The 50,753-nt window shown below is 45.6% G+C and overlaps 2 protein-coding genes across 2 annotated transcripts; one reads left to right on the forward strand and one right to left on the reverse strand.

The window, feature by feature from the left end:
- Positions 1-13,513: 13,513 nt before the first annotated feature.
- Positions 13,514-22,245, reverse strand: UBXN10 (UBX domain protein 10). The gene is made up of 2 exons (XM_020973214.2): positions 22,156-22,245; positions 13,514-16,449 (listed from the first exon to the last, which is right to left on the reverse strand). The coding sequence occupies exon 2, from the start codon at positions 16,432-16,434 to the stop codon at positions 15,601-15,603; it is 834 nt and encodes a 277-aa protein (XP_020828873.1). The 5' UTR covers positions 16,435-16,449; positions 22,156-22,245; the 3' UTR covers positions 13,514-15,600.
- Positions 22,246-28,889: 6,644 nt separating this feature from the next.
- PLA2G2C (phospholipase A2 group IIC) lies at positions 28,890-36,971 on the forward strand. Its single transcript, XM_020973219.2, has 4 exons — positions 28,890-29,060; positions 31,206-31,350; positions 32,451-32,560; positions 35,970-36,971. Exons 1-4 carry the CDS (start codon positions 29,027-29,029, stop codon positions 36,122-36,124), a joined length of 444 nt encoding a protein of 147 aa, XP_020828878.1. The 5' UTR covers positions 28,890-29,026; the 3' UTR covers positions 36,125-36,971.
- Positions 36,972-50,753: the final 13,782 nt, after the last annotated feature.

Here is a 50,753-nt window from a genome sequence, read left to right on the forward strand (position 1 = left end):
AGGAAGAAAGAAGGATAATGGGGAAAATTTTCTCACATAAAAGAGGTGTGTAAGGAAGGGCTTTTATATTGGAGTGGAAGTAGAGGGGTGGTGGCAGGCAATGCTTGAACCTCATTCTCATCAGAATTGGTTCAAAGAGGGAAGATAAATACACACACAGAGACACACACTCAGTTGGGTAAAGAAATCTATCTTACCCAATATGGAAATAGGAGGGGAAGGAGATAAGAGACATGGCAGTGGAAGGCAGTGCTGGTTGATAAAAGGGAGGACACATTAAGGGAGGCAGTGGTCAGAAGCAAAAACTTTTGAGGAGGACAGGATAAAGAGAGAGAAGGATAAAAAGAAGAAAATAGAATGGAAGGAAATACAGTTAGTAATCATAACTGTGAAAGTCAATAGATGAGCTCACCCATAAAACAGAAGCATATAGCAGAATGGATTAGAAACCTGAATCCAATAATATATTATTGACAAGGAACACACTTGAAACAGAAGGACACACACAGAGTTCAAATAAAGAGCTGGAACAGAATCTATTATGCTTCAGCTGAAGTTAAAAAGATAGAGGCTGAAATCATGATCCCAGACAAAGCAAAAACAAAAATAGACCTAATTGAAAGAGATAATCAAGGGAACTACATTTTGCTAAAATCTACTATAGACAATGAAGTAATATCAAAAATTTCACAGCAATTTTCTCTGATAAATTCCTCCTTTCTCAAATATATAGGGAACTGAGTCAAATTTATAAAAATAGGATCCATTCCCCAGTTGATAAATGGCCAGAGGATATGAGCAGGTAGTTTTCAGAAGAAGAAATCAAAGCTATCCTAGTCAAATGAAAAAAAATGCTCTAAATTATTATTAGAGAAATGCAAATTTTAACAGCTCTGAGGTACTACATCATACCTATCAGAAATAACAAACGGTAGGGTGGAGAAGGGAAAACAGGTACATTAATGAATTGTAGGTGGAGTTGTGAATTGGCCTAGCCATTCTGGAGAACAATTTGGAACTATCTCCAAAGGGCTACAAAACTGGACGTACCCTTTGAGCCAGCAATACCACTACCAGGTCTGTACCCCAAAGATGTGAAAGGAAAAAGAAAAAGACCTAAATATTCATAGCAGCTCTTTTAGTGGTAACAAAGAATTGGAAATTGAGGGGATGCCCATCAATTGGGGAATGGCTGAACAAGTTGTGGTGTGTGGTTGTCATGACAGACTGTTGTGTTATAGGAAATGACAAGGGGGTGGTTTAAAAAAAAAAAAATGTGGCAAGACCTATGTGAACTGATGCAAAGTGAAGTGAGAAGAACCAGAAGATCATTGTGCACAGTAACAGCAAGGTTGTAATGGTGATCAACTATGAAAGGCTTGGCTATGCTGATCAATGCAATGATCTAAAACAATTCCAAAGGAATCATAACAAAAAAAAATGTTAACTGCTTCCAGAAGAGAGAATTGATGAACTATGAGTGCAAATTGAAGAAGAATTTTCTTACTTTATTTCTTTTGCTTTTTTTTTTGCAATATGGCTAATATAGAAATATATTTTGCATGATTTCACATGTATAATTGATATCATTTTGCTTGCCTTCTCAGTGGGAGGAAGAGGGGTAGGAGGAAGCGAAAGAATTTGGAACTTAATTTAAAAAGAAAAGAATGTTAAAATAAATAAATAATGGAGTGTGTGTGTTTAATGAAAGGAAACCTGGGAAGTATTTTGCACTTATTAGAGAGGGGTCCTGGCCTCTTCAAAGTCCCCACTCTCACAGCTATAACTAGGGTGGAGCACATAGGGCTTTGTTCCAGGGTCTCAGTTTAGAGGGTGCTGGATTTAGGGCACACTGACAGCACTTTCAGTTGTTCCGTAGAATAGAAACAACAGAATGTAGCCCCAAGCTAGAAAGAATAATTAGTTAAAAGAAGAAGCTAGCAGCTGGTAGGCTGCAGTGAACTCCTCTCCTGGCCTATCCTGCTCCGCTCCCCAGACCAGGCTGGATGGCCATGGGTCTGTCTCTCCCCTGGTAAACTTCCCCTGCTTCAGTTCCTAGTGACCTTGAGCAAACATTTTCCCATCTCCTCTATAGATGAAAGGGTTTCGCCTCTACATGATCCCAACCTCTGACATTCATGGATTCCTGCTTTACCGTTTCCAAAAGGACTGTCTCACCTACACACGGGCCTCCTTGCTGTCCTTCAACCAAGATGAAAGTATTCAGGAGACCAGGCAGCTGCCCTTCTCCTACAGTAAGGAGGCACCAAGAATGGTATTAGATTGACACAATAGCAGGATCCTCATTGAACAATGTGGGTGAGGACTGAAAACAGATGGAGTGAGCTCATCAGACAGAGCTTAGCTGCCTGTGTCAGAACCCTAGAAGGAGCCTTAGAATGGCACCACACAGCTCTAAGATGGCATCAGGTGTCAGCCCACCATTCTGGGCTGGCCAAGGCACCTCCAGTGGCCCAAATGACCCTACAGGATCGTCAGTCCTTTTCACACCAACCCCAGGCATCTTCGGGACTTAAAGCTAATCCCCCCTGAGTTCCAGACAAGAGAATGGGCTTGCCTGAGCTCACAGAGGAAGTGAATGGCCAAATTAGGATGTAAATCCAGGTCCTTGGTCTGGCACAGTAGATAGAGAGTTAGAATTGGGAGTCAGGAAGACCTGGGTTCAAATCCTACTTCAGGTACAAACTGTGTGACCCTGGGCAAGTTATTTAACTTCTGTGTGCCTTAGCTTCCTTATCTATAGAATGGAGATAATAATAGCATCCACCTCACAGGGTTATTGTAAGGATCACAAGTAAAGCAAAAGCTTAAAGTGCTATATAAATGCTAGCTATTATTATTCTTTTCTTTCTTTTTTTCTCCCCCCCCAAAAAAAAACCACCAGGTCACCTCTCTTAGGTAGGGCTCTGCTTGCTTCCCTTAGCTATGGGTCAGTTTCCCAGGCCATTCTTACGTCAGTTACATGCCTTCGGGAAGCCAACCTGGATGTCAAAGGCAGCATTTCCTGTAATGGCTTTCTTTATTAGGAAGAACTGACCCTTGAGGCCTAAACCTTGAGCCCAACCCAGACACACCACAAGAGAACAAACCTTCAGGCATCCTGGTGTGGGAACCAATGCCTTCTGAGAGTCTGGGCATCTCTGCACTGGGGAGGTCTGGTTGGTGGAGGAAATGATAGACTTTTGCCTTCTTTATGGACAGGTTCGTATCTGTTTTGCATGAGCTCATAGTTACTAAATTGTAGCTCAACCAAATTCTTGAGAGGCAGAGAAGTCAAAGAACAGGAGGCCTGCAAGGCTCTGCTCTTCCACTAAGGATCATGTCCCTAACCTCAGGCAAGTCCCTTGACTTCCATTTTCTCATTTGTATAATAAGAGATTTACACTAAGTCATCATTCTAAGGCCCCTACATGCCAGCTCTGACATTCATGTTCTATGGGCCCTTGTAGCTCTTCTATTCTGTGTTCTAGGTATGACATTCTATGTTCTAAGGTCCTTCCCAACCCTGACATTATGGGTTCCAAGGGCCCTCCCAGCTCTGATATTCTGTGTTCTAAGACCCCTACCAGCTCTGATATTCTGGGTTCCAAGGGCTCTCCCAGCTCTGATATTCTGGATTCTCAGGGCCCTCTCAGCTCTGACGTTCTGGGTTCCAAGGGCTATCCCAGCTCTGATGTTCTGTGTTCTAAGCTCTCTCAGTTTTCACATTCTGTGTACTAAGGCCCCTCCCAACTCTGACATTCTGGGTTCCAAGGGCCCTCCTAGCTCTGATGTTCTGTGTAAAATTAAAGATGTGTTCTATTTTAAGAAACTGACATACAAATATGCAAAATTATAAAGGAAGGGTAAATATTTTATATTAAAGAACATGGATCTACTCTGTCAGACCACAGTTGCGCCCTGGCCAAGCTACATCTAAAATATTGTGCTCTGTTTCGGGTGCCACATTTAAAAGGGGCAGGATAAACCAGAGACAGTGCCTAGAGGAAGACAGCCAGGATGTGGAAGGGCCTCCCTCAGGCTATACAAGCATAGATTAAAGGAACAGACATGTTTTGCTTGAAGAAAAAAGGAGAAGAGAAGGTGGAGGGGCATATTTGGAGGGGGAAGGAGGAAAAGGAGGCCTGATCACTTTCTCAGAGTATCTGAAAAGTTGTCAAAGGATTTCTGCTTGGCCCCAGAGCACAAACTAGGAGCGACGGCTTGAAGCTTTAGCCTTGAAGTTAGGAAAACCTTCCTGATGATAAGAAGGGTCCAAAAACGGAATGGGGTGCTGGATGGCTTCAAGCCGAGGTTGATCGCCTCTTGGTTGGGTTGTTCAGAGGATCCCTGCTCCCCTCTGCGTTGGCCTAGCTGGCCACCGAGACCCCTTCCAACTGAGATGCTGCAATTTGGTCAAAGGAGGCTTGGCTTCTATAAACAGTGAACTTCTGTAGCACCTATTTAAAATAAGATTGACTTACACAGAATTCAAGAGCATGCATTGCAAAAAGCAAAGCACATTTGTATCCATCACGGTAAGTTACCTGAATGTAGTTTGCGAATACTGTTGCTAGTCTAGGGAAAATATGCCTCCTGTTGCCTCCAAGGTGGAGCATAAAGTATGTGAGCTACCCATCTGCTTCCAGCTTGTATCATCCTGGCTGATGATTAGATGGAATCTTACCACTGCATTTTTGAAGGCTTCAAACAGTCGTCTTCTTGTTGATGTGAGTCTTTTATTCAGTATCAATTCTCAAATTCTTTGGAAAGTCTTTCGATTCCAAACAGTAGAAATAACCCTCAGGTTCAACTCAAGGGCCATCACTGATAGGTGGGTGGTGTTCCCTACCTTGTCCCAGAAATTATTTTGTATTTACAGAACTGAATTAGAGAGTTGGAAAGGACCTCAGTGACCCCTTATTTAGTTTATATTTTCCATTTACTTATCCCAGTACACTTTGTTTCCTCCCAACATAATTTAAGCCTAGAGAGCAAGGACTCTTCTGTTTTTATGTCCTCGTATCCCCAGTGCCTGACACATGGTAGGTGGTTAATAAATGCCTGTTGAACTAAATTAAATTGTCGAATCAGTTCTAAGGTTCCCGTGCAATTTAAAATTGCTGCAGTCCTATATAAAGTCGCTTTGGAGGCCTCTCTGACTCCAGTCCTCCCAGAGCAGGGTTCTATCGTGAATATGCCAGGTGGGCATCCCCTCCTAGGAGGAGGAATGTTCTAAATCTGGATTTCTTTCGAACACCAGATACACCCCTCACAGGTTTGGAAGGTTGGTGCTGAATAGAGAAGGCTGAATACAGGGTGAGCCAGCAGAGGTGAACATCTATCCGCTCCAGCCTGACTCCCCAAAGCTCAGTTTTTGGTTTTTTGGGATGGGGAAGTTTGGTTTGTTACTGTTGTTGTTGTTTTAAACGGCGGCTGTTTGGAGAGAGCAGCTTTGAGCCATTTGGGCTAAAACGCTGACATGGTCCCGGGCAAGCACTGCCATGCTCCCCGATGCAACCGCAGCTATAATTGTGCAGTCACAGACATTCAGAATGGCTTGGCAACAGCCTTTACCTGTGGTGCCTTTTAATTTAGAAAAAGAGGAGGGAGAAACCCCTCTTTACTAACGAGATTCTGACATTTCCCTTAAGTACCTGTAACCTAGATCTTGGGTATCATCTGCTTGTCTTTGCACCTTAAACACAGGCCTTTTCCCAAACGCTCTGCTGACATTAAAGTGGCAGACACTGTGTCTGGGTGTATTTTTCTTAACGCACCTGTCTTAATTTTCTTAATGTGCCTGTCTGTCTCTGGCTGCTTTTCTCCTTTTCATTTTCCTCTCTTCTCTTTTTCTCCTTCTCTCCTCTTCTTTTTTCGTCTTCTCCTCTCCTCTTCTCCTCTTCCTCCGACCCACATGCTGTTTTGAAGCAACCATCTGTGGTTCTCTACCTTGACCTCCCAGGGACCAAGGACAGTGACTCTTCAGAAGGAAACACAGCCTCCCCCCAGTGTTTTGGCTCTCTGCACCTGCCCCTGGACACTGTGGATTATGGCCCATACCGAACAAGAGCAAAGAGTCCTTCGAGTAAGTACCAAGAGTATCTCTCCTCTGTGGTCTTTTTCAATGAAAGTGGAAGCCATCGGGGCAGCTAGGTGGTGCAGTGGGATGGAGCAACAGCCCTGGAGTCAGGAAGACCTGAGTTCAAATCAGACCTCAGACACATAATACTTCCTGGCTGTGTGACTCTGGGCAAGTCACTTAACCCCAATTGCCTCACTAAAAAAAAAAAAAATTAATTAAATTTAAAAAAAAGAAAGTGGAAGCCCTACCCCAGCCTCAGAGATGATCGATTCCCCAAGCTCTAGAGAGTAGCTGCTAGCTGCAGCCCATCTTTCTCCCTGTTCTTTGTCTAAATGAAAAATCATGAAAGTCATCAGAGCACTTAGATGGGCCTGCTGACCAGGTTACTGTGAAGTGGACAGCTGGAGGGGTAGCAGCTTCTGGTTCTAGACTAATTGCTCAGGACCCTGCACCCAAATGCACATCAAATGTGAAGTGAATGGCCAAGTGTTCCACATCACGGTGAGGTGTGATCAGAATGCTTAGTAAAGAAAAACCCCTTTTGAGGATTTGCCAGAGGGAGAGTAAATAACAATAATACGGCTCCCAATCCCACAGTTCTTTCCACTTTACAGAAGGTTTATTCAGGCAGCTGTTTATAGTAGCACAATGGATAGAGTGCTGAGCCTAGAGTCAGAAAGAGCTGAGTTCACAGACATTTACTATCTCTGTGACCTTGGGCAAGTCACTTAACTTCTTTTGGCCTCAGTTTACTCAACTGTAACTGGGGATAATAATAGCACCTACCTCCCAGGGTTGTTGTGAGGATCAAATGAGACAATATTTGTAAAAAGTGCTTAGCACAGTGCCTTGGCCCATAGTTGTACTCAATAAAGCTGATTCCCTTCCCTTCCCTACAAAATGTTTTTCCCACAACACTACTCCTTGCAAAGAAGAATGGATCTCCCCATTTACAGGGGGATGAATGGAAGGTCAGAGGTAAAAGTGACTTCACGCAAAGGTCATACAACCCGTATGTATCAGAGCTGGGACCAGACCTCAGGGCTTTGGACCCCAAAGCTGGTGTCCTAGACACCAAAGATTCCAAGGTCAATGGTTTTGCCACTACACCAGGCTCCCTTTCACGGAAGTAAACAATACAACTAGCTCTCATTCATAAAATGCTTTGTGGTTTACAAAGAGTGTCACCTACACCATTTGACTCTCAAGGCAATCCTGTGGCTAGCAAGTACAAGGATTGCTACCCCCATTTTATAGATGGGGAAACTGATGCTTAGAGCAGAGAGTCTTATTTGAGGTCATTGAGGTGAAAGGAGTAAGGGAAAATGCCAGACCTCCCAACTCCAAGTCCAAGATGACAAGATCTTGAGCCATAAGGGACCTTACTTAGGACATCATCTGAGAGATCGGTGGTTCTCAAACTTTCTGGTCTCAGGACCCCTTTATACTCAAGAACTTCTGTTTATACGGGTCATATTTATCAATATTTCACCTCTTAGCAATTAAAACATAGGGGCTCCTGAGTAACGTTTCAAGAATCAGTGATATAGTCCAAATCTTTCCTTTTTAATGAAAGAAGAGTCTGGAGGATAAAGAAGGGAAGTGCCTCGACCAAGGTCACACAGCTAGTAACTGCTGAGACAGAATTCAAATTCAGCACCTCTGACTCTAAATCCAGCTCTCTCTGCACCCCCTTAGCATGTTACCTTTCTCTTGCCTACCCTCCCCTTGTCATTAGCTGGAATGAATTGTCATTATAATTATAATGTCATTATAATTATAAATGTCATTATAACACATGAGAGATGAAGGGTGGTTTGGCAAATAAGAGCACTGGACCTGGGGTCAGAAAGTCTTGGGGTCAAACCTTACATTGGGCACTAGCTGTGTGACTCCAGGCAACTCATTTAACTTTTCTGAACCTCAGTGTCCCCTTCCGGAAGATGGGGATGATGATAATAATAATACCACACACGGTAGATCATAAAATCATTTGGGGGAGTTGGAAAGGATCTTAGAGGCCATTCTTCTAATCTAATTCCCTCATTTTGCAGGTAAGGAAACTGAGGACCATAGAGTTTGAAAGTCTTACCTAAGGTTGATAGGCAGCATGGTGCAGTGGATAGGGCTTTAGTCTTAGAGTCAAGAAGACCTGGGTTCAAATTCCACTTTAAATACTATGTGATCCTAAGCAAGTCACTTAATCAATCTGTGCCTCAGTTTCTTTGTCTGTAAAATGGGGGCAGCCTCTAATCTATGGTCCTATGATCAGAAAAGTGCAGGACTTTGAGTTAGCAAGACCTGAGTTCAAATCCTACCTTAGACACTCCCTAGCTGGGTGACCCTGGGCAAGTTACTTAACCTCTCTCAGCCTCATTTTCCTCACCTGTAAAATGGAGCTGAGCACCAACTTCCCAGGACTGTCATGTGGACCAAATGAGTTAATGTGCGTAAAGCACTTTACATACTTTAAAGTGCTATATAAATGCTGGCCATCATCATCATCACAATTATTAAACAGGATTTGAACCCTAACTACAAATCCTTTTTCCTACTATGCTACATTGCTTCTTGTAGGGATCAACTGAGCTAATGTAGGTAAAGTGCTTTGCAAAACACTATACAAATGTCCATTTGGGTATTATTATTTATATTAGCTTGGTTCCATTTAATTTCAAGTAAATTGGATATAGGGTATTTGGACATAGGTTATTGATTATTGTATGATCCTAGACAAGTCACTTAACCTCTCTCTGCCTCAGTTTACTCATTTGTAAAATGGGGGGGGGGACCTAATGATCCCACTGTGTTTTTTCCCTACCAGAACTAACCTGATACTCAGGTTCTCAACTGATTACAGTGAGTTGGGGTGGGGGGGAGGAGAATATTTTAAACTGTTCATTAGTCCTCAGAGAGTGAATTTGTTTTGCTTGCTTCTTTTAAAAAAGAAAGTGGCCCCCTACACGCTCATTGGATTAATTTCTGCTAATGACTAGATAGCAGTTTATCATTTCACAGGGACATCCTTGGGCCATCAAAGTGATCAGAGAGACAGACAACCAATGGCTTGAGCTGAGTGCTGATTGGTCAAACCATGATGGGGAAACAGGATTGTTGTTAGCTTCCCCTTGTTTTCATTAAAGTTGATGGTATCTGTGATTCCATATTCCCCACGCAGAAATCATTGATCCAAAGACTTTTCTAGTTCCCTCTTGTGAATTCCAAAAGTTGTTTTTGCTGGGCAATGCTCTTGTTTCCTTATTTTCTGGCAGAGATATTGCACTGAAACAGAACCATATCACAGATTCTAGAATTGTACTACTTGGAGGGACCTGTGCATCTTGAGGTTCACAGTGTCATCTGGAAGGACTCTTAGAACATAGGACGTCAGAGCTGGAAAAGATCCTACAACATAAATGACCCCAGTGTGCTGGAGCCAGCTCTGACTGGCAACTGAGAGTCAACTGTCAGATTCTGAGGGTGAGCATTTACACCTCAGAAATTAATGAGCAAACCCTACAAATGGGGGGGGCTGATTTATGGTTTTGTTGATTTATACTACCTAAGAAAGTGATAGAGATAATGCAAATTAGGTAGATTAAACTGAAAAGTATGTCACGGCTAAATTCCACCCACACCCCCACCCAGCCCCACCACAAAGCTAGTTACCAAACATTTACCAGCATACCCCGTTTGGAACACTAAATGTTAGACTTGGGAAGGATCCTTAGAACATAGAATGTCAGAGCAGAAAAAGGTCTTACAGCATGGATTGTCAGAGGCAGGAGGGACTTTAGAATACAGAATGTTCGAATTAGAAGGAACCTCCTCCAAATCTTTCATTTTAGAAATAAGGAAATTATTGGTCTGAATATAGGTCATACCACTAAAATGAGATCTCTCTGAAAGGAGAAAAATGTGTATATATGTGTGTGCATGTGTGTGCGTGTGTGTGTGTGTGTATTGTCATTTGCCAAAAATAACCTTGGTTTTAGACCCTGTTCACTTTTCATACAAATCAAGGTACTTGGTGCCCTCACCAAAGGGAAATGTTCCTTTCTGAGTCCCTAGAGGGCTTTTAACACAGCCGCAAAGAACAACATGTTTACGGTGAACTAGAAAGGGGACCAGATTTGGAAGCAGAGGAGCTGGGTTCTAATGGCAATTCTGTTGTATCACCTTGGCTAAGGTGTTCCTTCTTTCTGGGACTCGATTTCCCCCTCTGTAAAATGAAAGTGGTTGTATTTGATAATCCCTAAGATCTAGATGAGGATCTAAGGTGCTTGGCAGGAGGAGGGAAGAGGACTGGAACATTTATTAAGTACCTACTATGTGCCAGGCACTGTGCTAGGCACTTTACAAATGTCTCATTTAATTCTTATGACCCTAGGAGGTAGGTGCTATTAGTATCCCCATTTTATAGATGTGGAAACAGAGGCTGAGAGAAATGCAGTGGCTTGCCTGCCTAGGGTCACTCAACTAGTGTCTGAGATAGATTCGAATTCAAGTCTTCCTGACTCCAGGCTCAGCATCTTACACATTGGGCTATCTAACTGCCATGGTTCAGAATCCCATCATCTCCCCAGTTAGTAAAAAAAAAACAAAAAACAAAAACTGAACTATATACAATCAGGTGAAAAATAGTGATGTCTAAATTAACCAGAAAATAAAGCACCTGATCACTTTTGCTGGTTTTTTTCCCTTCCCTCCACCAAAAAACAAAAACACAAAAAACAAAAAACAACCCAAAAGGTTCTTCTGCTATGCCTAGCTGATTTCCAAAGCTGCCTTCAGCCAATGAAATAAACTCTTCTCAGAAATTCTGTGGCAAGAGTGGGAACTGATTGGGCTTTGGAGCAGGGGACAGTCAAGGAAATATGGTTTAATTGGGATCATCCTATGTAGAGATAAAACTACTGGGTTTGAGCAGATACTCACTAGTCACGTGACCATGGGCAAATCACTTCAACTCTGAGCCTCAGCTTGATGATGTGCACAATGAGGATAACAGTCCTTGAGCCACCTAGGCCTTAGGTCTGGCGTAGGGATGATGTTTTGTCAATATAGGGCACTCTAAAAATGGGAGTTATTATTGTCTACTAGACCCTCAAAGTCGTATGTTGTGGGGGTATGCAGACTCTAAGAGCATAGAAAGATGTGTCCCCATCTCTTACAACATAGGAATTCCTTTAGAAAACATGCAAATTGAGGTCTTTGCCATGTTAGGCACCATTTTGTTGGGAGATAGAAAAATGTACCTGGTGGATTAGAGGAAATGTTGCCTCCCCCACCCCCTTTATCTCAATTTGTATGAAGCTGCTGAAATGGAATCTTTGTATGCTAGGGTATCTGTCTCCAGTGTCTAGAAACCCTGTTAGAGATGGCAGACAAGCAGACAACTGGGCTGAATGGCCCAGTCTGATTTCCAGGACAGAGTAGTGAATGCCCATTCCTGGTCTCATGGCACTGCTGCTCTTGGGCTTTGAACTGGAATAGAATCAAAGCACGCTGGGTGAATTTGGGTTCAACAGCCTGGCTTCAGATGTGCCCCTTTTCCCTCCAAGGGCCAACTATCACAGCTCCTGCCTGTGTCCAAAGGGAGAGCTCCAGACCAGGGGGAGTACAGAGGGGATTGGGTGTTATTGGCTGAGTCCCCACAAGCTTTGAATTGGGAAGGGTTGGGTGGGACAAGGAATGTGCCAAAATTACCCACCATCTGCTCACGAGAATTTTTTGGATCCCAAGTGATGAGTCACTTCTGTGCCCTGCTGTTCCTTCTGCTGCTGGTACTCGGCTGCTTCCTGTTAACACTTCATCCGAGTGTGAATGGGTATGACAGGCCACTGAGTCATGTGCTGTCTTTTATCACACCTAATATGTGGTCTTCACCGACACATCCCTAGAGGGTGACTTCCCCTTTCCTCAGCGGTACGGTGGGGAGAGAGGACGATCCCGGGAAGGGCAGGCTGCCATACTGGCTCGCCAAAGGGTTCACATTTAGCTGGCTGACTTTCATCAAGTCCTCCAGTAGCCTCCATTTAGTCAGCAAGGGAGACTGGCCTCACTTGCACTGCTGACTTCACAGCCTAGTTGTGAGGATGGGGTGAAAATGTGGGCAAAACATTCTGTAAATCCTCAGATGCTCTATGCTAGCTATGGCTCATTCTCTTGTCTTTTATATACAAAGGTGAAGCTCCTGGTCCCTGCCATCAGCACAGCACATTATTATTTTTCCAGTCGTGTTATCAATGCAGACCCATCCACACATTCTTGCCCGCTTCTCAAGTGACCTCTGTACATGCTGTAGCATGGTGAGGGAGGAGTGTAGTAAAGGCCAGAAAGAACACCGGACTGGGAGGCCAGAGGGAGGAAGGCCTAATTCCATACCTGTCTCCCAGGAAAGAACTGGAAACCCCCTCGGAGGGTAAATGGCACAAAAGGCACCCTCAGACAAGGGGAGGAGCTCAACCTGGCCTCCCGTGGGGCAGTTTTCCTAGTCTAAATACTTGTACTAAGTACCAAGCTCTATTATTTCTACCCAGCTGAAAGATGCTTGCTCTGGCACCTGAGTTTAAATTCTGGCTCTGATACTTACTAGCTATGTAACCTTATAAAAGTGTTTCCCCTTCTCTGCAAAACGGGAACGGTCCTTCCCCTACCTCAGGCTCAAAAAGATGCTGTGAAGAAGGTTGCTTTGTAAACTAGAGAGTGTTGTAGACACTAGTCCATCTAGCAGCGGCAACACACAGCCAAGTTTCCTGGTCCACCGGGCACACAGTAAGTGCCTCATAAATGCTTGCTGCCCCGCTGTCTACTCCCTGCTGTGGTTCTGATCTTGTTACCACCATGCTCTGGGAAGGTTATGGAATCAGTGGGCCAAGGACGGGGGTGGGGGGAGGGGGTCGTCTATTCCATACAACTAGTAAAATCCTACCTGCTGAGTCTGATATGGCCTGCCCTGGCCGACCTTGGATTGAGAACCATATAGAACCTTAGAGATCGGCTAATACAGCCCCCCTCATTTTATGGGAGAAGGGCAAAGTGACTTCACTAAGGTCACATAGCTAATAAGCAGAAGAAAACAGCGTCTCAAACCAGTCCTCTGACTCCACAGTCAGTGTGAGTACTTAGAATTATGAGGGAAGATTCAGCAGAAACTTTTTAATCCCCAAAAGCCTGTTCCATCTGCTTTGAAAAGCACATCCTAGAGCCCAGAGTGGGGGTGGGGGGAGGAGAGGGGTCCTATCAATAGGCTGGCATCCAGCACATCTGCAAATAAGGGACTGTAACCAGACAGGGCCCGGCCTGAGCCAAACCCAACTCAGAGCAGCTGGGGGCACAGGAGCTCCCGGTGCCTGACAGTGTGTGGCACATCGCCTCAGACTAACTCACAACATGTTCTCCATTCCCTCCAGTTGGCACAGGAAATTTGATTGTGACTAACATCACCTTTTATTTAAAAATTTTTTTAAAAGTTGATTGAAATGGTTCCAATATAACTTCACATACACATCTCCAGCATGCCTGGGGAAGGGCTGCCTGAATTCTATCTCTTGTACCTCTTTCATCAGCCCAGAATGATGTTGCCAAGCGGTCTTGGTGACACACGACAGGCTGGTGCTGTGGAAGAGTCTCCATTTTCCCTCAAGTTTGCTGGAGCTTTCTTGCCTGGAGGAAGCACCGAGTCTCAGGTGGGTGGGACTTTGTTCTTACCACTGAGTAGGTGTGATGGGAGCCTGATAGGTGGCTGTTCTCCAGCAGAAGGATGCGTCTGATCCCTTGGTGAGCCAAGCAAGGCCTGGTCTCTAGAAGCTAGAGCCAGGGGCTGCCAGCATTACTTAGGTCATGCCCCCCCAGGGAGATATTAGAAGAGAAGGCCCAAGTGTGTAGGCCTGGACAAGGTCCATTAGGCTCAAGCCCACATTTCCATCTGATAGGCTAAGAACTGTCCCTCACATTAAGTAAGCCGGAACCGTCCTGTGAAACCATCGGAAATAGCTTGTTCTGGTACAGACTGCTAACCCTGCAGTATGGCTTTCAGAAGAAAAGTCCGAGCTTCACTTGGAGTGCGTGGGTGTGGCTAAGGAGAAGAAAAGTCATCTTCCACACCAAACAGCTTTGCTCATTGTAAGCCTCTATCACTTTGCTGGGAGTAAAATTTTCAACTCCATCCCTTATCTGTGTGCAAAATACAATACGTGCTGAGGTAGCAGCATCCTTGGGCTACTAGGCCTTCTTGTGGCTGGACCCCTGCCTCTTCAACAGAGTCACATGCTGGTGAGTACTGAGGCTAACTGGGAAGGGAGGGAGAGTGGGAGAAACTCCTCCCTTTCCTTGCTTCAGCCAATCAAGTGGCTCTCTGTGTGGGAACATGGCAGCTGGGCCCTCTGCAGCTCTTCTCCCAACACTCCCTCCCAATGGAGGTTTGGCCATAAGCAGGATCCAAATAACTGGTGAGGTTTTAAGGGAAGTCACAATACAAAAGGGCTTTGGCGAACTGTCTATATTCATAGCTTTGTCTGGGTAGTTATGAAAAACAAGACACCCTCCTCCAGTCTCAAATCCTGCTACTGAGTTGAGAGAGTGAATGCCCTTCTGCCCACCCAGAAGCCTAGATACCAGTTTTTAGCACATGCACAATGGCTTAACATCCCCTTTCTTGGGGAAAGGAGAGAACTGAACAGAGCTGTTCCAAGAGGCATCCTGCTTAAATGGAAATACTGGTCTGGTGGGACCATAAAGGCTGTGAGTGAGTCCTGCCTAGTGGGTTAGAGGCTATGACCATGAGGGGGTAGCCAGTTCAATCCCATTCCTTTGGAGTTAGGTACTGGGGAAAAGCAATTGGAATGAAGAGGAGGCACTGTGCATCACGGCAAACGAACCTGCTAGCTTCTAAAATGAGCCCTGCCTCCAAAGAGCAGCTGCCAAAGAAGGGGTCCAAACCCAGGCATTCTCAACGAAAAACTAGCTTGCCTTGGGTCTCAGGAGCCATGTTTAAGAGTGTGTGAGTGCTTGGGATGCTAAGTCAAAGGAGAAGAGCGAGTCTTCTCTCTGACCCTCTACCATAGCAAGTAGGATCCCCCTAGGTAATTCCTGCACCTCAGCCTCCTAGGCCTAGACCCAAATCCCCTGGAAAGGAAGAATTCCCACAGCCAAAGCCAGAAAGGCAAGACAGACTTCAAACTGGTGCAATCCACTACAGAGACAGACCAGCACTCCCAAGAGACCTGCCCCTGGAGATGGGGACAGGGGAGGACAGGAGAAAACGAGATCGGGGGGCTGCTGTTTCACAAACAGCTCACCTCTGAGATGGAGGGAAGATTTTGAAAGAATTGGAAAGATGTCTTACAACACACTCAATTTATATACACATCTTACTACTTCAAAAGGAGGCTCTCTGGAGACAAGTGCTGAGAACCACAGTCCATTCCAGGCCCATTTACTTCCTGGGACCTCCTTGGCCTACAAGTCCTCAGTGCTCAGAGGAACAAGAGCCCAGCAAACAGTGCAGGGCCTCAGGGCTGGTCCTCCTGCTCTTCCTGTAAGATGCCCAGCACAGACTTGTGGGGGATCCTGCACTCTTCCAGGGACTTACTGAGGTCAGAGAAGCTCCTCCTGGGAACCTCCATGGTTTCGATGCTACAGTGGTGATACGTTGTCTGGTTCTTTTGCTCGGCCACTGCAACGACAGTCTGGAGGTTGTCGGTTGGCCTGAAATGACGGATGAACCTTTGCCCTGCAGGAGACCGCACGGCCAGGAGCAGCCTGGGCTCTCCGTCTGATGGCTCCTCCAGGTTCCGGGCCCCCGACAAGTTGTGCTCTTTGCTTCTACTGCACGGCTTGCCCTCCAGAGGAGGGGCAGGGACTGGCAAACACCCCTCCCTCGACTTCCTGCAGTGGGCCTCGAGCTCCTGCAAGCTGCCCAGCTTGAGAGTGCCAGCCTGTTTGGCCACCGTGTCCACAGCCCCCTCTTCTGAGCTCTTTCGGTTAATGGAAGGGAGCACCCGGTACTTGTTGAGAGAGGAGGAGGGCCCTATGGGGACCTGTTGCAGCAGCTCGGGGATGTCATCGGGAGCTCCCTGATTGGGACGTTTGGGAGCAGAGCCCACCGGCTTCCGGCTGCCGGGCACTTCACAGGGAACTGCAGGCACTGGGGAAGGCGGCTTGCGATACGAGGAGGCCTCTGAACTCTGAGAGTAGTTCAGATTTGTTCGTGTGCGTCCCTTGGCAGACTTGGGCCTGGTGACGTGCATGCTGCCAGGGCTTGGCTGCCAAAGGAAAGCTGCTTCTGGGTCCAGAGCAGGGCTGCATTCAGACGGGGCTATGTTCAGAGACGCTTCCATGGCCATCGCTTCTCAAAGCGCCTGTGAAGCAGGACAAATGAGAAACAAGTCACGGGTCAGGCTTCCCAGTGTCCTGCGGGGCAGGTCCTCTGACTGAATCCAGACTTTATAGAACAAGTCCAGCACCTCAGAGCCCAGTCCAATACCCCCAATTTATAGAAGAACTGGAGATCCATGAGGGAAAGGGGCTTGTCAAGATCACCCAGGAAGGAAGTGGCCGACATCAGCTTCAAATGTGGACGCCTGTCCCCACAGCCTGAGGCCTTTCCACTCAGCCACAGCACTGGATTTGAGTCACATGACCCAGGCTGACCCAGGTGCAAGGCCCAGCTCTTGGCCTCAGGCTCCTTCTCTGTAAAATGAGGGGGCTGGTTCTAAAGGGTCTCTCAGATCCTCTCCCAGCTCTAGAGTATTATGCGATTGCGGTCAAGCCCCCAGGCATGGCTTCTCCTCATGGGCCCTGCTGCCTGAGCTGCTGAGGTTCTGGGCCTGGAGGGCTGGTCTTTCTGACTTAGGGGAGAGCTACGGTGTTGCCCAAACTGGCTTTAGAGCACTCCCAACCGCGGGGCTTTTCCAAATGGAGGACACCGCCATTTTAACACCTGTTAGGTTATCGGCTAAGGAAGCAGGGCTCACTTCCTGTCCGTGGCTGGGGACAATGAGGACAGCCTGAGTGCTCAGCTTTCTTTTCCCTCAGTAAATCCATAGAATACATGCAGTGGCCCGCCACCGGAGCTCAGACTCTGTTCAGTGGTTAGCACCAAGCTCCAGGTGATGCCGCTGTCCGTTCCTCCTTCTTTCAGCCCCCTCCCTCAATCTCTCCTCTCACATTCCTCACTCTACACCGATCCCCAAATCCAACCACACTCTACTTGTGCGTTTTTCCTTCCCCCTTCCTCCCTCTTCACCTTGTCCAGGTGGTTTTAACATCTCTGTGCCCCCATTTCCTCTGCATGTCCCAACTATCACCTGGCCCATGGTGCCTCACTCTGAGGAGTTCAAGAGGGCTTTCTAGGCAGGATGAATAGCCCTCTTTTACCTGAAAGAGATATTGGCCAGTAGACCAGGAGTGACTCTAGGGAATTTAAAGTCTGGCTCTCAGAGGGCTGGGGTCACTAACTAGTTTGCTATCACTGTGGGAAACCTAGACAGCCCATGGATTTCCCAGGATCCTCAGAGCTTTTCCTGCCTTCCGGTGTTTCCTACTCCCCCCACCTCCAGAAGCCTAAGAGTGGCTGAAACACTTTCCTTGCCTCAGTCTCCCTCCCTCACTTTCCTTGTGAGCCCTGCCTCCTGCCCCCACCATCACCACCAATAATAACTGACCTGTTTTAAGGTAAAATCTCAAATTCATACTCCAGGCAGCTAGGTGGCAAAGTGCACAGAGTTAAAGTGCACAAAATGCCCAGTTAAAGTCAGAAGAGTGGGTCTGGAGTCAGTAGCTGTGTGATTCTCGGCAAGTCACTTAACCTCTGTTGCCTCAGTTTCCTCATCTGTAAAATGGGGATAATAATCATAACACCTACCAGGGTGCTGAAGCCTGTGTGTCAGTAACATGCACTGAGCTCAAATCCAAAGGCTATGCTACATGTGCCCCTAAAAGAGCTCTCACACAATGGACGATGGGCCTGTCTCTATCCACTTTAGATTCACAAGGAGCTTTCCATACAGAAGGCAATGGAAAGAACCACGCCTTGTTTGGGGGGAAGGTCTGCTAACAGGAAGCAAACGCCAGCTCTTATAACACTTCTCTATGTGTAATCTGGGGCAGGTCACTTAACTCTGAGCCTCAGTTTCCTCATCTCTGAGATGAATAATACCAGGAAGTTGTGAACCTCAATACACGAGTGGTTATTATTACAACCTCATTGGATCGTCATGACTCTTGTAAGCAGGATGGGGTATTATGATGCCTATTTTACAAGATGAGGAAAGTGAGGCGTGGATCTCTGAAATGACTCAGTTCTAACTAAGCTCGCAAAGCTGGCAAATGCCCAAGCTGGGACTTGAACCCCATCTCCTAACTACTAATCCAGAGGCTTCTTGTTCATTTCCGAATTCTGGACAAGGCCACTTCCTGATACAAAGCTTCCCTCTGGATTTACTGCTATCTGCTCAGATTTATTACCACTTTCTCGTTTCCAGCCTTCCACACACCATCCGGCTGCAGGGGGCCAGGGAGCCAGCAGCACCATTGGCAACTCCTGCTCTGGACCTCTCATGTTCATGAACTTGACTTTTCACACAGTCAGCCACAAGTGGTTTTGGGGGTTAGGGTTTTGTTTGTTTGTTTGGGGGTTTTTTGCCTATCACTTTTGGTTTGCCAAAGTACTCCCATCTGAGTTTCAGGGCTTCCCGCTGTCACTCAGCATGGCTTCGGAGGGTCAGCGCGCTGTGCAGCTGGGTTAAAGAGAAGCTCTATAACTGGGGAGGCTGACGGTTTTTTGGTTTTCTGTTGCAGCTATTAATTTGCTGCAGGTCCTGCCGAATGATCAGAGGCTCAGCTCAAAACTCCCACTCCTGCCACACTGAGGTTTCACTGTCAAGAAGTTTGGTAACTTAGAAACCTCTTCGTTAATAACTTTGACAAGGAAAAGTCATGCGTAACCAAATCTCTCCGCTGGAATATTTTTAACAGTGAGATCTGAATATATACGTGCCTGTACTTTCCACACCTTTTTGGTGTTCTGTAATTAGCTTTGTTCAGGGGGTGTCTTATTCAAGACACCCTGGTCATAAGATAACATGACAGAGATCCCCCTCAGAGCCAAAGCCCCATTATGACTAAGCCTGAAGCCCACTCACAGTTATTTAGAGACTAACACCTCCTTCAGGTAAAGCAGCTTCATCTAACCTTCTTTCATAATCTCCTACCGCCTCCTGCCTTCAGCGACCATCTGTTACTCGGAGGGAATACCAACTTTCCATGGCATACATCAGATTGGTAAGAGGTAGGAAACCAGGTGTTTCAGGATCCAAGCCAGGCATTTTTCATACTCATACCTTGTCGCTCCAGGCCTCTGCTGCTGTTGGGTTTCTTTTTTTTGTTTGGTTTGGGTTTTTTGTTTTGTTTTGTTTTTTTCCATTGCTTGGGAAAAGGAAGGCATCTACAGCCACTGTTTATTATTCCTGCCCAACTCATTTCACAACATCAAGGCCTGGCAGGCTTTCAACACCCGGCCATTCTACAAGATCTAGGCGTGGGCATCCACCAAGCTGCTACCGAATCGGCAAGTGGCCTGTTTACTTAAACACCATCGCTGTACAGCAGAGGCTCGCCAGCAATCGGCACACAAACACTGGTGCCTGTTTCCAAGGAGTTATTAAAAGGGCAGTTATGTACTTCTTGGGTTTAAAGAGAGCTCCCGGAACAGATGGAGGAGGGATAGATGGGATGGGCCTTTTTTAAATGCCTTTCAAGAAGCCCCTCTAGTTGAAGGGCCTTTTGATGTCCTCTGCTCCAACCCCCTCCTTTTACAGATATGTCAAGAGACAGGAGGTCACTTGCCTGGTCACAGCTGGGAAGTGACAAAGCTGAGACTCAAATGCAGGTCTTTTAACTCCCAATCCAGTGCTTTCTCCACGCCACCATGCTGCTCCCCAAATGAATACATTCCATTCACAATCCACTTCAGCCGGGGTCAAGGCAGTAAAACATAAGCATAGCCACACACTGTGTTGGGAGGGCCAGAGGAGGCATGGCTCTAAGTTGGACTCCTTAAACGCTCTGGATCAGCTCACAGGGAGATGGGCTGGGAGACTCACAGGGCGACTTTTGGACAGAACCAACAGAGAGAGGGCAGCTGGCCTGAGAACCCAAACACTGAAGTTCTCTTCCCAGTTTTATTTATGACCTGCTACTGCACTTTATGATGAGGATGCCTCGCCCTGTGGGAAGCTGCCCATTTTAAAAGGGATTTGGAGAAATCAGACCATTTCATAAAAAGAATCAAGGATGATAAAAAGGGTTTGGGAAAATTCTATCTGCAAAAGAGGAGGCTAAGGGGGCTGTTTGCTAACTCTGGAATACAAAAGGAAACCTCAGTCTGCTCTTTTTCACAGGAGTTGGCCCTGGAGAAAGGGGGCTTAAACAGCAGTAAGAGAGATGTAGGTCAGATAGAAGAGGGAACACAGATGCACAGAATATTGGAGTGGGAAGGGAGCTTAAAACATAAAAAGTTAGAGCTAGATAGGAACGGAGATAATTGCATTCAACCCCCTCACTTTCCAGAGGAAGAAACAGAAGCCCAAGGGACTAGTTAAGTCAGTTAGTGGAATAGCTAAGAATAAGAACCGAGGTCAACACCCAGCCCAGGGATCTTTCCCAAGCAACTAGGTGCTTCCTCTGTATTTGAGAATTATTCAACACATCAGTAATCCTGAACTTTGGGGTGGCCCTTTTACCATTCAAAAGCATCAGCTACAATGTGAAAAGGAACTGGGAATGGTAACATTGACTTGCTCTGAGGAGATGCTTGGAAATCCTGGCTGAACTCAGAAGACTCACAGGTCCCACCCAGCAGAAGCCCTGGATCCAAATCTGTCAGAGGACCAGAACCTAAACCCAAGCTGGGTTACTTAGTACTTGTGTGAGGTTGGGCAGCTCATGCCTCTCTCTAGGACTCAGTTTCCTCCTGTAAGATAAGGGGGGGTTGAAGTAGGTGCTTTCAGATTTGTCTAGAATTCATATGAGAAGCAGGGGAAGGACCTGGGGCATATTTAGCCTGGAAAAAAGAAGATTGAGAAGACATGGTAGCTGCCTTCAAGTATCTGAAGATCTGTGAGACGAGTCTGAAGGTGTAGAAAGGCAGGACAAACTTCCTAATGATGAGAGCTGTCCCAAAGGGTTGCCTCAAAAGATGGTGGGTTCCCCCTCTTTGGAAGGATTCAAGCAGAGGCTTTATTGGGGGGAGGGGATTCCTTCTTTGTTTGGGTTGGACTACACAGCTCCCAGGTCCCTTCCAATTCTCCAGTTTTGTGACTGGCAGGTGCCTGGCCCTTCAGAGGACAGATAGATGGGGCAGGGGTCTCTGAAGCACAGCACCTGCCCACCGCAAAGTCTGTCCCCTACCCCGTCTCTTTCCTGAACAAAGCCTCCTTTTACAAAGAAGGAAACTGAGGCCTGGAGAAAAACTTGAATCTGAAAGGAAGCTAAAGCAAAAGACAAAGCCTTGCAATAAAAGGGAGCTGAAATCCGCCACCAGCATGGAAATACATGGCTCAGAAGTTAATCTTGGGGAGGTGTGGGTCCAGACCTGTGATTTCATTAGTGTGGGGGAGTTCCTGCGTGGGGACTCCCTCCACCAATGCAGATCAACAGCTCACCTGTACCTTACAATATTTGAGAGTGGCCTGAGGTTCAGAGAGGTTATGTGATCTGCCCAGGGTGACACAGCAGGAGGGCTCCTGAGGCAGGACTTGAACCCAGGAAGACTCCGTTTTATCCCATTGTCCCTCTCACGGTCAACAGGGACAGAACTATGTGTGAATTTTAAAGCGCTTTAATCCGAGGCCGTCCACACCTAGGGCTGTGGGGATCTTTGCACGGCGGGGGATGGGTCTTGGGTGGGAGGCCTCAGTTTCCCCCTCTGGGAAATGGGCTCGCTAAGGCCTCCGAGGCGGAGCCGGAGTGGGGGGCGGGCCCCGGGTCGGGCGGGGAGGGGGGCAGGGGGACCCGGGTCCGAAGGTCCTGGGGACCCCGGGGGTGGGGGCTGCGACGGCGCTCACCTCGCCCCAGCTCCATCCGCCGTCTCCGGCACCAACGCAGAGCCGCGTGTAAACAGCGCCCGTCCCCACGGCAACCGCCGCGGGTCACGTGCTTCCGGCTAGGACCGGAAACAGCTCGGCCCCCGCCCTCCTCCTCCCCACCTTCCCCCTCCCACCTTCCCCCTCAAAGCCCTCGAGACCTGTGAGAACGGACCGCGCCGTGCGAGAGCGCCCCGTCCTGGCCCGCCCGGAAGCAGCCGTGCTCTTCCGCGCTCCAGCCCCACCCCAAGTCCTGACCATGGGCTTTCTCCTGGAAGAAGAGCCTGTGGTCCCAGGGGCTTCCACCGCCAGCCACCTTTGGTTCCATTTCTCCCTCCTCTCCTGGGAAATGTGTGTCTTTCCGGGTTTAGGACAGCGGGCTCTTCTCCAAGCCCTCAGTGACAGCAATAAACATAACATTTGCCCCGAGCCAGCCATGTTGCCATGGTCAGTGCTCTTGTCTGGGGTCAGAGGTTGACTTAAATTTGAATCCTGGCTCTCCCACTTACAGTCCAAATGACCTCCCTCTCCCCCTCAGCGTTCCCATGGACTCAATGATTTCTGAGATCCCTTCAAGCCCGAAATCTGAATCAAGATCTTACAGTCAAGGCATGGCAGGAACCAGCTGTGTGCTCCTGGCCTCCAGTGGCCTGTGGGCAGCCAGGCAGTCCAGTGGATAGAGCGCTGGACACAGAGTCAGGAAGACCTGAGTTCAGATCCAGCCTCAGATGTTAGCTGTGTGACACAGGGCAAGTCACTTTTACTTGTCTGCCTCAGTTTCCTCATCTGTAAAATGGGGGTCATAATAGCACCTATCTCCCGGGGTGGTGAGGATCAAATGAGATCTTCAGAGTCCTCAGAGGTGGAGTCAAAGGACCTATCCTATTACCTTTGTGACGCAGAACAAATGACTTAAGTTCTCCAAGTCTCAGTTTCCTCATCTGAAAAATGAAGGGAAGGGACTAGATGCTATCGGTGGTCCCTTCTAGTACTCAATCTACAATCCTAGGAAAGCAAGGGCAAACCTTAAAATACATTTAGGAGGCTGGGTTAGAATGTTCTCCTAAGGTCTCTTCTAGCACCAGAATTCTGTGGGAACAGTCTGTAAGGCCCAGGTTTCTGGGATACTCCTCTGGATGCAATGGAGAATATGACAGTCTATTTGGGGAGGCGATGCATGAAAAGTTAAGGAACAGCAAAAGAACTCAACAACGATAAGAAGACAGTAGAAGGAATATCGTGAGAAGTTGCAAAAGGCATGAGAGTAATTGCCAAAAGTGGTCTACGGAGGAGGGGGAAGATGGTTGGGGAGAAGAGAGATGAAGAGAGACAGGTAGGTCCAAGTTACCGGCTCCCCACTCAAGCTCCCTCTGTGCCTATGATGTCCTTTGGCTAGGGATGCCTGCAGACATTAGCCAGCAAAACAGAGCTTAGTGGAAGTTAGAAGAGAACCCAGTGATTCAGCCCACCCCCCTCATAGACCGCCCTCCTTGCATTCCTAGGATTGTAGATTGAGAACTGGAAGGGACCGGAGGGACCGTCTGGTCCAGCTCCTTTTTTTCAGATGAGGAAACTGAGACTTAGTTCAAATAACTTGTTCAACATCACAGAGCTAGTTCGAGTCAGACAGAATTTGAACCCAGGTCCTCTGATGCCACCTCCAGGGCTCTTCTCATGATCTTTTCTTCCTAGACCTTCCCTTCTTATCACCCAGGTTCCTAACTTCAGAACCATCAAGTCTTTCCTTTCCCTCACCTCTCATCTCTAGCCAGCTCCCCAGGCTTTATCAGTTCTACATCTACAATACATCCAGTGCCCATCCCTTTTCTGCAGTCACAGCCATCACCACGGTTCAGGTTCTCCTTGATTCTCAGCCATAGCATTTCAGTAGATTCCTAATTGGTCTCCCTGCCTCCATCCTCTTCTCTTCAAAGGGGACTTCAAAGGAAGGGATGAGAGATGGTGGCTGCAGGAGCCTTCTGAGGTGTATTGGCCAGTCCAGGAGACTCACTGCTTGGAAATCACAGACTTAGGATGTTAGAACCTCAAGGATGGAATATTAAAGGTTTCAAACCCTTTAATAATGCCCGAAGACTGGGCATTTGCAGGCTGGTTGTACCCTCACCCTTAACAACATGTTATGTTACCCTTTGTCTCTTTGTTCAGAGGGACACAGTCAGATGAACAAACCTTTGTGAAGGAAAACCAAGACTTTAATAGCAAGAATGGCAATAGGTTATTCATGTAAATGATAAACAAGGATGCAATTTGACCTTGACACTACTGTTAGAACATAAAGTCAGAACTGGGAGAGAACTTAGAACAGAGAATGTCAGAGTTGGGAGGGCCCTTAGAACAGAGAATGTCAGAGCTGAGAGGGCCCTTAGAACAAAGAATGGCAGAGCTGGGAGGGTTTTATAACAAAGAATGTCAGAATTGAGAGTCCTTAAAACACAGAACATTAGACCTGGAAGAAGACTTAGAACATAGAATGTCACAGCTGGGAGAGACCTTAAGAAATTATTTGATCCAACCCCCTCATTTTACAAAAGTGGAAACTGAGATACAGATTCCTGCTTGTTTAGTGTTCAGGAGGATCTTTCCATTCCATGCTCCATCTTCAAGACACATACGCACTCAGAGTATGGAGAAGTAAGAACAGAGAGGAGAGTCCATCTCCTCCTATGCAGCCAGGGCGGCTTATCAGGTGTGTTTTAAAGGAAGAATCCGTTTCCCTCTTTATCCTAACTCTCCTGTAGTGAGTATATTGGAGGATTCTTATCATCGAAGCCCTAGTTGACTCTCAGTAAATTCCATTGTCAGAGATTGCTCTTCAGTCATGACCAACTCTTCATGACCCCATTTGGGGTTTTCTTGGCAGAGATACTGGAGTGGTTTACCATTTCTTTCTCTGACTCATTTTACAGATGAGGAAATTGAGGCAAACAGATTGAAGTGACTTGCCCAGGGTCACCTAGCTAGTAAGTGCTTGAGGCCGGATTTGAACTCAAGAAGATGAGTCTTCCTGACTCCAGGCACAGCTCTCTATGCGCTATGGTGCCACCTAGCTGCCATTGTCAGAGAACCTAGGTTCAAATCTCACTTCTGATGCTTACTTGCCTATGTGACTTTGGGCAAATCATCACTGAGGGCCACTGCCTGAACCTTAATTTCCTTATTCAAAAAGTGAGGGGGCTGGACAAGACGGTCTCTGAGGTCCCTTCAAGTTCTAGATCTATGATATGATAATGAGGATGAGGCTGAGGCTGAGGACAATTAGATAAAATAGAAAGAGGAACGGACTTGGAACCAGATATGGGCTTGGATCCACAGCCACCATATATTCACCTATGTGACTTTAGACAGCTTACAACTTTTCTGAGCCTTAGAGTCCTCACCAGGAAAGCAAAAGGGTTGGACTCAGGTTCTTTCCGATTCTGAAATCTGATGTGATCTTTCATCTAAGATTGATGATGTTGACTGTAGTGACAATCGTGACTGTAGTGGTGGTGGTGAAGGATATTGATAACAATGGGATCAGGGATGATGATGATGGGGATAACCAGGATACCATTGATGGTGGTGGCGATGGTGATATTAATTGGAATGTTGATTGTTTTGATTGGTGGCAACAATGGTAACAAGGGGGGGTGGTGTTGATGAAGATAATAGTGACAATGGTGTTTAGGATGTTGGTGGTGAGCATGGCGATGGGGTGGAGATAGTAATGACATTGACAGCCATAGTGGTGACATATGGATGGTGATATTAATGATGATGGTGAAGGTGGTGGTAGGGATAAAAGTGGGAAAGATGGTAAAGGTGATGTCACCGGCACTTATGAGAATGTTGGTGGCAGTGATGATGATGATGATAATAGTTATAGTGATGTTGATAAAGATGGTGATCCAGGTCATGATGACGGTGATAAAAGCAGGAACCAGGATAAGGATATTTGATAGTTCTTCTAGGAGATCTGGACTGAAGCATAAACGCCTTCATTCGGCCCTAGGTTGGAGCCCACAGCATCAATTCCATGTTAGCAGCTGCTGTTTAGTGGGAACACTTGTTCTTGATTTGACAAGCGACTTCCATATCCAGGAATAGGAACCCAATCTCCTGAACCATCTGTCCTCACTCTCATTATAGAAATGTCTGAAATAAGTAATTACCTTGTCACCCTTGGGTGACCTGATCAGACCACTTGGGGTAGTGGGCTGAGAAGGAAGGTCAAAGGCAGGAAAGCCTCATATATCCAGCTTCTTTGGGGGAATGGTGTGGTTCACAGGAGCCAATTTTCCAGATATCTGGAGTTCATGTCTTTGAACTCCCCAACGTTTTTTTTTTATTTTCACTACTTCCACAGAAAGCTTTTCTCAAAGTATTATTTATTTGCCTACCTCCTTACACAGAGCACAAACAGTCCTAACCTAGACTTACATGTGAATGGCCACTCCTAGGTAGAAATTGAAGATTGGTTCTACAGGGAAATTCATGACAAGTTCTAAGCTACTGACTTTTGAAACACAATCATTCATAAACTCAGGATTGTGTTTATAATAAGAATAATAATTTCAACCAGCAATTATTAAGGGCCTACTCAGTGACAGCTAGTAGATTGAAGGAGGGAGATACAAAGACTCAAAACAGTCCCTGCCCTTGAGGGGCAGATCCAATGGAAAAGATAACCCACACACCCATGCACAGATCAATGTCATCATCATAATAGCTAGTATTTACAAAGTGCTTTAAAGTTAGCGATGCACTTTACAGCATAAGGATGAGATGGCAATAATTATAATAACGGGCATTATGCATTCGTTTCAATCATTTCCAACTCTTTGTGACCCCATTTGGGGTTTTCTTGTCAGGGCCACTGAAATGACTTATCATTTCCTTCTCCAGCTCATTTTATAGATGAGGAAACTGAGGCACACAGAGTTAAGTGACTTGGTCAGGGTCACACCGCTAGTAAGTATTTGAGGCCAGATTATAATAGTAACATTAGTAATGTTGCCTTGCATTTCTCTAATAGCTTAAAGTTTACAGAGCACTTTCTTCACAACAACCCTATGCATGTACTTGGAAACTGAAGCTCAGATGATCATGGGTTCAAATCCCAGCTCTGCCATTTACTTGATGTGTGGCTTGGAGCAAATTATTTCCCTTCCAAAAGCCTCAATTCCTGAATCAGTAAAATGAGGACTCAGGACATAGCAAAAAAAAAAAAAATGCCTCTGTGTGTGTGTGTGTGTGTGTGTGTGTGTGTGTGTGTGTGTGTGCGTGTGTGCGTGCGCGCGGGCGCGCGTGCATGTGTCCTGACTTGTTAAAGAGGTGCTTGGTCGACTATAAAGTGCCATGAGAGGGTTAGTTCCCCTCTGTTGTAATTTGCTGGGGGCTGCAACACCAGGAAAACAGGCTTGTTAGGACACTGTGTAAAAGAAACAGCAAATGGTCTCTGAGTGACAGCTTCCCTTCTGTGGAAAATCTGCCTTCAACACCATCTCCCAGTCCCAGCCTGATCCTCTCATCCTAAAACATTTTCTTTTAAGAAGTATCTCCTGTCCTCTGATCCTGAGGAAACTCAATGCACCTGACCCAATTCAATTCAATCTAATCTAACAAACATTTATTAAGGGCCAGGTCTCAGTTCACTCCTCTGTGAAATGAGAGGTTGGACATTAGAGGATCTTTAAAAGACCTTCCAGCTCTAAATCCTATGGCCACATTATCTGGGAAATGCTGCCCCAGAATGATAAGCCTAGTGCATTCCTCTGCTGGGTCCTCTGACTAGATCCTGCCTAAGCTTCCGAAACTGCCTCAATCGGGTTTAGCGGGCTCTGTTACCTGGCCCACCTGAAAGGCAGCTTCTGCTCAGAAAAAGTTGTGGACAGCCAGGTTCTCTGTTCTCCCCTGTCCCCTTCCAGATCTCCTCTACATGCTACTCCCCATGAACCAGAGACCCTGACAATTCCCGAGCTAACTGCTTTGCTGCTGACTCTTGTCCAAAGTGCTGAATATAGCGTGGGGTCTTCCGGATTGGGGGAATCAAGGACTAACTAACTTAGAAATAAAATAAAGTAAGTATAATACCTTGTTATAACTTGTAGTTGTCTAAAACCTGAGTCATTAAAACCTGAAAATTAAAATCCTACCCCCAGAGAGCATATCATACACCTGCAGAGAAATCAGTTCTAGGCAAATCATTTCTTCTTTTATGGAACTCAACTCCCTCACTTGTAAAACGGGTTGAACTAGGTGACATTTAAGGGACTATTATATGTTTAAACATTTGATGTTCTAAAGTCCCTCCCAACTCTACCAGTCAATGTTTTAAGAATGCTCCCAGCTCTGTCATCCTGTGTTCCAAGCTCCCTCCCAGTTCTGACATTGTCTTCTAAGGAACATCTTGGCTCTGACATTCTCTGTTCTGTCTCCTCTCAGCTTTGACATTCTGTGTTCTAAGGCCCTCTCAGCTCTGACATTCTGTGTTCTAAGGGCCCTCCCAGCTCTGACATTCTGTGTTCTAAGGGCCCTCCCAGCTCTGACATTCTGTGTTCTAAGGGCCCTCCCAGCTCTGACATTCTGTGTTCTAAGATCTCTTCCTGATTTGACATTATGTAGTTCTATGAATAGATTTGAAAGATTTCTCCATTTCTAAATTCCACTTACTAATCCTCCCTACATATTTCTGCTTGTTCTGTTGACAGGACCTTTCTTCACTGTGACATGAATTAACGGCTCTGTTTCCTACCTGGCTCATACTTCACTGACTGTTCTATCTGACTAGATCTACTGCCCTTGAAGAGGAAGTGTGGCATTCTTCCCTTGACTCCATCTTGGCTTCTGGGTAATGAAGGTCGTCTCCATCGTTGTGGTCCTCCTCTGTAAGTTGCTAAATGCTCCGAAATAACTTCAGTGCCTTGTCCTCTCTGTATTTGCATCTTGTTTATAAGCATGGGCTCTGCTGGGAGGTAGGAAGACGGGGAGTGGGAGGGAAGAGAGGAAGAGCCACAGTCACCAGGTGGAGAGTGGGGGAAAAAATGGATGGAACACTCTTTTCTGCCTGAGTTCTCTAGGGACTGCAGTCCTGAGACTGGTTGGTTCCTTGGACTGTTAGTGTTTCACGTGATGAGGGCTAGGGTCCCATGAAAATATGTCACAGCTAGCAATATTTTCAGTTCTAAAAATGGAGGCAGCTAGATGGCCCAGTAGATAATGGACTGAGTCTGGAATCAGAAAGACCTGAGTTCAGCTCTTGCCTTAGACTCTTATTCAATGCGTGACACTGGGAAAGTCTATGACTCAGTTCCCTCCTTTGTGAAATGAAGGGGTTGGATTCCACGGCCCCTTCCCAGCTCAGAAACCATGGTGATGTGTGCCAAAAATACTTGTGTACGACAACACAGATCCATACCAAGCTTGGCTTATTTTCCTCTCTTCCATTCCAAAATTTTCCCAACTCTTTTTTTTTTAAATCATGATATAGTAAAAAGAAAACCAGATTTGGGTTGAGAAGAGCAGGAATTTGAATCTTCAATCAGGCTTAGGACCTGTGTGACTATACATAAGCCTTTCTCCCTCTCTGGGCCTCAACTGGCTCCTGTGGACCAGATCTCTTAAGATGCCTCCCAGCTCTACGGCATGTGACCCTAATCTACAGGATGGACCATACCCCATTCTCCCACTCATCTTCAGCTAGCACTGACACATTCCTGTAACATCTTTCTTGCCCCCAAAGTGTTCCATGGATGGTTGGTTTGCCAGTAGCCTAGAGGTGTGGCTAGATCCCCGTGACTGTGCTGAGCTTGTTTCTCCATGTTTGGAATGGGCTGAGGCTGCTGGACTTGCCATACCATGGACCTACAGGTCTGCTGGGGCATTGCTATGAATACTGGTGTCATTATCAGTAGCAATAACTAAGAAAGAGGTAGCTTTTCTCCTCCCAGATTTCATTTTTCCTTGGAAAATATTCCTCTTTATTTAGACTCCTGAAGACTCCTGGTCACATGTAATTAAAAGAGAAACATCTGGTTTGCTCATTAAAGAAAGAACACATCATTCTTTCTTCAGCTCACAGTCCCAACAGGTAACATTTGGACAGCAACATTGGAGATTTACAAAGAACTTTTACCTCCATGAACTCACTGGAGCCTTGTGGGGCAGGGCAGAGATTGCTGGTTCTATATTGCTCAGGAGGAAACTGAGACCCGGGCAGGAGAAGGAACTTGCCCAGGGTTCCATGGCTAGTGAACAGCTCTTTCCAATGTGTGTTGGCACTCTCTTCTAAATTGGGAAGTGACACTCAGTCTCAAGAAAATGATTGTCAAACACTTTATATCTCTCTCTCTTAAAAAGTTATATGTGTACATATATATGTATACGTTCATGTATGTGCACGTTTATGTGTGTGCCTTCTCATTGACTTTGCTGCTCATATTTAGGAGTCTGGAGACCTTGTTCCCAATACTGCTTGTTGGTTCTAGCCACTAACTAAATGGGTGACCTTGGTCAAGTCCCTTTCCTTCACCATCTAACATTCTCTTTTCTAAGGTCTCTTTTACCTCTAACATTCGGTGTTCTAAGGTTCTTCTCCAGCCTTGACTTTTTAATGATCTAAGGTCTTTCTCAGCTCTTTTCTTTTCCAAGGTCCCTCCTAGCTCTATCATTCTCTGTTCCAAGGTCCTCCTAACTCTCACATTCTCTGTTGAAAGGCCCTTTCTAGTTTCAACATTCTGTCTTCTAAGGCCCCTTTCCAGCTCTGACATTCTCTATTTTGAGGTCCCTTCTAGCTCTATGTTCCAAAGTTCCTTCCAGTTCTGATATTTTCTATTCTAAGTAAGGCTCCTTCCAGATCTAACCCTCTGTGTTCTAAGCTGCTTTCCTGGTTCTAAGATTCTGCGATTGTAAATACCTTGATAGGGGCCAGATTTCTTGCCTTGTGATTTCTCAGTTGCATATTGCCATGGAAACTTCATCCCTGCTTGGCTTCTCCCTATGAGGTCCCAGGTCCCCTATTTTCTCTTTGGCAGTGCCCACGCTGACCCACAGCAGCTTCTGGCAATTTGGAAGGATGATCAAGCTCATTACTGGGAGGAATGCCTTATTCTCTTACTATGGCTATGGCTGTTACTGTGGACTGGGGGGCAGAGGAAACGCAGTGGATGATACTGACAGGTAACTATACACCAGCCATAGTCTGTAGCCTTCTCTGGGGATTTTGCTTAAGCACAAAGGGAGAAAGGAAATCAGATGATTTTTAAATGTCCTTTCAGAACAGATCAATGAATTTGACATGAAGCTTAAAAAAAAAACAACTAGAAAAACAACAAATTTAATCCCCCCCAATTAAACATCCAAAGTAGAAATTCGAAAATCAAAGATTAACAAAAATAAATTTTAAAAAGCTGCCATTTAATTGAGAAATAAATCTAAGATTTTTTTTTAATTAAAAGAAATGTCTATTCAGAGTGTTGAGTGTTGAGGCTGGCATATTGCCAGCACATTCCTTGCAAGGGGTGGCCAACTTTGAAGGAGTGGGATGTTTTTAGACCTCTCTACCAAGGCAGAACTGAGAGGGCCTCCTGAATCACTGCCATAGCAATAATAACTCACAGTTAATTAATAGACATTTATTGAACACCTACTGTGTGCTGAGAACTATGCTTGTGCACTTACGTCACTCGCTAGCTTCCAGAGTTCTTCCACATCTTTCACATCCGCGTCCTAAGGGCCCTTTCAGCTGCAATGTTTTGTGATCATAAAAGGCTAGGGTTCCCATTCTGCAAATGTCCATCAAAAGACTAGCAGGATGAATCAGAGGATCAGTGAGCAGCATTTTTCTTCACATCTTGGGTCTTAGCATAAAATCCAAGATTTTTATCTCTCCTGCAATTGAACTCCTAAATTTACTCTCCTGGCCCTGGCTCCCTCTAGGGAGGGAGAATGTCAGGAGGGATGCAATATGTTGGTCCCTTGCAAAAAGAACATAGTGACAATAAGCAATATCCCCGTGGTGCTTTGTGGTTGCAAGGTGCTTTACCTGATCTCGTTTCATCTTCATAACAGACCTGGGAGGTGAGTAGCACAGGTTTGATTATCAATTGATGAGGACCCACAAAGCCCAGAGAGGTTCTCTGACTCCAAATCTCCAAGCCCTTTCGGTGGCTACCCTGTCCCTGAGAGCCTTTCCCATCGCAAGTGTTTCAGCTGCCTTCTTGTGGATGTTTAGGCCAAGAACATGCTCTTTCCCTTGCCTGTCGTGTCTCCAACTCCAGGTGCTGTCAGGATCATGACTGCTGCTATGCTGAGCTGAAGACCTGTTGTGGCTGTCAGCCAATGTTTAGCACCTACCAATTCCACATTGTCAATGGAAGTGTGATCTGCTGTGAGTAGACACCAGAGGATTAGAGAGGAGTCACTTGGCTCTCTCTCATAAGGGTTTTCTTCGCTTCTTCCTGGTTCACTTTTGTTTCCTTGATCACCCAGAAAGTCTCTAGGAAAGATTTAGGATCTGGGAAAGAGAAATATTAGACCTGCCTGGAGGGCTTTTGCAACATAGGATGTCAGAGCTGAGAGGGCCCTTAAAACATAGAATAATCAAGCCTGGAAGGACCCTTAGAAAATAGAATGCTTGAGGTAGGAGGGACCTTAGAACATGGGATAACAGAATTAGACAGGGCCTTAGAATACAGAGCACACACACACACACACACACACACACACACACACACACAGAATCAAAAGGAATGTTACAAAATTATAAAGAGCAAGTAAGAACATGAGAAGTCACTCCTACCCTGCCCCTCTGCAGAGGTGCAAACACTGCTACTTGTATTTTAACACTTTTTCAATACATTGTTTAGTTATGCTGATTTTTTTCCCTCTTCTCTGTGTTTTTGTCATTAAAAATTTGCTTTTTATATGTTCATTGGGAGCAGAAGAGAAAGGATGCCATGGGGCACCATGGCAATATGAAAAGAAAAACAAAATATAACAATAAAAACTAAAAGAACATAGATGGTCACAGTAAGATGGGAGCTTACAGCATCCGGTGTCAGAACCAGGAGAGACTGTAGGGCACAGAATGTCGATGAAAGAAGGGCCCTCGGAGTGTAAAGCTGGAAGGGACCAGGAGAGACTTTGAAGATTATTTAATCTACTCCTCTCATTTTATACAAAAGAAACTAAGGGTCAGAGAGGGAATTAATCTGTCTATAGTCATATGATGAACTAATGGCAGTCAGGACTTGAACCCAGGACTCATACTCTACAGCCATTTGTCCTCTACCCTCCCCGCTACCCAAATTCACCCTCTGGGGAGCTGGTTCACTGACTCCACAGGCTTTCCAAAGCACCGATTGATCTCCTTATAGCTTTCTAGTCTCAATTAGGGGGTGAAGCGGTTTCCTCCAAGAGCAGCCCTGTTGGTTCTTGAAATCCTGCACCCAGGGCTCAGCTGCCAGTCTCCTGTTGGTCCAGTTTTTTCCTGCCCCTGGTTGCTTAGCAACCAGCAGAGCCCAGGGATGCAGTAGAGGGGAATGAGAAAAACAACACCTAGTCTGTCCACGTTTCTAAATGTCATTGGGTGATCCATGTAAATAAAGGACCATACCCTGACCCCCGAAGCCAGTCTCCATGATGAGCGCTGCCTCACGGGGTGGAGCGGAGAGCTGTTATCTCTCAGTACGGGGGGCAGTTTATATAACTGCTGATGGCTTGTAGATCATAGGTGGTTTGTGGTGCTGGGGGGAACCTCCATGTGTGGAATGCTAGAAAATAGAATGTTAACTCTAGAAGGGACCCTGGATCGACACACTTATTTCAAAGGTAAGGACACAGGGCTCTAGAGTCAAATACTGCAGACTGGTCGAGGAAAATGAGAAGCAGGGCAGCTAGGTGGCGCAGCGGATAGAGCACCGGCCTGGGAGTCAGGAGGACCCGAGGTCAAATCCGGCCGGGACACATGATACTTACTAGCTGTGTGACCCTGGGCAAGTCACTTAACCCAGACTGCCTCACCAAAAGACTGAAAAAAAAAATGAGAAGCAAAGAAAGGCCATCAGATTTAGCAATTAAGCCAACCCTGACCTTAAACAACTGAATCCCAGCGAGAAGTGACGTGCTGGAAGTTACATGGGCAGGAGAGGCAGCCTCCAGGCCCCGGTCCCTGGAACAGATGTTCCAATACTGCATAGTCTTCAACTCACTTAGTAGCCAGGGAATGGGAGTGAAAGTGGGCAAGAATGTCACCACGACTTTTTTTTTTCAAGAGCCGTTTCCTAAATTCAACAAATTCTGTGAAATAAACACTTATTAAGCACCTGCTGTTTGCAGAACACTGTGACAGGTACTGGGGGTGGTACAAAGTTTAGGTAAAGCCTGGGCCCCATCTGCCTGTTTCTAACTGCTCCCATTCGCACAGTTCCGTAGGGTTTATAAAGCGTTTCCCACCCCAATCTTGTACTTGTACAATGTATCCATTTTATTTTATGTTCAATGTACACATTTTATGGATGAAGAAACTGAGCCTCAGTGACCTACCCAAGTTCACACAGCTAGCAGACAGCAGAACTGGTTTTTGAACCTGAGTCTCCTCCCTTGACATTACTTTTTACAACAAGTAATGCAGGCAGAGGTGGGGGGGGGGGAGAGAACAAAGCTTGGATAATTTTCTAGATCCTCTAAGGTCCTGGCCCTGTCCCCAGCCAAGCTTTTAATGGTGATAACTTACCAGCTGAGTGCCCAGTTTATCAGAGATGCTCAGTATGTGGCAGGGTGAGGCAGAAAGATTCCATGTAACAATAGCTGACTTGTCTAGAACACTTTACGATTTGCAAAGGGCTATAAGACAGTTACCTTATCTGACCTTCACAACTGTTCAGACAGGCAAGTCCTGTATCTATTATTATCCCTATACTACGGATGAGAAAACCGAGATTCAGAGAGGTTGTCACTTTGAACGTGGATCTTGCTTCACTCTGGGTCTAGTGTTCCTGCAACTCTACTTCATTATCTCCTACGTTGTCAATGTGAATATATGTGTGTATACATATGCTTATGTATATGATATGGGTTTGTATATATAATAATTATATATATGTATATATACATATACTTATTATATATCCTATGACACCCTCTAATACAACGATATATAATTGCCCATAAAAACAAAGCACTTAGCCTCCCAAAAAGCCTTACCCCAGACTCCCCCTTTCTGATGAAATATCACACTAGTGGTAGAAAGTGTCCAAAACACAAGCTCCAGGGTGGAGAAGGAAGAAAGGGGAATAAGCATTTTTATATAGCGTATGCTATGTGCCAGGCACTGTTCTAAGCACTTTTACAGATATCAAACTTGAGATGGAACACTTCCCTACCCCACAGGAAGGGAAGTCCTGGGCTTAGGAGGCAACTGTTGTCTTAGAATCACAGAATCTCAGAGATGGAAATGACTTTCAAGGGCCATTTAGTCCCCCTCATACATGATTAAAAATTCCCTGTCTAGCATACTCGGCCAAAGTATGCTTGGGGGGAGAAAAAAGAGAAAAACTACAGTCCTCCACCTTCAGTACCTTCAGCATTTCCCTTTTCCCATCTGTAAAATGGGCAAAAAATTTCAACATCTACTTCACAGGGTTGTTGTGGAAGGGACAGGGAGGGAAGTGTTCTGTTGGTTTTGAAATATCATTGAAATGGAAGCCATCATTATTATCTTTATGTAGAGCCTGGGTAGGATCCAGACATCACATCATCCCAACCTCACCTTTGCGGTGTTTTTTCTCCCTTCATAGATGGTGGCAGGAGTGGCAGGAGTCTCTGTGGGTCACTGACCTGTGAGTGTGACAAGAGATCTGTTTACTGCTTCAAAGAGAGCCTTCGCACCTATAAGAAGAATTATCAGTTCTATAGTCAGTCCCGGTGTGGTGTGAACAAGGTCATGTGCTAAGGAAGAGGCCAGGACATGGTGCTTCCCCAACAGACAAGAGACTCCCCCCTCTCTTAAAACTCTGCACAAGATTTACCTCCAGGAACACTTCCCAGATGAAGCTCAGCACACTTAGATCCAGAACCACAGATTGTTAGAGCTTTGGACGTGGACGTAGAATGTTAGAGCTAGAAGGGTCCTTAGAACCTAGAATGTCAGAGCCGAGAAGGATCTCAGACTATAGAATTCCAGAGCTGGGAGGGACCTTAGAGCACAGAATATGAAAACAGAAAGGACCCTTAGAACATAGAATGTCAGAACTAAAATGGACCTTATTGATCACCTCAGGTTACATGAGGAGTTCATGGGTCAGCACCCCATCGTAACCATAGGTCCTGAGTTCCCATTGTGTGCCAGACAGAGGACGTGTGATACAACGCAAAAACACCTGCAACAAAAAATACCACAAATAAAGTGAAAAGGAAATGTACTCAAAATACACACAGGTATACTCGCCTCACCTACAAATTGCCAGCAGTACTAATGGGTGTGGAGAGCACGTGAGACCAGGGAATATACAGCACTGTGGCTGGGATGATTCACACCTGCAAGTCGCAGAATTGCTAAGTGCACAGGCGATGTGATCAGGCAGGCTGCCAAGTCCCTTCTCTCAATCACCAGGTCTCTGCTGGGCATTGCATGGATGCCTACTTTCTGTTGGATTATCTCTGCTGGGTGTCTCCACTGGTCTCTCGGGCTGCTGAGCTACTGTCTGATACTATCTGCTGGGCCTTAGATATTTAATCTCTTCAGGAACATCTGTTGACATTTACTGAGGTGCTATGACTGGAAAACCTCTTACTGTCAGGGAAAGCTGCGGCTCTCAAAATGTATAATTTGAAGGTTATGAACCGTCAGATCCATGTAGGCAGCCAACGAAAGTCGGCAGCATGCCCCAGATTAAATTTATTCTTTTGATTTTTTTTCTCCTAGTATAATCTCAGTGTATTTGATCCCAGAAACTGTCTGATTTAGAGTTAGAAAATTTATTTTAGTGTCTGTTAAATCTTTGATTATAGTCTCCCTATCTCCCTATACCATTTTGGAAATTCCACTCTGCCTCTTCCCTTTCCAAAAAATACACTGGAGTTGTACAGAGAGACAGTGATGACAGCCTTTTTCTCCCTTATTCTTTGATTCACATGCAAATGAAGCTACAGACAGAACATTTAGTTGAAGGGAGCAGGGCCGTAGTGTCCACCATGTTTCACACTGCTGCCTTTGTTACAAAAGTGCTGTTATATTTTGTGTTATAATGTAGCTCACCTTTCCTCATACAAACGAGGAAGATGAGACCCAGGGCAATGAAATGACTTGTCCAAAGTTACATACTAAATCGGAGTAAAGTTAGGACTTACATCCAGGTTTCCTCACTACTAGTCCCCCTGGAAGGAAAATGTTCTAAAAATGTCTCCTGGAGAGTACCTTATCACTTTAGAGTTTTCATGATTCCATGAAGTATTCATGGGTGATGAATGGGTGTCTTCCAGACTTTTCCCATCCTACCCCTTCAGCTTTATATCCACCCCTCCACCTAAAACTTAAACCTAAATGTAGGGCTTCTAAGGGTTAAAACAGATTACTCAGACTTCACTTAGAGGTTGCAGGGAGGAAAAAGTGGTGGACTGATCACTCAATATCATGAGATTCAAAGCCGAAAGAGACCTTTGACTTTATCATTTTACAGATAAGACTGAGGCTCAGAAAATAGAAATGACTTCTTCATATAAACTATAAGATCAGGGATTCTGATTCCAAATCTAGTGTTCTTTCCAATGCACAATGTAATTGCCTCTTCCAAAATAGGATTGGTGGAAGATACCAGCCCCATCCCAACGGTGGCAGGCAAAGCCCTAGAAGGGCTGAGAGCAGAACACAAAACCAGGAGTGAGAAGTTGTTGCCATGTCTCTTAAGCCCTTCAGAAGCACAAACACAGAATTTCCTTTTCAACTGCTTTAGTTCTGTCCTCCATAGAAACCCACAGCAAGGAGGGGAAAAATGAAGAGTAAACAGCTAAGCTTCTCTCTTACCTCCCAGTTGAACAGGAAAAACACCATGAAAATGTCAATAACTAAGGGAAGAAAAGGTGGCAGGAGGAAGAGGTGTTCTGGCAAGGGAAGTGACTGCTATTGACTTCTGGTGGAGAGAAGCCAAGTGTAGCTGGAGACAGAGGGAAACATACTATGAGAGGTGGGAACATAGGGAGAGAGGGAGAGAAGGGGCTAGGAAAAGATACACCAAAGAGAAGGATAGCCTTGGAAGGAGGAATTCAGGCAGTGTCCAGAGAGCATGGCTAGGAAAGATAGTGATGGAACCTGGAACCTAGCCTCCTGGGCCCTCTTCCAGTCTCTGATGTCCCAGATTGTAAATGAATGCCTCCTGATCTCCCCCGACCCCACTCAAAAAAGTTCTCTCTCCCTTCAAGGGAAGTAGTAAGGATTTTAGATAAGCATGGGGTGGAAGCCAGCTATCGTCTCCCATCTATAGTTCCTGGTCATTAACCCAGAGGCCAAAGACACATTTGGATCATATCACTGTGACCTGTGGCCCAGGGGACCACCCCCCACCTCCTAGAGAGGGCTCTGATGCTGGGTGGACCAGTGGACTCAGATTAATCCTGGTGGTAACAAGACCCCAAAGAGTAGTGAGCAGGTTTTTTCTAACTCTTTGGCTCATTTTGCCCCCACTTTGGAGTAAACTTCTGGGGAAAATCTCTAAAACGAAGCTTAGGTATGGCTCATGTTTGGGATTTCCCCAAAACTGGGCTATCAGGATCCCTTCTAGAAAAGGTACTCAGATGAATGAAATATAGATAAACAGGTAGGTAGGTAGGTAGATAGACAGACAGACAGACATATAGGTAGGTAGATAGACATATCTATGTATGCATATGTGCATGTATATATACATCTATCTATATTCATAGAGAGACAAAGATAGAGACAGAGAGACAAAGACACAGAGAGGATATAGGGGTATCCTATACCTATATTGTAATGGACAACTATACATACATATATAGGTATATAGGATATATGAGCTAAATGTGTATAGGTATGTCCTATACCCATCTGGTATAGGATAGCTATATATTTCCTCCACCACAAAATAAATGCTTAAAATGCAAAGGATTCATAAGGGCACACTAGAAAACACTTAAGACATGAAACAATAAACCATCACACCTATTATATTTTCCCAAAAGGTAAAGGCATTTTGAAGGATTACTGAATAGACATTTCACTTTCAATCTCAAGCCAGTACTGTCTAAATGACTGAAAAGACACAGATTTACTGGCCTACTAGCCGTGGCTCCTTTCAAGTTCAAAATGAACTTAATGGTTTTCTCCTCCTCCAAAAAGTAGTATAGCTGCAGGAATTTCCTCCTGCTCAGCTGAAACCAACTCAAGAATCTAGGAACTCTTGACCTTGAAAAGTAGCCATCAACGATGGAAATACCCATTTCTCAGGATGGTGTGCTCTGGGAAAGAAACACAAAACAGGGAAGGCAACCAGGGATGTGAGACCCAGTCTTAGGCTCCTGTGTTCTCACATGTACTTATAGCCAACATCGTCTCTAGAGGAGTATGTGTGGGGAAGGGAAAGAAATCTTCTAACCCCTTTCCCCACCCCAAGACCAAGAGAGAACTGGCAGAATCCCAAAGAAATACCCCAAAAAGAAGGGGAAATAGAATCCAGCTTATAGCCACCTGAGCATGGCGATTCCTTCTGGCTCTATCGACTGTCATCTATGATACCATCCAAGTCATAGGAATCATTGAGGAGTTAATTGTTGGTTAACTTGTGTCTTTAAGAAAGAGGCCAGCCTGCATGTCCTACAGAAAGGGACCAGATTATGTGCCCTTCTCCATGGGAAATGCCCCAGAGCAGCAGATAAGGAGAGTAGGTATAAGGTGGGGGATGGTGTGGATTCCCTGATTATCCCTGCCACTCCATTCTTGTCAAATGGCAGGTGCAAAGAACCAGTGTCCTTTGGGTCAATTTAGTGTTGTAGAGGAGATAGGACAATCTCCTCCTACCACTGTCATTGTTCAGATCTTAAAAATGGATACCATTAACTTCCTAACTGGTTTCCCAATCTCCAGTTCACACAGGTGTTAATATCACTCTCCAGCTCAAAAACCTTCAGTGGCTCCCTTTTGCTTGTCAGACGAAGTATGGACTTCTTAGCCTGGCATTCAAGGCTCTACACAACTTGAATCTAACCTTTCTAACCTGATCTCATAGGATCATAGATTTAGAGGGAGAAGCCACCTAGTTCAAGACCCTCTAGTTGTATAGGAGACCATCTAGTTCAACCCCTGATTTTATAGATGAGGAAACTGAGGCTGGTAGAGATTAGGTGTCTTGGCCAAGGTAGGAAATAACAGAGCTGGGATTTGAACCCATTTCTTCTGACTCCCAGTCAGACATGTCTCCTACTCTGTTATGCTCTCTCTCATCCTACTCCCCACTGTGTAGTTTGTGTTCCAACCAAACTAGATATTTGCCATTCCCGTATTCTTGTCCTGCCCTCTCTTTTATTCAGGCCTTTAAATATGTAATAATAATTATTATTATACCTAGCATTTATATATTGCCTAAGGTTTGCAATATATTCCACACATATTATCTCATTTGATCCTCAAAATAACCATGCAAGGTAGGTGCTATTATTATCCTAATTATATAGATGGGGAAACTTGAGCTGAGAGAAAGGTTCAGTGTCTTGCCTAGAATCACACTGTTGATAAGTATCTGAGGTCAAATTTGAACTCAGCTCTTCCTGACTGCAGGCCCAGAATTCTGTGCACTATGGTGCCCCCTAGCTGCCTTCTGGCAACTCTTCTAAGATCATAAATGGAGAAGATGTCAACTTGCATCCATGAAGGAAGTAGATATATTAGGGCAGGGAACCTGTGAACTGAGTCCAAGCTTTACAGAATAAATCCTTTTATTAAGGAAGTTTGGATTCAGTCAAAGGGCCGCACTTGAGGACCTAGAGGGTCACATGTGGTCTCGAGGCTGTAGGCTCCCCATCCCTATAGGAGCTCCCTATATCAATTAAATCAAAGCTCCAGTCCCTATCCTGATTATGAGCTTACCCACCATTAGCAAACACAAACATTCCAGGGCATATAAAGAACAGAAAGAGGAGAACTTATGAAACTGTGAACTTTTGTTACCTTCAATCTCACTCTTTTCAGTGCACACCTGCCTTTGTTCATGACCTTCCCTAAGCCTTGAATGGACTCTGCTTTACCCCCAATATGTACCTGCTGGAATCTTCCTATCCTTTAAAGCTCAAATCAGTTTCCACCCCTTCTGAGATGCAAATCATCTTCCCTTCCTAAAATTCTTCCAAGGATTTTCCTTACAGGATCATCTCTCTCTTCAACATTTATGATAATCCATTTATTCTATTTTTCCTGTGTGCATGTCTAACCTCCCTAACTAGATATAAACTCCTAGAGGGGAATAACTGTGCCTTCTTCAGCTAAACCCGGAGCAAAGGGGGCCTTGCATGTGGGAAGGACTTAATAAGTGTCTGGTGAATTTAAAAGGAATTAGCCTCTGTTTCTTATGGGATTTGTCCAGGGGCTCTAAAGGCAGTCTCCAAAGGGGAGTCTTAACCTCTTCTGAACAATAGTTGAGTTACTAGAATATGTGGGTGGCCTTCCAAGAGAGTGACTTTAGAAGAAAATAGTGCTAATTTAACATGTTAGCGCTCTAGATAACTCTCTGAGATTATAAATTGTGGAGAAGGTGCCAGCCACCATTGGTAGAGGGAGTCTCCTCACCTGGAAGTTCTCTGTATCAATGACATCCCTATTTTGTTTTTATATCACCTGAATTTCAGACTTTTCCCTTCTCCTTACTCCTGTACCAAACATGTCATCCACATGTAACAAAGATAAAAAAAAGAAAGAAAAAATGAGTTCAATAAGTAAGCCAACACACCAGCAGTGCCTGACGACACATGCAGTACCCCATGCCCATAGTGCCCACTTCTATAAAGAGGGGAGGAATAGGCATTTTCTGAACTCTTCTCTGGTGCCAAGCTTGGTCATTATAATTGCCCACATGCTATGTACTTTAGCCATCTATATTGGTGTCTTCTTCTCCTGTAAGCTCCAGAAAGTCCCAGCTGAGTCGTACTTAAACTTTGTGCCTAGATGGAGCAGCTAGGTGGCACACTGAATAGAGCACCAGTCCTGAAATCAGGAAAATCTGAGTTCAAATCCAGCCTCAGAGACATGCTAGCTGTGTGACCCTGGGCAAGTCACTTCACCCTGTTTGCCTCAGTTTCCTCATCTATAAGATGAGGTGTAGAAGGAAATGTCAAACCACTCCAGTATCTTTGCCAAAAAGACTCTAAATGGGGTCAGATGCAACTGAAATGACATAACAGTACTCTGCATACAGTAGGTGATTAATAAGTGCTTATTGGATGGATGAATGGAGGTTATTCATCCCTGGGGCCTCTTTAAGGAAGAGTTGGTACGAAGATCCAAGCCCAGAGTATATATGTGTTTGGGGCTGAGGGAAAGGAGGTATTAAGAGGGAGGGAACACTTTTCCTCCATTTTCATATACCAAGTTGTCTTAGAATGTGTGAAAGCTACCAAGTGGAGGAGTAACAGATGTATGTGAATGTGACGGTGCTGTGATATGTGTATATTGGTGTGGGTGTATTACAAAGGGAAGGGGAGGGGGTGTTGGCACTACTCAGCTATGTGTGAAGCAGAACGACTGGGTTTGTAGTGTCCAAGCAAGGTGTCTGGCTTGGGTGGCTCAGGAGTTTGGGGCCCAGCACTGGTGAGGCCGAGGTCATGAGTTCAAACTCCCATAGGCATGGGCTGTCTAGCTTCCCTGGGCAGCCTTACTGTCCCTGGCTTGACCTCAGGGCGATGTGTGTAATTGGTCATAGTTTGGAATGGACAAGAGGCTGTTAGGAGGACAAGGAAAGGGAGGCATTCCCCATCAAAGCCTGGAAGACCTAAATGTAGAATAAATTAAAGGCTGCTCTTCTTCAGATAATAAGGAGTAGACTTAGAGATTTGGGGGGGAACAGATTTCTCTTTGTCTCTTTCCTCTTCCTCACTCTCCACATCTAATCAGCTGCTAGCCAGGTACATGCTCTATCCCTCCAGTAGAACATAAGCTCTTTGAGGGCAGGGGCTGGCTTTTTTAATTTTTTTCTCTCCCTGGCTGTCTGGCATACAGCAGGCTTTTCATAAATGTTTGCTGAATTGAATCCTGGTCAGCTCTCCCTCTAAAACTTCTTGAATCTGTGCCCTCCTCACTCTTCCTACAGTTGCTACTTTAGTTAAGTCTCATTTTTATTGTTTAGTCGTGACCTCATTTTGGGGGTTTTCTTGGCAAGGATACTGCAGTGGTTTGCCATTCTCTTCTCTAGCTCATGTGACAGATGAGAAACTGAGGCAAACAGGGTGAAGTGACTTGCCCAGGGTCACTGGGCTAGTAAGCGTCCGAGACTGGATTTGAACTCAGGAAAATGAGCCTGACTCCAGGTTCAGTGTTCTATCCGCTATGGCGCCCCCTAGCTGCCTAGTCTCTTATGACCTCTCCCATGAGCTCTCCCAGTAAGTTTCCTAACTGGTCCCCCTGCTTCCATTATCTCCCTTCTCCAGTCCATCCTTCTCAAAGCTACCAAAAGAATCTTCCTGAGGTATAGGTCTGACCAAATGGCTGTCCTGCTCAAAGACCTTCCACAGATCCTTACTGCCTAGGGGACAAAAAAGTACTAACTCCTTAGCCCGGCATTTAAGGCCCTAGACAATCTGACTTCCACCTACTTTTTCAGACATTTCAATCTAACTCTGTATGTTCTATGTTCTAGCCAATGTTGCTATTTGCTTTTCCCTAATCTCGTCCTGCCTCCTCCTGCATTGATACCTTCACTGAGGCTGGCCCCAGTGCCTCCTTCTCTCTGCCAGGAGACCCTTATCTTCCTTCAAGGCTCAATCCAGGTGCCATCTCACCTGCGACATACTCCCTCATCCCACTAGAAGTGATCCCTTCATCACGAATCTCTCCTTCTTTTCTTTGACTTCCCCCATGCATTTACAAGACACCAACTTGTTGTAGCTGGAGTACCCAGTTACACCCCAGTAAAAATCATTCCTCCCTCTACCAGCTCCTATGCAAGGCATGAAACCCAAGAGACAAGGTTAGTTCTTTCCCAAGGCATGAACTTGTCTTGCCAAAGGCATTTGTTTCTTGTTGTTGTCATGTTGATAATGAAATCCATAACTAGCTAATTCACCCGAGCTCTAGTCATGGGCTTAGTCTTTAGAAGAAGACTGAACATGGATTCCCCAGACGGGAGAACTGAAGAGAGAGAGGTCAGACAGAAAGGGGCAAAGGGTCACATACAAACATAGACTCAGTTCCCTGGAAAAAGTCCTATGGTGGGGACAGTGATGGAGGAGTTCCTAGACCAAGGCAAAGACCTGATTCAAACCAAGAAACCCACCAGCAGGCAGTCACAATTGAGGGCAAGATGACGGCCTGCTTATTTTCATCATGGTTGTAGATATAGCTTGCTTTCTATTTTTTGTCTGCATAGACTGTATTTTACCTCTTTTTGTATCTTCACTGCTTAGCATAGTGTCTGGAACATGGGAGGTACTTAATAAATGTTACTGACTTGAATTGAATTGAATTATTGTGCATTATATGGACTAGTGGGTCATCTAGGTGGTCTAGTGGATAAAATGCCAGCTGAAGTCAGGAAGACCTGAGTTCAAATCTGGCCTCAAACACTACTAGCTGTGTGACCCTGGGCAAGTCACTTCACCCTGTCCGCCTCGGTTTCTTCATCTGTAAAATGAGCTGGAGAAGGCAGTGGCAAACCACTGAAGTAACTTTGCCAAGAAAACTCCAAATGAGGTCACCAGGAGTTGAACACAACTGAACAACAACAAAAACTATGGATTGTATAGGGGTGGGAAGAAGAGAAGTAACTGTTTAATGACCCAAGGTTCTTCCCCTGATTGGAGAAGGGGGAGGGCCCCATTGTGGCAGCATCAGTGCAAGACAAGTATTCAGGCCCTTGAAGGATAAAGGGTCTTTCTGAGAGTGGGATCCAGGATACCACTGCAAGTTGGGAAGACTATATTGGTGCCTGGGGAAGGTGCAGACCCACTTGGGGAAGGGGGAGATTGCTTGATTTTTTAGCATCATGAGTGTTGTCCTTTTTGGGGAGATAGTAGTAGAAATCTGGAGGCCCACAAAAGAGAGAAGTATCTTGACTGTTAATGGGCTTAGGTGCAAGTCCTTTTACATTTTATCTTAGCTTAAATAGAAATCCTATTCTACATTCAAATGTGGGCATGTATGCAAAGCACTCAGGAAACCTTAAAGCCAAAATATCAATAAATGTCCAATTGAGCTCGGAATGTCTGTAAAGAACCACAAGTCATATGATATTCTGATTATCTGTAGCCCTTTCTTATCCCTGCCTATTACAGTGTAAGCTCCTTGAGGTCAGGACTGTGTCCCTTTTTAATCCTTATATCACCTAGCACCAGGTACAGGGTCTTTATGTACATATGCAATAAATCAATTGAATTGAGGGAGGCCAAACACAAAACAGGACACTGTGGTTCTGTATTCAAAGACGGTTTTATTCAGTTTAGACCCAGATACAACTGTTAAGAGAGGTTCATGATATTTAGAGGACATTCCATACACTGTCCCTTACCCCCACTCCCCAGCACACTTTGAGACTGATGTCACAGAAGTTAAACTGACCATCTCCTTCAGAGCCAGAATCCTAGGCTGGAGAAACAGAGGGGCTGACCCAGGTGAACACCACTCGGGATGCTTGGGGGACGGAGGTACAGACCATGTGCTCAGGGCATGGATGGATGACTTTTACTGTCATTCAGTCAGTTTTTTCCAGTCATATCTGTCTCCTCGTATCCCCTTTTGGGGTCTTCTTGGCAAAAATACTAGCATAGTTTGCAATTTCCTTCTCCAACTCATTTTATAGATGAAGTGACTGAGGCAAACAGGGTTAAGTGACTTGCCCAGGGTCACACAGATACTAAGTGTCTGAGATTGGATTTGAACTCAGGTCTTCCTGACTCAGGCCCTGTGCTCTATCCACTATACCACTGTGCCTGGAGGGATGGCTCCCTGCACTGAAAATGGTACAACAGAATGAAGGCCTTGGAAACAGAAGGTCTGGGTTCAAATTCCAGCTCTGCTACTTACTGTCTGGGTGACCTTGGTAGAGTAAGTAAATTAAGTCACTTAATTTCTCTGGGCTTCCATTTCTTGATCTACAAAAAGAGAGGGCTGGAATAATCCCTCTCAATGCCAGTGCCTTCCCTCTGTTATTTCCCTGTGTATCTTGTTTGTACATAATTGTTTTCATGTTGTTTCTTACATTAAACTGTAAGTTCCATGAGGACAGTTCTTTCTTTGTGTCCCCAGGGCTTAGCACAGTGCCTGGCACATAGTAGGTGCTTAATAAATGTTTATTGTCTAAGTCCATGAGCTATGAATGTTTTGTCCAATTCAATGCAGCAGATATTTATTTGTGTGCAGAGTTAGTCACAGAGCTGACTGGTGGAAATTCAAAGCAGAGATAATATCATGAGATCACATGTGGTCCTTTTGCCTAGAGCAGGGGTTTCTATTTCAAAGAGATGGCTTATCTGAAGGGAGGCGCAGAGGCAGCATTTTAATGGGCAAATAAAACCTTTGCTAGCTCCTCCTCTTCTCAGGTTAAACCCAATCTTCAGCTGCTTTGTTTCCAGGGTGCCCCCAATTCAAACCCAACAGCTTTCTCTCTCTCTACCCTGGAATTCTTCCAGAGCTCCTATCCTGTGGTTGCTCTCTCTTCAGTCTCTGCCAGTGTATACAAGCACAAATTTGGTGCCACATTTCCAAGAGGAACTGCCTCCCCAAAGAATGATTCTCCCTCAGACCTGCTCCAGACTAGTAGTCAGACAGAGTGGTTGTGGGGGAAACAGACTTGCTCTGATACCCCATGTCCCAAGGATCAGAGGAACAGGAATTTAGAGCTGGAGAGACCCTCAGAATCATTTAGTCTAAGCTTCTCATTTTACAGATGAGGAAACTGAGACCCAGAGAGTGGGTAGGTGGATTGTTCATGAGTAGAGCTGAGATTTGAACCCAGGTCCCTGACCCCAGACCGGTGGCTCATTTGAAGACACCAAGATGCTTTTTGTCATATCTATGTATCTGAGTTCTGGAAACCTGTTCCATGTTTCCCTTGAGCACGACGCTTGTTGTCACAGTTGGGGAAGTCAGCTGCTTGTTAGACACCCACAACTGGGGAAAGTGACAGTTTTTCAGTGCCAACTTTGCTGCTGCTAAAAAGCACAGCCATCTTCTGCATTTAAAGTCCAACCACAAGCCTCTGGAAGTAGCTGCACAGAGGCTATCCTGGCTGCAAGAGAGCAGAGCGGAGCAGAGAACCATCTGTTAGAGCTGGCCACCTGCCTGGCATTGGACCGCTGAGTAAAAGGTATGGCGAGGCTCAAGGTAACAGGTGTCACTGCCTCCTCCTCCCTGGGCTGAAAAAAGAAGTCACCAGGTGCTTTCCATTCTGGATCAGCCGTTCTTAGGATCCTAGAACTTGGAGCTGAAAGGTCCCTTTGAGACAATCTAATCCAGGGGTGGGGAACCTGCGGCCTGAGGGCCACGTGTGGCCCTCTAAGCCCTCAAGTGTGGTCCTGTTGAAACTAGATTCAGGTCGAAGGGCTGCACTTGAGGACCTAGAGGGCCACATGTGGCCTCAAAGCCGTAGGCTCCCCATCCCTGAGCTGGGCCATCTGAAAGACTAAGCCATAAACCAGAAGAGACAGGAAAAGCTAAAGAGGGTATAGTAGAGACAGTGCTGGACACGAAATCAGAAAGACCCAAGCTTAAATCTGGCCTTGCACACTTTACTAGGTATGTGACCCTAGGCAAGTCGCTTTACTGTCTCTGCCTCAGTTTCCTCATCTGCAAAAAATGGCAGTAATAATAATAAGGAATAGGAATTTCATGTTATTTATCATTACTGAGATACTAACCTACCTCCCAGGGTTGTTTCAAGGATCAAATGAGACATTTGTAAAGTGTTTTTGCAAACCTTATTATTATTACTGAAGAGGCTGAGTAAGCCTGCCTTTTGTGTGCCCCAGGGGGCCTCAGGCTGACCTGTTCCCTGACCTCAGGCTCTATCATCTGTTGGCTGAGAAGATTGCCTACCTTCTAGCCACCAAGTCTATGCCCTTTCCCTTCATTCAGGACCTTCCTCACAGTCTTTGCCCTATGAGCTTCATTCAATCAATCAACAGGCAGGCCCAGAGCTAGGCCCTAGTGTTCAGACAAAAAAAACCCAGTCCCTTTAAGGAGTTTACATTTTATCAGGAGACAGATTCTTCAAAGCTGAGGGGCTAAGGGAATGGCCCTGATAAGCCACACTAAGAAAGCCTCTGGCCTCCTGAGAACAGTGGAGAACAAATAGGAACACTGACACCTGGAAACCTGCAGTGTCCACCCACTTGTTTTGTTTTCAATATTGTGATTAATATTATAATTAATAACAGCACTCTAGTTCAATATAATTGTAATCCTTGTATTTCATTTTATGCATTTAAAAACATTATTCTAAGGAAGGGTCCCTGGATTCACCAGACTGCCAAAAGTGGTATGACACCGTAACTTAGCCCAACCTCCTTTACAGAACCAGCATCACACCCCTAACTCACAACAGAGCCAAGGCTGGATTCTGCAGCCTCTCTCCCTCCCTCGCACCCGCACTGCCTGGGGCAGGGCTATGGAAAGACCCGTTTAAAGCTCCTGCTTTAAATGGCAGGGCTGATGGACTGTGACCCTTGAAACTCCCTGCAGGTGGCCTCTGGGCCTCTGCCTAGAGGCTGCCTGCCATGAGAGAGAATGATGTCCCCTGTATGGGCCACTAGGTGGTAGCCAAGTGCAGGAAAGCTTGGACAGCCCTGCTTTGGAGGAGCCTTCCTACTTCAGGGTGGCTTTCTACCCTGATGCTATAAAGGGCTGAAAAGTTCTCCCTAGTGTCACAGACATGAAATTCTCACCATTTAAGGGGTGGGGGAGGAGAGACAGAGAGACAGAGAGAGAGAGAGAGAGAGAGAGAGAGAGAGAGAGAGAGAGAGAGAGAGAGAGAGAGAGACAGAGAGACAGAGACAGAGAGACAGAGAGACAGAGAGAGAGACAGAGAAGAACGAAAGAAAGAAAGAAAGAAAGAAAGAAAGAAAGAAAGAAAGAAAGAAAGAAAGAAAGAAAGAAAGAAAGAAAGAAAGAAAGAAAGAAAGGAAGGAAGGAAGAAAGGGAGGAAGGAAGGAAGGGAGGAAGGAGGGAAGAAAAAGAAAGAAAGGCTTAGAACTTCATACTGAAAGAGCACAGGCAGAGTCTTCTGCTGCTATGAGGGATACTTAGCATCCCAGCCAGGTAAGGACTCTGGCTGAAGCTACAAGCAGCGAGTAGCCCCATAATCAGGTGCCTAGAGAAGTCACCCAGACCTTGCAAGTGACCACAAGACAGTCAAAACAGCACTTACCCTCTATGCAAGAGCAGCAGGGAGTATTCTCCAGCAGGCACCATCCACCTGGTGGAGACTGCACACCACTGATGATCACTGAAAAGCTGATCTGGTGTCATCCCCAGATGACATCAGCAGCACAAGCTGCCCATTCAGGAGCATGCTGTGGGCACTGTGCGTGTCCACTGATGGGGTTGTGTACTTGTGCATCCCAAACTGATGGGGGACATGTTTTATTTCTACCTTTTTTTTAACCATGATTCTTCATTAAATACTTTTCTTTTGAATGATTTGTCCTCTCTGGCTGAATAGAAAAGGTCCAAAATCCATGGGGGCTCATGAGTCACGTCAGCTTTGGGTGGATGAGCCGTTCACACAGTACCTAGAATTTGGAGTTTCCTCAATGAGAATTGACTCTGAAAGTCGGGGTGAGCTCCCAGTTGCTCCATTTACTTGTCTCCGTATCTGTTGTATTGCCCTGTGGAATGCTAGGTGGGGCAGGGATTGTTTTGTTTTCTCTCTTTGTAACCTCAGTTACCAGAGTTTCCAGCCAAGCCCAGGGGCAATTTGTAGGAGACACTCCTAAACTTCAGAGAAAGTGCTGACACAAACTATGTTTCTGCTTGCAGTGTGGGATGGGTATTATAGTTATATAAGACAGAGACATTCTTCCTCATTCTTTGAGAGAAGCCATGCAAGGTTCTCTGCTTTGTCTTTAGGACCAGCTCCATACATGTGGATAGACAGGCAGGCAGGTTGTGGAAGCTTGCACACATGTGAGGGTATGGGCAGCTAGGTGGCGCCACAGTGCATACAGCACCGGGCCTGGAGTCAGAAAGATTCATCTTCAAGAGTTCGAATCTGACCCCAGACACTTACATGCTGTGTGATCCTAGGTGAGTCACTTCACCTGTTTGCCTCAGTTACCTCATCTGTAAAATGGGCTGGAGAAGGAAATAGCGGACCACTCCAGTATCTCTGCCAAGAAAACCCCAAAGGGGGTCAGGAAGAGTCAGACACAGT

Source organism: Phascolarctos cinereus, unplaced genomic scaffold (genome assembly GCF_003287225.1).
Source record: "Phascolarctos cinereus isolate Bilbo 61053 unplaced genomic scaffold, phaCin_HiC Scaffold_726;HRSCAF=1367, whole genome shotgun sequence".
In the NCBI taxonomy this organism is placed as follows: Eukaryota; Metazoa; Chordata; class Mammalia; order Diprotodontia; family Phascolarctidae; genus Phascolarctos; species Phascolarctos cinereus.

Coding starts and splice junctions, on each gene's coding strand:
- UBXN10 (XM_020973214.2), bottom strand. CDS start 16,434: ATGGCCATGGAAGCGTCTCTGAACATAGCCCCGTCTGAATGCAGCCCT.
- PLA2G2C (XM_020973219.2), top strand. CDS start 29,027: ATGAAGGTCGTCTCCATCGTTGTGGTCCTCCTCT. Junction 29,061..31,205: donor CATCGTTGTGGTCCTCCTCT/GTAAGTTGCTAA, acceptor TCTCTTTGGCAG/TGCCCACGCTGACCCACAGC. Junction 32,561..35,969: donor CAATGGAAGTGTGATCTGCT/GTGAGTAGACAC, acceptor CTCCCTTCATAG/ATGGTGGCAGGAGTGGCAGG.